The following is a 72,089-nucleotide window of genomic DNA, read 5'->3' on the forward strand; positions in this document are numbered from 1 at the left end:
AAAGAATCCCAATGGCCATTAGTTGTGACCTACCTAATCGAGGGTGGGGTTCCAAGGCGTGAGGGACAGTTGAATGGTAGCAAATTGGGTTTAGTAACTTAAGTTAGTAGGACCTCAATTTTGCCTCTATTAACATACAACAAGGTCTTCGCCATCTAGTGTTGAGTGGGGTCTAGGCCCAAAGTGATGTAAGTTGGAATCTTTGTCCACTGTCCAATCAGATGTGGTTTGTCTATGGTAACCGTATATTTGGCTGCTCACCGGGTTCTGATCGAGTAGCGGAGCAAGTAGACTACATAAATGTTCAGGAGAAGAAACACCAGGGTTGACCATTGAAGGACATCACCAGAAGTGAGGCGTGAGGATGACCTGATTCTGACTTGGTAGCTGCAAATGATAAGATCTGGAGGGACGCTGTCTAACAAGGGCCTGGAAAGGCCTGCAAATTGTCCGAGCTTCGCAAGCAGAATTGTGTGATCTGAGGTGTTGTACACAGTGGCAAAGTCACGAACCTAAGGACTGTTTTGTTGCCAGTTCCAGGGAGCAGAGAAGCTCTTGCCTAATATCACGCAATACGTGCAGATTCCTGAAAGATGGTCCTGGAGGCAGTAGACCCGTACCACACATTCTTTTATTTTTGTAAAACATTTTTATTAATTAAAAACAGACATCAGCAATAAAATATCAATACAAAGGGAGCACTACGATAGGCATCTGTGGTACAATAGGGGATATTACAAAATACAGTCCTTTGAGATGGAAGGTTTAGGGCGTTGGGGGTTCATCCCATGCAGGGGCCAGGGGGGGTGGACATATGTCCCCCGGATAGGAGTTCCACAAACCCCACACACGAGACCCTTTTTTGGGACACCCATGCAGCACATATACAGTCTTTTCTCTGAACATTGCCCAGTCCATGTTGTTTTCCCAATCCTGCACCGTGGGCGGAGCCAATGCCCCCTATCGCTGGGCATTATTCCTCTTGGCTAACATTAGCCCCAGTGTTACCCATTGCATCAGACAGGCATTCAGGTCAGTTGGTTCCCAGATGTTTAGGAGAAACCTACGGGCCTCCACCCGGAGCTGCGCAGACAGAACAGTATTAATTATGTCGTGAATAGCATGCCAGTCGGGTTGGATCTTTGTACATTCCCAAACTATGTGAAAAAAAGTCCCCAGCTGGCCACAACCCTGTCTAAAGGCACCCTCTTCTACCCTCCCCATTCGTACCAATTGGGGCCCCGTTACGTAAATACGATTGAGGAGATTTAATTGGACAAGACGGAGACGAGCTGATATTGCTACGACCCTTGGAGAGGAAACTGCCTCCTGCCATTCCTCGTCATCCATTTCCAAGCCATCTCTGGTCCACTTGTCTCAGAGAGCCTGGAGAGGATCCGAGATGTTGTTGACCAGTTTTTCATATATCAGGAAAATGGTGCTGTCTATATCTTTAAGCATCTGGCGGGAATCCTCTACAGGGTAAGGGGCTGCCGAGGTATAAACCATCTTGAAGTGGGCCACGAAACCGTCCGCTATGTCCTGCGGGTCCGACTGGGAGGTACCCTCTCATTCTCGAAGTTCAGGCACCAGTCTACTTGCCCACTCTCTTTTATCCTACCAGGCCAGGAGTTTTCCGGCCTTGTCACCCACCTCATACAACTGACCCTGAACCGCTCTCCCTATGGCCCTTGCTTGATCGGTCGCTAATGCCCTTTAGTCCTGTTGTTTAAGTTTGAGAAGGTGGAGCTTGTCAGGTGTGACGTCTATTTCTAGATATGCTTCCAGTCACCCTACCTCTGCCTCCAGCGCCACCAACTCGTTACGCTGTTCTTTCTTTTTCCCAGATATTAAGGAAAAGGCCTGGCCCGGTATCGCTGTCTTAAATGCCTCCCAAAGCACCTGCGGGGATTCCACCGAGCCTTCATTCTCATTCTTATTAAAGTAATTATCGATGGCCTTAAGGAGCTTTTGGCGGATATGGGGATTGCAAAAATACCACGGATTAATGGGGGCAACCCGCCCCACTTGCTGGTAACTGAGCGTCACCTGAAGCCACACCGGTGAGTGATCTGAGATGCCCCTAGCCAAGTGCTTAACCTCCCGAACTTGGGCAATTTGGGACTGGAGAGACTCCCATGAGCCCCAGAGTGGAAGGTATACTGGGAGGCATCTTGATGGAAGACTCTCCATCCATCCACCAACGCCATGGACTCTAGGAAGTCAGTCGGTCAACCTTGCGAGCCAGGGAGTGTACGCTGAGGATATCGGTCCAGGTCCCCAGAGAACACAGAGTTCAAATCTCCCCGCAGCACCAAGAGGCCCTCTGGGATCTCCAACAGCAGCACACCCAAATCCCTGATTGTTGTAGCCTGAAGGCCGGAGGTACATAGATTGAGAGGAAGGTGACAGGTTGGCCCTCCAAAGTCACCGAGACTCCGACATACCCTCCCTTAGCACCCGTCCAAGTATCCTGCACTTCGAGGGGAAAGGATTTTTTCATCACTATACCAACCCCCTGGGAACCCGTGGTGAATCCTGCATGAGCCAGTAAGACGTAACCCCCTCATGCAATACCTTGCAGGTATTTCCAACCAAATGGGTTTCTTGCAGCAGAACAATGTCAGGAGCGTGGCGCTTAACACACTGAAGAACAACACTACATTTGATTTTGTCCCCCAGCACATTGATATTCTAACTCAACAATTTAACCCCACTGTCTCCCACCGGTGCCATAAGAAATATACTATAATGCACTTCATGTAACGCCACTCCCCCAAACATTGAATCAATAGCCATCACTGATGCAATCAAAACTGCAAACAATAAACTAAACATTCCCGCCCAACAGCCCTCCACCCCGCTGCCCTGCCCTCTGGACTCTGAACTGCCCAAGAAAAACTTGCAGAGTGCCTGTCGCCCTGAAAAAGTGTTCAAAAGAGAAAGGAAAAAATCAAGGGGGAGGGGAAAACCAACCCCCGCCCCATCTCAGCCCAGCATGTCTACTGTATACCGTTGAAAGTCAAACAACTCAAGGTTATTCCAGTCCCCTCGCCAAATAATAACGAAGTTTTTGAAGCCCCCCACCCGCCCCTGTCACCTGTTACATGTTAACAAAACGCACTAGTGCAGCTGCAGGGCAGGCATCTCATCAGGCCGGTGACCTGTTGCCCGCACAACCTCCATTCGGTCGGCCGGACTCCTCGCATTCCTGCTCTCAATCCAGTCCGTGGCTGCCTCTGGATGATCGAAAAACCATACTCGTCCATACACCTCAATCCGCCTTCATCCTGAGACGGGCAGGGAAAAGCATGAAGTACTTCATATCCAGATCTCTGAGGACATGAACGATCACCTTTGGGTAAAGTCCGGGAAGAAGGATATATCGGAATTCTCATATTGCAGTGGGGCCCCCCACTGTGAAGTTCTGAAGGATTACGTCTCTGTCGCGGAAATTCAGGACCTGTGCCAACATGGGCCTCCGGGGAGCACCCGGCTTGGGGCGACCGCCGGGGATCCTATGAGCACGTTCAATGACAAAAAACATACTGAGGCCTTTGGGTTGCAAATGCTTAAGGATGAGGTCATCGACAAGGAGGTCCTGCGCCTGCATCTCCGATTTCTCTAGGACTCCAAGAATACGAAGGTTGTTTTGATGCAGGCGGCCTTTGTAATCATCCAGCTTGAGATCAGTAAATTTAGAAAAGTCCTGAAGCGCGCGACCGCCCCCTGCATCTGCGAAACTTCGTCCACTAGGCTGGCGGTCGTAAGTTCCACCTGCTTGACCTTTTTGTTTAGTTTGACCATATTTGCCCCGATAAGGTTGATATCAATAGCCACTGTGTCCAGGGAAGTCTTGACTCCTGTGATGGCGGCCATCACATCCTTAAGTGAGATTTCTTGTTCCTCCTCGCCCTGTCCACCCGATCCGGAGTCCCTGGGCGATCTGGCCTGTTGCGCTTCTTTAGGGACGGTATAGCGATCAAGTTTGTTGGATTGCGTATTCTTGGGACCATGGATCCCCGTGGTCTTGACGCGCTCCATCACGGTCTACTCCAGCACTCTCCGGGCGGAGGGGCACAAGGAACGACGAGGCGGCAACTGGTTTGTCGCAACGGTCCCCGGAGCAGATGAACACAACCAGCAGACACAGGAGAGGCGGAGGATCAGTGTTTCTGACGGGGACGTTCCGCCGCCCTCTACCACCTGATGACTGGCGCGTCTGCCCAGCCCCCAGCTATGCGCCTCACTGCGCCTCCAGTGCTCACCTGCCAAGCCCCAGCTCCTGTTGCCACCTCCAGATCCAGAGTCCCTTCAGGCACCTCAGGGCGCAGCTCTCCAGCAGTTGGGGCAACAAGAATGTGTAGGATGTACCTCATCGGATACCCGCGCTGCCAACGGTCAGGGCAAGACAGGTCCAAACTCCGGCTGTCTTCCCACGGGTACCAGACACCTTCATAATGCTCCAGGAGGAGGGGGGGCCTCTCCAGCCAAGACCCTACACAGCCCGCTGATCTCCACCTGGACTGCGAGGGTTCCCAGACAGGCTCCGTATCCCAGGCAAAATCGCCGTCCTCACCAGCATCAGAAGGCCGACGCCCTCAGTTGCCCCAGGCCCCACCAGCCGTCTGCAGCCATCACTCTCCGCATGTAGGAATAACTCAAGCTAGAGCAAAGGAGGATTTGTGCCCCCAATCGGCCAGAGCACCCTCAGGCTGCTCTCTGTAAACGCTGTACGCAATGCAGCACAAATCCAGGCAGAAACATGTCCCGGCGGTGCTCTAACCACTTGCAGCGCAGCCGCAGGAGGGAGGGGGAGCTGCGCTAACAATGCCCTGTACAGGGGGAGCAGTCAGTGCGGGGCACTTACCACCGATGCGGGCCGCGGCACCCCCGTGGGGCAATAAGTAGGGTCACAACAAGTAGAGGCAGCAAGAGTCTCACAGGGCAGGGGAAGCTCCACCGCCATCTTGCGTCCCGCGGCTGGCGCTCCCCATCGCAAGTTGTCTCACCTCTGATCCGGAGCTCTGCTACAGCTCCCCAGGCCACACCGTAGCTCGTCACAATACCATTTACTGCACAAGCGGCCCCAGTGCAGGTCTGCTATGCCAACTCCCAGCGTCGGCGCCACCGCCGGGCCGCCAAGGGGTGAACGGAGCCTCGGAGCCGGCAGGGAGCAATGCTGTGGGTCCCGGCTTTTCGGCCCTTTCTCGAGCCGAACCTTCCGGGACCAATATCTTTGCCTCTGAGCCAGTCACAATCCTCAGAACTGGCGGGATGGGCTCCGCTTGCGTTCCAATTACATTTAACGTTGGAGGGCTCTACGGATACGTAACCAGGATAAATGCGGGCGAGGAAGGAGGACAGAGCTCCCTCACAGCATGGCCATCTTCAGCCTGTGCTTGGCCACGCCCCTCCGTTCCACACTTTCTTGGCATTTTCTCAGGGGAAATGATAAAGCGAGGAGTAATCTGGCAGGTAAACATGAGGCAAACTATGAAGGACAATCCACGTACAATCACATGCAGAACTCAGCTAGGGTGAAGCTCTCTTGGAAGGTACACATATTTCAGTACAGACTCACAGTCCAAAGACTTGTGGAATCTTCACTCAGGGTTGTTATGATGAATAGGGGATTTAAAATGCCCGTCTGTGGACAGGATATGCATTTTTAAGGAAGAGATGGAGAAAGCATCCTGAGACTGGGCTAGACAGATAAAGGGAGTGATTAGGGAAGTGGCGAAAGCGGCCCGAGACTGGGATAGACAGATAAATGGAGTGATCAGGTTATTTTTGATTTCTGCGACTGGGGGAAAATTGCTTTAGGCATGCGGCAAAGCAGGGTTAATAGGAGATTTGGAAGCATTTGTCTTTGTGGATCGGTTCGAAACAATGGGTGTTCCCATTAGTGAAATGGAGGATGTGGCAGAGAATGGGAAATTACCAGTGGCTGTAATACCTTTTCACATTTTACCTATCTTGGCATTAAAAAAATCATGATGCTATCTCAGTTTTAATGGGATGAGCCTATGTCACTGTTTAAGGTGTCAGCATTGGGCTTTTAGGGCGTCAGGGTTGGGGTGCTTCATCATAGATGGCGACTATTTCCTTTATCTGACTGGAAGATGAAGAATATGTTTTGCACAGTAAGTGTTTTAGTTTTCTTGATGGTTTTATGGTAGCCTCCCATATGTCTCTTGCAGCTTGTCTTGTCCTCATTTGATAGTAACTCTGATGTAAGTAAATGGTAAGAGTGTTCTGAGGTAAGATGATGTTTACTCACAGAGCACAGGATAAGCGTACACCTCACCAGCTGACCAGACACCAACTGACACGTCTGGAATGCAGCTTGGTTACGCATAATGCATTGAGAACATTGCAGGTTTTCTGGAAGGAGAATGCATTTACAACACATGTTTTCCCATTGGATTGAAAACAAACACCAGAAAACAATATATTAAAATGAAACATTAAGTAATCATTCAAATAAACAGGTGGTCTGCAGAGCCTAGAATTTCTGGCTTCCGTGGATACGGGAACATCTTAAGAAACCTCACTACGAGAAGAAGAATCATCACGGGCATCACCACCCCCTTTGCCCCTACGACAAACCAAAGATGGAGCTGGAGTGATTTCTACAGGAGTGGAAAACATGTACCCACTGTTGGATGCCAAATCTTGATCAATATGAGGGGTATTATTGGAGGAAACACCTTTATTTACAGTGCAACTCTAAGAAGGTTCCATTTCTCACCATTCTCCAAAACCACATAATTAGAGAAAACTTCTCTTAACTTTGTAGGGACCCCTGAACTTGGAAAGTCCCTTTGTCACCCTCCCTGGTTTGACTTTAAACAGATCTCCAGAGGAAATAAAATCGAACGTAGATGCTCGATTGACCATGGAAAAAGACGCACGATTAGCACCATCACCAACACTGTTTTTAATCCAAGATGGTGCACGCTTAGTGCCAGGATGTCTGCCCCACATGAGCTCAAAAGGAGACTTACCATCTTGTTTATGAGCATTGGTGCGATAAGCCCACGCCATCTCCTGGACCATCCCATTGGCAAAATCACCAGACACACATTACATTTGTATAATTCCTTTGACAACTCTATTTGCTCTCTCACATACTCCATTCCCTTGTGGGTTATAAAGGGAAGTGCGATGGTGGGTCACCCCACACCCTGACAAGAACGAACTCATTTTATGTGAAGTAAGTTGGGTACCATTATCTGTTATGAGAACAGAAGGACAGCCTTCATCATGGAATACGTCTTTGAGAAACAAAATAGTACAATCATTAGTGATGCCTTTAACAAATCTAACAGTAAGCCATTTAGAAAACATGTCAACAGCGACAAAGGCAAAGCATTGAGCAGCAGGTAATTCATCCATAAGTCCAATAAAATCAAGACACAAACTGTGCCAAGGTTGTTCAGGAGTAATTATATGACTCATAGATGAACCTGAAGCTACCTTAAGTCTTTTCTTACCGTCTTTACAAGCTGAACAATTCTCCACCCAAGAAGACACTTGTGAGTCCATGGCTGGCCACCAAAAGTCAGCCTTAATCCTGCGCTGTGTGAGAGTTTGCCCTAAGTGACCTTCATGGGACAGTTTTAATAGTTTCGGTCTCAAACTGAACGGAGGGATGAACCTGTCACCCCTTATAAGAATACTGTCGCCCTATACGGACAGTTCATCTAAAACTTTGAGAAATGGTCTGACTGGGGGTTGTACACAGCTCTCACGCCTGGCGCCCAATTTGACCATGTCAATGACTTTAGTGAGGACCAAATCTTTTGCCTTAGCAACACACCACTCATCTTTCGTAAAAGTACCATCAGTCAGGGCTAACACATCTTGGACAAATGCTACGGCCCCTTCATCTTGAATCTCTTGTGAACCTTCACTCTTGACTGAAAGTCTAGAGAGACAGTCAGACTGAACGTTGCGCCAACCGTGGATATAAGAAATATCAAATTGATATTCCTGAAGTCTGGATGTGAGTTTTCCTAATCTAGGGGAGCCCTTACTAGCTCCACCAGGAGACAAAACACGAACCAAAGGTTTATGGTCTGTCTTAATTTGGAACTTGGTACCCCAGAGATATGTCCTGAAATATTAAAGACCCCAAGCGGCAGCCAAGGCCTCCTTCTCAATTACGGAGTAATTTTGTTCAGAAGTAGACAGGGTGCGGGAGGCGAATGCAATGTTTTTCTCCCCTTCAGGGTGTTTCTGAAGAAAAACAGCTCCTAATCTAGTGGCGCTCGCATCCACCATCAACACAGCGCTGCTCCTGATATCAAAGGGTGCTAAGACCTTAGCTTCACACAATTCTTTTTTGATATCATTAAAACAATTTGTATGGTTATTACACCAAGAAAACTTTACTCCTTTTTTGAGTAGGAGTCTCAAAATTAACGTTTTGTCTGAGAAATTCTTCACAAATTTAGAGTAAAACTCTACAAGCACCATGAATGATCGGAGCTGATCCTTATCTGTAGGGCACGGGGCTAGATGCTCTAGCCTGTAAAAGGTTTTTTGGGCTCAACTCCCTGTGCAGAAATTTCATACCCCAAATACTCAATGATTTGAATCAGAAAAGAACATTTTTCTTTACGTAAGGTTAGACCTGCTTCATCAATTCTGTTTAACACAGATTTGAGTACATGATTGTGTTCATAAATGGTGTCACCATAGACAAGAATATCATCTTGAAAAAAAACAGTCTTTTTTATACCTTTGAATATTTCTGTAACCATATGCTGAAAAACGCTGGCTGCAGAGGTCAGACCAAAAGGAAGCCTCGTAAATTGAAATGTGCCCTCAGTGGTTATGAACGCAGTCAAAATTTTTGAATCTTCATGAAGACGAATATGATGGTAGGCGCTCTTGAGATCTAATTTTGCGAAGAATTTCGCACCTTGCAAAGTGGACACTAACTCCCCAATGTTGGGGAGGGGAAACGTGTCAGCTACAACATTCTGATTAAGGGATCTCAAGTCCACACAGAATCTTATTTTTCCATCAGTCTTTTGAGTGATAACAACCGGAGACACCCAGCTGGAAGCCGCCATTGGTTCAATTATCCCCCTTGTAACATTTCATTGATTAACGATTTCCCTTCATCCCTAGCCGCAAGTGGAACCCTCCCCAATTTGTGTTGAATAGGGACAACATCTTTCTTGAGTAAGATTTTGTGTACATAACCTTTCAACTCACCCAACTCATTTCTAAAAATTCTACTTGTATCACGTAAAATATAATTGTCCACGACCATGACTTGGGAGGGTGCTCTCGGATTGACTATAATATGTAAGTCGTATTGATGAATCCACCCAAGAATCTGTGGCCCATCAATGGCAACATATACTTTCCCTTTAACATACTTATCAGAGAATGAAATGTCAGAATCAACATAGCCTAACATATCTATCTTTTCACCTTGATACCTGTAGGGGAAATGTCACTAGATATGAGTGTTTTTTATCTCCCCATTCTTCCCTAAACATGGGTTCAGGGATAATTGTGTATCTAGAGCCAGTATCTACCATAAGAGTTACTTCATGGCCATCGATGATGAACTCAGCATTGGGTCATCTCACTCTCTTTTCATTAAAAGCATCATTACCTGAATCTTCAACTATTAAAATGTTGTCTCTCTCCCTTTTAATCTCTGGATCGTTATCTTCAATAACAGCCACCTTGGGTCTACCTTTGTTGCTACACATTCTGGAAAAAGGACCCATTTTACCACATTTAAGACATTCTTTGTTATTCGCAAAGCAACATTTTGCATCAGATGAATGTGCATTACTGCCACATCTTGAGCAAAGTCTAGTGGGGGTCTTAACAACAGTGCTCTTTCTGTTGAAAATGTTCCCTTTCGACTTGACTAGAGCGATTAACTCTTCATCCACAGGTTCACACTCAGATACATTCTTTTCAGATCCTTCAGAAATTTGTTGTCTAGAGCATCAAGATAATTGTCAAACATGACTATCCAATCTTCCCAAGCGATCTGTGGTGTGCCAGGTTCACTTAAAAATGGTGGAGGGAGTGCTACTGTAACCTGCTGTGCCATAGTAACACTCTTGTGAAAACCTGACACCGTAAACCAAGTTACAAGGGATTCAATAAAAAAAAAATATGTAAATGCAAGTTAACAATAAAATGTTGCCTTGAACATGAGTTTCACAAATAAAGTGGCAGCGAGTGAGAAAATGTCACCTTGTACTTGTAGCAGTGGCAGAAAATGGTGTGCGCATCACCGAATGACAAGCATGTGAAAAATGTAGATATTGTCAAATATTAAATGCCAACTGATTCAGGATTGGTGAGCGTATCACGGTGTGGTAATGACGCTCGTTGCCATAACCTTGGCAATACAGCTGTCGGTGCGATGCTTCAAAGTTTGCTTTGTATGAGATAGGCAGCGTGTCAGCTTAAAAACTTGAATTTCAAGATGGCGCCCTCACGTAGCCTGATGACGTAAGCGCGTAACATCACACGGCGCGTCGATGGGTAGCTGCGTATCAAAATGTAATGAGCCTGGTGATGCAGTGACGCATTAAGGAACAAAGATTCAGTTGCTCAGCAACGCCTGTTGGTTGTATGGAAGCGCGCGCACAGGCACTCCACAACTCATAGTTTTAGATGACGTCAGCCCCTCAGTACGACCTCAGGGCACACCGGGACCTCCAACTTCTTCGCAGCTCCTGGAAAGTTTGCGGTGAATGCCACAGGCAGTAAACAATGCTGCTGCACGCAGGGATCCGTTTTTGGGGAGGAGTCGCTATCCTGAAAAATGCTCGACAGCAGCTCTGATGAAGACTCAATACCTGTAGTCCGGTCAGCTTCCAAGATCGTCGCCAAATTGATGTAAGTAAATGGTACGAGTCTTCTGAAGGTAAGATGACGTTTATTCACAGGGCACAGGATAAGCGTACACCTCTCCATCTGACCAGACACCAACTGGCAAGTCTGGAATGCAGCTTGGTTACGCATAATGCATTGAGAACATTGCAGACATTCTGGAAGGAAGGGGAAGGAGACGACACATAGGAAGGGCTACAACTGGGAGACCGGATTGAGAAGGCAATGCATTTACAACAAACTCACTTTATTACAGTTAGAGATTTCAGTTGTTGTCTTTCAGCCCAGAAATTTCCCCACTGAGCCACTTTATTTATGGAGCTCTGTGCTCCTATGGGTGGGTGTCTCAAGTGGCTAGAGCTGTGGGTTTGTACGTTAGGTTTCAAGGATGATGGAGATCAAACATTGATCTGACCATGTCTGGCAATGCACTGTTAGTTCAGAGATTTTATGTGTCAAAATGAAGTCCATGGTGTGCCAGACTAAGTGTATGAGGCTGCTTACCACTTGGGTAAAACTGAGGCCCTGCATATGGTTGTTGCGGTTTGTCAATTAGTCTCCTGTAATCAGTATGTTGTTGGACTAGGTCTGTAGACAAAGAGTGAGTGTGAGAAATGTATCCAGGAAGGAAACAGGTCTCAAGGTTCAACACATATAACTTTGCAGCATTCAAACTGACCCACTGAACTATCTTACTAAGACAGTAATCCACAACCTGCAGTTTCTACATTAATCTCTGCAGTACGTGCACTCTCTCTAAACTATCTTTCTTGGTATCTATGGGCACTGGTTCAAGGTCCCTAGGGAGGGCAATGAAGGGTTACTGGATCGTAATTGTATCAACTGGGGTCTTTTGTCTCTGTTGCCCCCGAGGCCTCCTTCCTTTTTGGGGATAAAGGAGATTTGTCCAGATGGCAGTAGTGACAGAAATAGTGCCGGAATCAGAGCACAATCAGTGGATGGACACTAATTAAGATTAATCCTTCTGTGCTTGGTCAATGCTCTAGAGAAGAAAAGGAAGTTACGCCTGGCATGCTCTGGTCAATTAGGAGACAGCATAGAAGAGTAGCAATGAAGCCAACAATTGGTAAGCTGTGGGCGGCTCAAAGACATTGATTGTAAACAATACCCCTCGCAAGGGCAGCACATGCGCTGGGCAGGGCGAGACCCAGACACCACTTGAACACTTTAGCCAATTCAACCCCTTCCTATTGTATTTGGGGCAAAGCGTTCCTCTGACCTCAATGTTATTCTATGGGGCCCTTGAGCAATGTGATCTCTGCAGTTCCTTTGAGGTTCCCAACAAAGAAGTGCACGCCTGTGCACAGTTTTCCTCAAATTCTGTTGACTGGTCAGGGAGAACAGCTGGAGGCAGAGAGGCCCAAACAAGGGGACAGGACACATTTTGTAGAACCAATTCAAACAAATGAATCCCAAATTGGATTCTCAGCCTAGCACATACAAAGGCTATGCCTTCATCCTGCGTGACTCACATGCAAGGTGAGTGCACCTTCCATCATGGTTTGCACAGATGAAGAGGGTAGGCCAATAGGCATCTACTGCCTGAAGGAGACAGATAAATAGGTTTGTGTCTTCCACTATGTTCCCATTCCCCTGCCACCACAATTCCCACAAAGACTGGTGAGAAGACAGGAGTCATTCTGTCTAGAAGGAGTGTACTTTTAGGTGCCCCTCCCAACCTCAGAGTTCGCTGTGGGTCTAAAAATTAAAAGACATGCAAATTGTAGAAAAACAGTGTAGGACAGGGCAACACTCTCCCCAGAGCAATGCTGTGGACATTTCTGCCCCAATCCCCCATAAATATCAAGCACATGGCCTGCAGGCACACACCGTTCTAAGCTATTTACCACAGTCAAATATGTGACTTACAACCTTCACAGCCTTTCTGTACAAGCACCTACTGAGCTGTCTTACTGGGATTCCTATCTGTTGCTTGCAGGTTAAGTATATCTTTGCTATGAGTGCTTAAGACAATTAGCTATTTTAAGTTTTAAATCCACCAATCTTCCATTTTTCATAAGTCTCCCCAGACAAGATGGAAGGGGTCAAACTAAAATATCAACACATACACACACATCATATTCCCAGAACACATCCAGACTCATAAACAAGCATTAGCAAAGTCAGGAGGTCTCGCCTATGCCGGAGCTATTAGATTTACCAATGTGTTTTAGCCATGCTGTACACCCGCATGGCTGATGTTCAGCATGGCTAAATGTTAGTGGCGTAGAGAAGAGTGGTGTGGAGTGCAGGATGATAAAGTGAAGTTGCACAGAGTGGAGTAGAGTGGAGTGGAATTAAATGTCATAGAGTGGAGTGACATAGAGAATCGTGCAATGGTGTAGTATGGAGCGGAGTGGCGTAGATGGTAGTGGAGTGTTGTAAAGTTGAGTGTCATGCGTAGAGTGGGGTGTCATGGAGTAGAATGGATTGTCGTGCGGTGGGGTGTCATGGAGTAGAGTGGAGTGTCATGGAGAAGAGTGTTGTGGAGTACAGTGTTGTGGAGTGGAGTAGCACAAAGTGTTGTGGAGTGGCATAGAATGAAGTGGAGCGTTGTGGCATAGAGTGAAGTGGCATGGAGTGGAGGAGAGTGAAGTGGTGTAGAGTGGAGTGGAGTAGTTTACTCGTGGAGTGGCATATTGTGGAGTGTCAAGTAGTTCCCATGAGGCACAGGGTCAAGACTGATTTGCATATGGCCATGTCTGAACTGGGGTGGTGTGGTGAGCAAAATAGCCATGGATTAAACCCAGATCTGTGACTGGGGGTGAATGTTTTGCCAATGTGCAACATTCCGTCCATCTTCTTGTGTGTTTTGCTGTTCGCCCTATGTGGGAAGGGTATGCCCAGATGTGGGTCCCGTGCTCACTACGCCACTGGAGTCAAGCTATCCTGGCTGATGACCGCTTAAAGCCAGAAACCGGCCCTAGGATGCTTGATTCCGGTCCAGGGAAGACATGGCTTGGCAGTTTGGGCTGGACTGTTCCCATGAGTCACAGGGTCAAGACTGATTTGCATATGGCCATGTTTGAACTGGGGTGGCGTGGTGAGCAAAATAACAATGGATTAAACCCAGATCTGTGACTAGGGGTGAATGTTTTGCCAATGTGCAACATTCCGTCCATCATCTTGTGCGTTTTGCTGTTCGCCCTATGTGGGAACGGTATGTCCAGACGTGGGTCCCGTGCTCACTACGCCACTGGAGTCAAGCTATCATGGCTGATGACGGCTGATAGCCAGAAACCGGTCCTAGGATGTTTGATTCCGGTCCAGGGAAGACATGGCTTGGCAGTTCTGGCTGGACTGTTCCCATGAGGCACAGGGTCAAGACTGATTTGCATATGGCCATGTCTGAACTGGGGTGGCGTGGCGAGCAAAATAACGATGGATCAAACCCAGTTCTGTGTCTGGGGGTAAATGTTTTGCCAATGTGCAATATTCCGTCCATCATCTTGTGTGTTTTGGTGAAGAGTAGAGTGGCATAGAGTGAAGGGGCATAGAGTGGAGGGGCATAGAGTGTAGTTTAGTGTTGTGGAGTTGAGTGTTGTATAGTAGCGGGGAGTGTTAAAGAGTGGATCATCATTGAGTGGGACATAGTGGAGTTTTGTAGAGTGGAGCCGAGTTTCCTTGAGTGAAGTGGCAAAGAGTGGAGTAGAGTGAAGAAAAGTGTTGTAGTAAAGTGTTGTAGAGTGGAGTGTCGTAGAGTGGAGGGGGTAGGGTGGAGTGGGTAGAGTGGAGGGGCCTAGAGTGGCAGTTAGTAGAGTGCTATAACATAGAATAGAGTGTTATGTCATAGAGTGGTGGGGTGTAGAGTTTTGTTGAGCGGAGTGTTGTAGAGTGGAGGAGTGTAGAGTAGGGTAAGGTGTCATAGAGTAAAGCGGAGTGGTGTAGCGTAGATTGGTGTGTTAGAGTAGAGTGTTTAGAGTGGTGTACAGTCATAGAGTGGCATAGTGTGAAGTAGAGTGGCTCACAGATAAGAGGCTTACAGTGGATTAGAGTGGTGTAGAGTGGAGTACAGTGGAGAGGACTAAGTGTCAGAGTGGAGGGGCATAAAATGGCATACAGTATCGTAGAGTGGTGTGAGGTGGAGTAAAGTGTCAGAGTGGAGTGTCATAGGATGGAGTAAAGTGGCATGTAGTGCAGTATAGTGGAGTGAGATAGAGTGGTATAGAGTTGTGTAGAGTGGAATGGATTTGAGTGGCGTAGTGGCATAGAGTGAAGTATGCATTGAGTGGTAGCGCACTGCCAAAAAGACAGTACGTTTTCAATTGAAATGACTATTATATTTGCATAAACGTATAGTTTTACTGCGAGAACTATGAAAGGCAGAAACAATAATGTACAGAAATTGCATCACCTAGTGTATTGATTTGTGTAGATAGTATTACAATGTTTGTTTCCACCACAATTCAGGATTACAAATATGTGCTTCATTTGTGCTTTCTAAATTCTGATATATTCTGAAATATTTGCACAGTTAATTTACAGACATTTACATTTTGTTGTGTGCTAATAAAAAGCCTTTCCTTTCGCACTCCCAGATCCTCAGATAAATCCTCTCACTTTGAAGTCAAACAGCTCCCTTGGTTGCCAGAGCCTGACATTTGACCTCTGTTGTTAAATGCTCAGCAAATGTGACAAGATAAGAACAAAATGTAAAGCCCTGTTTATAGAAAGCAAGCACTATTAGAAGAATACAAGGAGAGAGTCAGAGAGGTGGTAAACATGCTATGCTCCACAGGAGGGGCATAGAAATTCTGGACAGTCAAAAACAAAAAACTGGCAAATGGAAAGCAAGCAAATGTGAGTTACAAACCACCAAACCAATGGAAATCAATGGTTGGAATGCATTCCTATTCAGAATGTCCCTAAGAAGGCTTTAGCAACTAGACAGCTGTACTATCTGGTAGACTTTGACCTAAAAATGCCTATTTCTTTAAATTGCCTCCAAAGGTTAATGCCTGAACTCTCAGTAAATGGTTTAATTTTTGGATGCCTAGAGTCAAGCAAGATTTGCTGATTAGTTATCTTCCTACCTGCATTAATGGTGCAGGAAACCTATAACCTGGTCTCTAGCCTACCTGTCTCAAAATGTAATGACCGGATCAATATTTTCCTGAATCTTCAACCTTACCAAAAACTAATGCAGCCTTTTATGAGCACAATATACCCAAGTAACATTCAGTCCATTCCCGGAACCCTTGTCTCAAACGCAAAAAGCAGAAGTACCTTCCTCTTCAATTCTCCCCTTTGTCCCCAACCCCCACAAAAACTCTGAGGTTTTAAAATGTTGCCTCTGTGCAACTATACCCATCTTTCTGCTCAGTACTAACCTTGCATTCAAGCTGTGCTCATCCATGCCCTGCAAATCCTTGTTTTCATACCTGGCTCATGAGGCTAGGGTTTCCTATTAGCTCGCTCAGCGACAGAGTAGTTGATATTTCTGTTTCTATCTGAAGTTACTTTTTGTACTTTCTCATGACTAGAATCCTGCATCTGCGTGACTCCTTTGCTTCACTCTCATCGCATGATCTGCATTGTAGCACGGCTTACGAAAACACATAACTTTGTGTCTTGTCTCTGCTTGTGCAGTTTATGCTCATTTTGCGTGTCGCGGATCCCCTTGCCACTTGTTTCTGGGATTGACATATATATGTTTTTCTTATGGTTTTTTAAAACTTCGTTTGGCTTGTGGATTACATTTAGCACGTTCTAGATCTGGATCTATAGCTTTCGCATGTGTTTTTTAATAGCAACTGTGAGTCTGTGGATTCAGCCTCTATCCATGCGTGGGATGTGACCGACGAGTAGGTCACAAATTGATTTGTGGTGGGTCACGAACGTTTTGGTCTATAAGTAAGTAATGTTTAACACCTTGGCTGCTAGAGGTTTTCCCCCCGGTGCCGAGCTATGAGTAAATCCCATTGTACATGACGAGCTCAGCTCGTCATCAGCACAGCTCGACCGTGCCTCATGACGAGCTGAGCTCGTCATGAGCAGCGAAGGGGTTAAAATGAGTAGCCCTGTTTGTGCATCAGTGTAAATGTTCTAAACAATGTCCTCAAGAACCCTTGGAGCAGGTCTACGGGTTAACCTTCCAGGTTTTGTTGTTGCATTTTTTTTATGTTTTACTTCGCAAAACCATTTCAACATATAATGTGCTCAATACACATGATCATACACACCCACCCTACTTGTGTATGACTTTCAAATATACATTGAAAAATACGGATGTGACCTAACGGCCAAAGCTGCTGGCTTTTGATCTAGGGAACCAGGTGTGAGTGCTAGTGATGGCTCATTTATTCTGGGCAAATTATTTAATCTCCTGTGCATAAACTAAAATTAATCTGACCTTCTGTAATGTAATCTGATGCCCATGTAAAGTTGCTGTTATTACATAAAAAGAACGCCCCCTCATGTCCATTAAAGCAAAGTGGGTCGCAAACGTTTGGCATTCTAAAAAATCGGGTTGCAAGTCTTGGATGCACAGTTCCAGACACTCCAGGATGGGGAAACATCCTTTACAACGCAACATTTACCACGCAGTGCCTTTACGACGCAACTTTTACAACGCAAACCATTACAACGCATTGCGCTGGGGGGCGCTCTAGGATAGGGAATAAGTTTAATTTACTATCCAACACCTTCCCTAGTGTCCACGGGGACTGGAGTTGGAATAGTAAATTAAACTATTCACTATCCAGCACCCCAAAGCGCTATGCGTTGTAAAGGTTTTCATTGTAAAAACTGCGTTGTAAAGGCATGCGTGGTAAAAGCATGCGTTGTAATGTCATACATCGTCCAGGATGTGCTTCACACTTGTTAGGTCTAGTTTAGGGAAAGCTGTAATTCTTGCCAGCTCCATGTAATGCAAACAGTCACGAATCAAAATACTTAATATATACATTCAAAGAGAGGCTTTGGGTCATCCCTCTTTGTCCACTAGTTTGTTAAACTGTCATTCACATTGTGCGCCCACTCACCACAGCATGCACACCGATTCATTCCTTAAGATTGTGAGAACTGTTGCAGTGAATCTGAATGCCCCTGAGAGTCAGGGAGGGCCTATACCCATGCCTCCTCAAAGCCCCTGGTGGAAGGCACATCACCACTCACTTGCATGTGAGTGCTTAGGATTTAAGATAGCACCCACACATGCATAGTCCCTGGACCACCTCTAACCTTCCTCCTAACATCATCGGCCCAATGATTGGCCAGATCTTGTGGACGATGTCATCTCCTCGACAGGTACCATCCTCTTATAAATGCCGCCACTTTGTCAAGGTTTTCAAGTTGCAACCGCTTGCTTTCGTTAGCCATGTTGGCTCTACCAAATGAATACAATACTTTACTTGATCCAACAGGAACCATGGAAAATTGCCCTTAGAAGTAACATCCAGGCTTGCGTAAAAGAGCTGCGGAGGCGTGCACAAGCAAGGATGTAAAGTAGGTTTGGATGAAGGGAGGCCGGAGACCCCTTTCGCCACCCCCACTGCCCCAGCATCAGGGATTTTTACAGATAAAAAATAAAAGATAAAAGCAAACATATTATTCAAGGGACCTCTGGCTGCAGGTGCAAGAGCAGGGTGGCGTTCGATTAATTAGTGCGCACCAGGAGACAGCGAACAAGGGCCCATTAATATCGCGGCGTTTCTGGCAAAGATGGAACGCTAATGTATTTATCCTGATTGCATGTTTTTAATTGCGAGCCGGGATTAATTGGCTAAAGCAACGAAATGCAAATTTCTCTGCATGGGTTATGTGATGGAAACCTGGCAAATGGCCTTCATTAGAAAGAGCTCTCCCCCACTCACGTCTCTCCTGCAACTGGGAAGCAAGCCTGCGATCATATCTCTTTAATGAGATGTTTGGTGAGGGGTAGGAGGGAGGGGTACCCATACATACGTATACATACGTACTTATGTGAGTGTGTGTGTGTATATATATATATTTATATTTATATAGATATGTATGTGTGTGTATTTCGCAATTATATATATCACAGAGCCAGCTATAGCAAATCTCTGTTATGGGTACGTTAGAGTTTCCATTGAAAATGTATTTTTGTTTTCTTAATAATTTTGTCATTGTTCAGCAAATCTGCACAAACTTTTCCAAAAAGCAAAAGTTCTTCCAATATGGGTTCAGCATGGCAAGCTTTATGCAGAACCATCAAAGGGTGGGGGGTGCCAGTTTTGAGGAAGGAGAAGTGTCCCAAAAGCGACATTTCCCAGAAGTGTATTCATCGTTGTCTCATTGGTAGTGTTAATGTTACTGTGATAGGTGATCTGACCTCTACCATTATTCAAGTCGTTTGTAATTGCATCTGTCACATTAAGGGTAAGGGCCTGAGAGCTGGATTTGGTGTAGAAGTTACTGATTACAGCGCTAACCATAACTTGCACATTTTAGTGGCTTTTAATTTTTACTTCACCACCATGACTTATTATTCAATTGCATTGTTTCTTTAAACATGTGTTAATGTATTATAATTCAAGCTAGCTAGAATCTATAATGGGTAACTGTAATACGCTTTAAAAATCAGTTTTCTTTAAACTGCAACAATGGGCTCTGAATTGAATTAGAATCTTTGGGTTTAGTTTAGTTTTTATTATAGAAATGAAGAGGCCCAGTTGTATGCCCTTCTGTGGCTGCAACATTTACGGCATATCATTTGTGGGGATTTAAAAAAAGACATATCTTGTCACTGAAAAACAAAGGTTAAAATGAAGTTGCAGTTAGCTTTAGTTAAATTTTCTTAATGTCCTTATAAACGTCCTTAAAAAAACACAGCTAAAGTGCAGATTTAGTTAAGGAATTAAAACCGTAAAACCAGTGAAATTAGAAAGTTATGGTTGCACCAACCCCCCATAACTAGCACAACATCCATGTAAACAATAAACTGCGCACCAAATGCAGTGCTCATGACTTCACCCATGTTGTGACGGCTACACTTGCAAATGTCCTAATTCATCTTTTAGATGAGATTAGATGCATTATTATTAACATTATGAAAGAGACGAAAGTCCGTGGCACACAGTCTGCAGTATTAGTAATGAAACTGCAGACTATGAAATGCGCCCAACATCATGCACGTCCAGTCACCAAAATGCCAGGGATAGCGGAAGTGGCATCACATGCCCATTGACCCCATACCTCTACATGACATCAAAGGAAGTGACATCAAATAACCTTAATCCTAATAACATTGCAGAAACATCACAGGAAGTGACATGCCGTTTTGAACTGACAGCATCACAGGGTGTGACAATAAGGATGTGGATGTAAAATTATTAATATAATTTTGAAACCTGACTTGCAGAAACACAACAACAACAGATATCTTTAGCCCAAATGGCACTGACATTTTTACTCACTTATGGTCTCATGATCAGGGGAGTTGAAGGGTACATTTTGGTGTTCTTTCTAGATGCTCTTTGATTCTCACAGACATATATACAAAATAATCACAATTTATACAGTTAGTGGATAACGCATAAACCTTCCCAAAAGGTATCCGTTTTCTCCTCTTTTAGGAAGCTTTGTTCTCAGTTTCCCTAAGATCACCTGTAAGGAAATGCCTCCTTTTGTGTGATCACCCCCATAATTTTTGGACTGATGCTGCCGGTTTTTCAACTCGGAGTGCACTGAGGCCTGCTAACCAGAGCTCTGTGCCAGTGCTTTTGACCTTTAAAAGTATATGTTTGATTGGCTACACCCAATTGGAATTAGTTAACTTTCTAATAAGTCCCTATATATGGTAAGTTAAACCCATTACGCGCACACACGCTCGCTCACACACACATAACAAAGAAAATTCAGTGGATGCTAATAACTTTGCCACTGTTTGACAAATCACCATGAAACTTTGCAGCCCTATTGCTATTTCTACAATTTCTGACGATGGAAAGTTCTGTTGTGATTAGTTAGGAGGGTACAAAGACAAACGTGGGGTCCCAAAACGCATTTTTCCACCAATGCATTTTCCTTAAACATATTAGACAGATCTAGTGGCAGAAGAGCCAGACAGATTTTCCCAAAAATATGGCAGGAATATAGATGATAGTGTAGAAAGGATTATTTTTGTTAGTAGATCAAAATTGATTCAGTAATTAAAAAGTTATAAGGCAGAAAAGCGTAGTGATATATTGGGATGCGGTATACCACAGTACATGCCGAGGACAAAACACAATGGGGCAGATTTACAAGCCCCTTGTGCCTCCTTTGCGCCGCCGTTGCATCACTTTTGTGATGCAGCGGCGGCGCAAAAGATGCGCCATGGTGCGGGCTATTTACAACGTGACGCATCTGGGAGATGCGTCACGTTGTAAAGCCCTGCGCCTTAAGGACCCGTTCCGGTGCAGGGGGGGGGGGGGGGCGTTCCGGCGCAGGAACGCCTCTTAAAAGTGTCTGAGTGAAATCTACAAGATTTCACTCAGTCACTTTTAGGCCAATGCTACGTCAAAACCCTGCGCCTGCTTGAAGCAGGCGTAAGGCTTGACGCAGCATTAGTAGAATGGGCCCCCCAGAGCATTGCTGGAGCTGCGTCACTTATGCGACGCAACTCCAGCAATGCAACACCTTTACGGCACAGATGCGTGACGCATCTGTGCCGTTTTTGCCCCATGGTGCGCCGCATTTACAATGCGGCGCATCATGGGTGGCGGAGGCATGGCGCACAATTACTGGCGCAACCCTGCTAATTTGCAGGGATGCGCCAGTAATTGTAAATATGCCCCAATATTATTGTCTGAGGAAAGCCCTTATAAAAATAAAGGTCAGCCATATTGTTTCACAGTAAAATTTACATTACTACTAGTTTTCAACATGCCACTTCGCTCTACCCCACTTCACTCATGGCTTTAACCTGATTCACTGTATGTCACTTTACTCTACACCAGCCTACCCTACGCCACTCTACTATACCCAACTTCATTCCACACCACTCTACTGTACGCCAGTCTTCTCTATGCCATTCCAAGGCAAGCTACTCCACCCCATGGCACTGCATTTATGCCACTCTTCTCTACCACACAACAATGGCGTGTTGTAGAGTGCATTTTGTTATGTGTATATTTGTCATTACCATAGGCAGCTGCAGTACTTTCCTGATACTTTTGTAAAAGTACCACAGTACTTCACAAATCTTTTTAAAAACATATAAGATGTTTTTAAGTATTTTCCCTACTTCTACAGAGTTTGCTAAATTGCCTCATGTGTTCCTAAACATTTAAAACACACTACTAATCTAGATTTCACATTAGACCCCAGAGCAAACTGAAAGTGTTATATAACCAATATGGCTGCCTTTTAAATTTGTAAGGGGAGTCATTAACCAAAATGCAACTCTATTCTATGCCACTCTACTCAACCCCACTTCACTGTAAAATAAACAACATTAAATGATTAGCAGCCTGATTCATGAAAACCGGAATCTGCGATTCTCAAATTGCGATTAACTGCGAATCGCAATTTAGAATTCGCAGATCGGTATTCATGAATTTTTGCGAGAAAAAAATGCGATTCGCACGCGGCCGCAAAAAGCGTTTGCGATTATCGAAAATCGCAGAATAATCGCTATTTTCGGCAACATCCGTGTAGGATTTGCGATATCGCAAATAGCGATATCACTAATTGCGAGATCGCAAAATGCGAGATCGCAAAATCGCGAGATCGGGAAAACGGGAATTCTTATTTCGAGCACAGTGATGACATCACAACCAGGAAGCAGCCAGTTCCCACCCCCATTCACCACAGTGAGGCAGACCTCGAGGCAGCAACAGAGTCAGCTCCTGCAAGGACACCTGCAAACTTGGAATACCACTGCCAATTCCACTGCAGTAATGGCTGAGGAGGCAGTACCTGGGCCCAGCAACACCGGGCGCAAGAGAAAACTGAAGTTCTCCGAACAGGAGTTGGAGCACCTCATCGAAGGGGTGGTGGAGAACCACTCCAAACTGTTTGGGAGAGAGTCAAGGAGGGTGCCCGAGCAGGAGAAGCGCAGGATCTGGGTCGGGATAGCGGCCACAGTGAACTCCGTGGGCGTGGCCGACAGGTCACTTGAAGAACTAAAGAAGAGGTGGTACGACCTCCAAGGTCGTGCCAAGGAGAAGGTTGCCGAGAGGCTGGGAGAGTCCCTGGCCACTGGAGGGGGAGGACCTACAGTCCCTCCAAACACCCCCATGGAGGATCGCGTCGAAGACACGTTGGAGGCCGAGGCGTGCATTGGAGTCACCAGATTGGACTCATCCCGCCCCACCCATGAGAGCCAAGGTAAGTGGCATGCGACTGCGGCCCTGTCCCCTATGAATGGCCATGACCCTATAGCCTCCCATAATGTTCCAAAGTCATGCCATCGGTGCACATTAGGTAATGTCCTAAAGCATTGTGGGACATGTAGTGTGGCCACAATGTACAAGTACCCCAATGCAGCCAGACAGGTTCCAAAGTACGCAATGCCACAGCCAGTCAGAGAATGTCATCCAGCATGCATGTAGCAACTGCACGTGTGACAGATACATGCAACTAATAAACGTCCACTTCCCCTCACAGGTGGCGCAGACAGCAGTGACAGTGACAGGCTGCTCATCGATGAGCAAGCACTGGATGTCGAGGAGGTGCCGTTACCAACACAGCCTGCACCAACAGGCGCAGCACCAACCCCTGCAGCCAGGCCCACGACATCTGTGCCTCCACCGTCTGGCGCAGCACCAACCCCTGCAGCCAGGCCCACGACATCTGTGCCTCCACCGTCTGGCGCAGCACCAACCCCTGCAGTCAGGCCCACGACATCTGTGCCTCCACCGTCTGGCGCACCATCTACGCCTAGCTCAACTCCTCCAGCAGCTGGAGCATCCACATCTGGTCCAGCGACTGCCGTGACACAGCGGCCACCCACTGTGGCCAGCCAGCAGAGCAGGCGTGGTAGGGCTCGCCTGCAGAACAATGCACCCAGCGCCAGGGGGGGATGGAAGTGCGCTTGCCGAGCATGAGTATAGAGCGTAGAATGCTACGCATTCACCAGCTGCAGGCACGCCGGCAATGGGCCATACAGATGCAGCTGTATAATATTGGCCGCAATGTGGCAGGTGTGGGGGAGAGGATGGACCGCATGACGGCAGCCATGGAGGCCAACACAGCTGCTCTGATATCCCAGCGCAACACGGTCCGCCGCCGCCACCGGCAGCTACTGACGCGGCTGTCGGCTTACACTCGATCGAAGTACGTGATCGGGAATGCCACGTCGCAGCTATCGCGACGGTCCCTGGCGCAGCAGCAGCTAATTCAATGCTGCGAGGATGTGGCCAGGGTATTAGAGCACCTCACCACTGCCGTTATGGCACTTCATCCCGCTCTACCTGCCAATGTCGGGGGGGACAATGCCAGCGAGGGCACCTCAAGTGTGAGCAACCAGTCTGCCTCACAGGTAGGGGTGTTGAGACGTAGCACCAGGCACACTGCAGGGTCACGTGCGGTGGCTGAGGAGGAGCCGGAGAGGCGCTTGGGTGCTTCGCGCCGGAGGCGCACTTGACTGACATGTACTTTTACAGGCACAGGCTGAAGACTATAAGCCTGCCCTGTGTATTTGACGCAGCAATATGGGGCAATACTGATTGCATAGGAAGGATGGCAACTTGCACTATTATTGTGAATCAAACAATAATATTTATTATAGCATCACACATTGGCGTTCTGTCATTATTTCATTTTGCATGCAATTGTCATTTGTTGGGTGAGGGGAGAGGGTGCACTAGAAACTGTTCATTGTGATGTGGTTGCGGCGTCTGTGGCCTTCAGCTGGGTTCTCCCCGCGTGCATGGCGCACATGTGCAGGTGGCCGGTCGTCCCCTTCCGATTCACTGCCAGAGATGTCTACAGGTATCCGGCGCTTGGTAGCAATGTTGTGTAGTATTGCACACACAGCCACAATGCGGCAGCACACATCAGGACTGTAGTACATGGCCCCACCTGTCTTGTGAAGTATGCAGAATCTGCTCTTCAGTAGCCCAAAAGTCCTCTCAATGCAATTCCTTGTGCGTATGTGTGATACGTTGTAACGCCGTTGCTGTGGTGTAGCAGGGCTGAGGTATGGGGTGAGGAGGTATTCACGCAGGGCATAGCCACTGTCACCTGAATGAGAGGAGCAGAGGATGAGTGCCTGTGCAGCGCAGCTACTTCATCGCAGTTTGACATTGTGGGCAAAGTGTACTTACCAAGTAGGTGTCCTTCCCCGAAGTCTCCCCTGGCCAGTCGTGTGTGGAGGCCGCTGTGCCGGAATATGAATGAGTCATGTGTACTCCCCGGGTACTGTGCCACTATGTCCGTGATGTATGTCTTAGCATTGCAGACCATCTGGATGTTGAGGGAGTGGTAGGACTTGCGATTGCGGTACATGTACTCCGTTGCAGCTGGTGGGCAGATGTGGATGTGGGTACAGTCAATGCATCCTATCACGTGTGGGAAATGCGCGACATTGTAGAGTTGAAGCTTGGTCTCATCTAATTCCTGTTGGCTTGTTGGAAATTTGATGTGGTGGTGTAGCTGGGTCAGCATTGCGTCAAGGAAACTCCCTAGGCAGCAGGACATGGTGGGCTGGGATATCCCCCCAGCAGCCGCACTATCCCCTGGAAGCTCCCGGAGGCCAGGAGGTGCAGGCTACACAATACCTGGACGCACGGCATTGGTACGCCTTGTTGGGTGCTGCATCAGGGGGTCAAGGTCCTGAATTAGCTTAATGATCATTGCCCCATTCAGGCGGTACTTTGCGTATATTTGCTCTCTGGTTTTGCCCAGCAGGGTGACCCGCTGGCGGAATATCCTGGCCTGGATTCTGCGTCTCCTCCATGCTGCTCGCTGTAGCCTTCGCCGCCTGACCACCATGTACATTCCTGGCATTGTGACACTCCTCATGCTGATGCTGCTGCTCCTTAAGTGTGTTTGGTCAGGCCAGCACCAGTTGCTGATTGGCCAACGGTTTTTCAATTTTTTTTTTACTATGGGTTTGATGGTTACCACCTGCTTTGGGTTGTCCTTAAATTGCGCCTCGCAAAATGCGATTTTTCATGAATCCCGATTGCGAGGAAATTGCGATTTCGCTGAATCCGTGATTTCTCGCTATTTCCGATTCGCAACTGGTCTTCTGCCGGGATTCTGCCAATCTTTTGGCGATTTCGCAATTCTGTGTTAGCGAATTCACTATTTTCGTGGTGAATACCGATTAGGGAAATTGCGCCCACGATAGCATTTTCGCAGCTATTGCGAACGCAATTTAGCTTCATGAATCAGGCTGTAGAAGCCAATTTTTCACACAAAAAATATAATGAAAAAAAACAAAGATTGAAGATAAATTTGGTAAACTTTATTTAATATTTTCATATCAAAAGAAGGTAAACTACATAAACATTAGTTACGAAAACGTTATTAATAATTTTGGATACTAAACAAACTTAAACTACACAAACATTGGAAATTCTAAAGTTACAGCTAAAACTTGAAAGTTATAATTTTTGCCCCACACAAAACTTTCTATAACTTGTGCACCTTCGTGCAAAGTGTTGTAAACTCCCTAGGCAGAGTAAATCAGCGTTTGTGTAGTTTAAGTTTGTTTACTATATAAAATTATTAATAAAGCTTTTCTAACTAAGGGTTGTGTAGCTTATGCTCTTTTGGTACGTAAATAATACATTATGTTTATGAAAACATGTCTCCCAGCCTGCCACTGCAAACTGGCAGAGCAGTTTTAAACTGCTTACTTGACTTTGCCATTTAAACTAATGGCAGAGTTCAGATTTTCATTTTTAATATATATGTCACCCCTACAGCTAGCCTACCGAGTGCTAAAGCAGGGTGTTGTGTATTAAAAAGCAGGGCATCTAAGTTTATTTGTGCTAACAGTAAAACTCCCAAATTGTTGTTTTTACAGTGGAGGGGCTAGGAACCCCACTGGCAAGTATATAGTTACATTATGACAACTGGGTGTTGCTAACTCCTGAATGGGAATACTAAAGCGGGTACTTCAAGTTATCAAATTAATCATTGCATTAAACCCGACTTGATGCCCAAGCTGGATTTAATGCAACATTTACAGAATTTAAGCTTTTACTAAATTACCACTCTGTTGCAAGCATTTTCCGGTGGCCCTTGTAGATGTTTCCCACCACAGCAGCCTTCTCTCATCCTAGTCAGAGGTGTGAATGACCCTAGGAAAGGGAAAAATCGAGGCCTGCCATTGAGAGAGGTGTTATTTCTCTCTGGCAGGACGTCACACTGGGTGTGACCCCAAAAACTGAGCTTCAAAAGGGAAGCCACCTTTGAAGGGCAAATGGTGAATACATGGGAGATGGGTTTCTCTTTTGTTCAGACGGATGTATGACGTTAGCACGCATACTTTTACCACGCATACCATTAGCATGCAATTTTTACAACGCAGAATCCCTTACAACGCATACCTTTACAACGCATGGCATTACATCGCAGATACTATTACAACGCATACCATTACAACGTAAGTATAGGTAAGTATATAATTTTTTTTAAATAATGTAATAATAATTATTTAAATAATGTAATTATTTAAATTACATTTTATTAAAGAATTTGTTAATATATATGTTAAAAATACCCCTGTACCCCATAACCCAAACCCAGCCCTGAACCCTAAAAATACCCCTGTACCCCATAACCCAAACCCAGCCCTGAACCCTAAAAATACCCCTGTACCCCATAACCCAAACCCAGCCCTGAACCCTAAAAATACCCCTGTACCCCATAACCCAAACCTAGCCCTGAGCCCTAAAAATACCCCTGTACTCCATAACCCAAACCCAGCCCTGAACCCTAAAATTACCCCTGTACCCCATAACCCAAACCCAGCCCTGAACCCTAAAAATACCCCTGTACCCCATAACCCAAACATAGCCCTGAACCCTAAAAATACCCCTATACCCCATAACCCAAACCCAGCCCTGAACCCTAAAAATACCCCTGTACCCCATAACCCAAACCCAGCCCTGAACCCTAAAAATACCCCTGTACCGCATAACCCAAACCTAGCACTGAACCCTAAAAATACCCCTGTACCCCATAACCCAAACCCAGCCCTGAACCCTAAAAATACCCCTGTACCCCATAACCCAAACCTAGCCCTGAACCCTAAAAATACCCCTGTACCCCATAACCCAAACCCAGCCCTGAACCCTAAAAATACCCCTGTACCCCATAACCCAAACCTAGCCCTGAAACCTAAAAATACCCCTGTACCCCATAACCCAAACCCAGCCCTGAACCCTAAAAATACCCCTGTACCCCATAACCCAAACCCAGCCCTGAACCCTAAAAATACCCCTGTACCCCATAACCCAAACCTAGCCCTGAACCCTAAAAATACCCCTGTACCCCATAACCCAAACCCAGCCCTGAACCCTAAAAATACCCCTGTACCCCATAACCCAAACCTAGCCCTGAACCCTAAAAATACCCCTGTACCCCATAACCCAAACCCAGCCCTGAACCCTAAAAATACCCCTGTACCCCATAACCCAAACCCAGCCCTGAACCCTAAAAATACCCCTGTACCCCATAACCCAAACCCAAACATAAACTTACCTATACTTACATTGTAATGGTATGCGTTGTAATAGTATCTACGATGTAATGTCATGCGTTGTAAATGCATGCGTTGTAAGGGATCCTGCGTTGTAAAAGTTTTGTGGTAATAGTATTTCGTGGTAAAAGATGCGTGGTAACGGTTGTATACCGTTCAGACAGACATGTTGGCAAAGGGAAACATGTGGCCAACTGGTTTTCTCATGGTTGTATAGCCCTCAGGTAGCCACAGCTCTAGGGTGGGCCACCAGCCCCAGAAGCAAAAAGAGCGGATCTGCCATCTTGAGAGTGGGCAGAATAGTGCGCTAGATGCCACACTTCACTTCAAGTAGTCATGAGGTGGGAAAGTGCCTACTAGCCCATTAGCTAGTGACATCTGCATCCTGAGGATATTTTCTGGGTATAAATATGGAACCCAGACCTCAGATCACATCTAGACTGGAGAGACAACCAAAGAATGGCTGCCCTTCTATTCCCTTGACCCGGCGAGAGAGGCTGCACCAACCACAGGACTGCACCCGCTGATCCTTGGGCTAGCAAAGAGAGGACTGTGCCTGTGGTATCCGGCTCGTGGAAAAGTCCCTCCAGAGCCCCAGATAGAAAAGTTGAACTTCAAGATTCAGTTGATGAACTTCCTGTAACAGTACTAGGGCCACAAGAATTGAAATAGCCCGTTCTGGATAGTTGGTAGCCAGAATCCTTTGATCGCCACTAAGTGCCGATTTGCCACCCAGACAGCAGAGTCCCGACTCTCAGAAGCTGCACCAAGTCTGCTGGATCTGGGAGAGTCACTGGTGTGCAGTTTCATCGCCCAAGATGGACACTAGCCTTTGCCAAATCATGACGATGGTTCCGCTGTGCCCGGTGATCAGTAGTTCAGTGGCAACTGGACTTTTGTTAGACCAAAGAGGACTTCGAGGGACATCGACTGCTGTGGCCAAAGTTGCCCCATCTGGACCAAGGCTTAGCCCCAGGAAGACTCCTGTTGACTGCACAGCATGCTCAACATCTTTCGCCATCCTGCATCCCTTGCATCAGGACCACTCTGTTATAGTCTATGGTGGTTCACTTATAGAACAGGGAACTGGATTTGAGACCTCAGTAGCCTTTTAACTTTCCCTCTGTCAGAGTTGGTTGCACTAATTGGGCCAGAGTAGCTGAACACCATGCTTCACAAGTTTTACACATTTTCCAAGCTTTACGATTACCAGTGCTTGTTCACATTTTGAGTAAAACATGGAGATTTATGATTTCTTCACAAATTCATATCTCTGGAACCCTCGGGTGGATTTTGATCTTTTGGGTGTCTAAAATTCATAAAAATACAATCTATTTTGAAAAATTGGTGTCTTATTTCTTTCATGTTGCAGAGCTTTCTTATTTCATTGTTTTGGTACTTCTAAACGCTTTACACTTGTCCATTTGTTTAAGTCTGATTGTTCAAAACCAAAGCTCCCAAGGGTTGAGCTAAGGTTTAGCAAATGAGCCCGACTTTTAGTTTGGGAATGCATTACGCAGTGAGGTCACACAACCGCACCATATAACACACCACAATACCTCACATAGCCTAAATAATCCTATCCATATTCATGTTAATTGAAAAAACATTATGCACAGTTTTCATGACATATCTTTGATATGCATCCCTACTCCACACAGATTGATTTATTTAGTTATCTATGTATTTAATTATTTATTTAAGTTGTGGTAAAACCTGCAAGTCACCTAGGTCGCCTCTGAGAGCTCCTAGTTTATTTACAAAGGACAGAGGTTAAGTCTGTATGAGGTATTTCTGTAACACAAAACTAGTCAAAAGGCAGCGGAGTTATGCAAGGTCTACAAATGTGCAAGATTCTTCTAACCCTAAAACACATGATATCATAACAAATAATGATCAGATGGTAAAGCCCTAGAAGGGGAAAGGTCAGAAGGTGACACAATAAGGTGACAAAACGTATTTAAGGTGTCTAATTAGTCAGTATCAGCCACAGATGGAGGCTGAAGAGGTTAGTCAGATGGGACAAAGTCACGAGTATGGCATATATTACCAATTGTTTCCTTTACCATGAAAGTGAATGTTGAGAATATATATGTAGTTTACAATGATTACATCACATTGAGAAATGGTGAGACGATCCAGCTCATAAAAATGACTTGTGGTTATCACACTGCCAACATGGTGAGTCACTCATCAGACTGACTGCCTTCAATATGAATAAATGCTATATACAACTCTCTAACATAAGATGAAACAAAGGCAAGCTCATTTATCGCCTCAAACACTCACTTCTTTCAATTCACATACAAATATATCGACCAGCATAAATGTGCTTTTAGATAGAGGTATATACATTGCAACTACACTACTATTGAGAAGAAGCAGAATTTAATCTCAATGGTTGCTTCCCCCTACTCTATGGATATTATCTTGCCACCCACCACTATATATAAAGGCAGACTTGCCCTGGAGCAGAGGACAAAATAAGAAATGTCCTTTAGGACAAAGCCAGAATTACGCTGTGCCTTCACAGCGCCAGCAACAAAACAAATGCGTCTTTAGTACGCAAACGTTCTGCATCCAAGTCATTACAACGACTTGCTTTAGGGGGGCGCAATGGTGGATTGTTGTTGGAATTAAAGTCCAACACCTTCCCTACTGTTGCGCAGACTGGTGTTGGAATAGTAAATTAAACTATTCCAGTATCCAGCGCCCCCCTAGGGCAAGTCATGGAAACGACTTCCGTGCAGAACAAATGTGTGCTAAAGATGTGTTCGTTCAAATGACGGAGTTCCTAAGTGAAAAACGCAAGCAGAATTCTGGCATACCTTCAACAAAATATCTAATGGCTGATTATGCCCTACTGTTATACAGATGAGTTGGAGAATAGGATATTCTAGACCCTTCACCTATCCAATGGAGGTACTATCAGTTAAAAGCACTAACCAATGAACCTGACACTAGTCTTGACACATACAAGTTTGCAAAAACAACAGTTGATGGACAGAATGCAGAACAATGTCATACATTCACCCCAGTACAGAGATCTGGGCCTAAATCCATGGGCGTCCGCAGGGGGGGGCAAGGGGGTGCGCTCGCCCCCCCCTGGATCGCCGGTCTATCCGGTGCTGGCCCAGTGACAATGTGATATTATCGCTTAGGCAGCGCACATTGCTGTAGCAGACCCCATGTGTTCCGAGCAGGCAGGCCATCAACATTCCTTTTATCCCTCATTTTCACAACTACAGCAGGCTGGGCCGTTCCCCTGCGAGAAGCCCCAGGAGTTTTAAGGTTCTCTCATTGGGGCTTCTCGCACGTCTCTCTGAACTCCAGAGGCTGCAGCAGCCCCTCCCTGACCTCGACAGACGGTGGACAGGCCTTGTCATTCTGTCTGCTGCCGATCATAACACAAAGAATGACAATGGGCCGTCTGCCTTTAACGTGCCTTGAAGGCGAGTGCTTGGAGGCAGTAGATTATACCACCCACATCTGAGCAAAAAAAAATCTACTATTAGATGTGTTTGCTTTTTTTTTAGCCTAAACTGTTTAGCTCGTGTTTATTTTTTATTTGTAAATATTAATCATTACTTCTGAACCGAGTTTCCCAGCCTCATGTTCTCACATATTGCATCGCAGTTGTGCAAAACTGCATGAAGCTGGGAAACTCGGTTCGGAAGTAATGCTTAATATTTTAGTAACAAAATAAATACGAGCATAAACAGTTAAAAAAGTAACGGAAATTAGATCCTCAAACACTGAAGTGAAATTTTTGCCCCCCCCCCTGGAAACATTTCTGCGGACGCCCATGCCTAAATCCATCGTTATTTTGCTCTCCACACCACCCCAGTTCAGACATGGCCATATGCAAATCAGCCTTGACCCTGTTCCTCATTGGAACAGTCCAGCCCGAACTGCCAAGCCATGTCTTCTGGTTTCTGGCTATTAGCCGTCATCAGCCAGGATAGCTTGACTCCAGTGGTGTGGAGAGCACGGGACTCACGTCTGAGCATACCCATCCCACTCGGGGTGACAAATGCAAAAACAACAGTTGATGGACAGAATGCAGAACAATGTCATACATTCACCCCAGTACAGAGATCTGGGCCTAAATCCATCGTTTTTTGCACTCCACACCACCTCAGTTCAGACATGGCCATATGCAAATCAGCCTTGACCCTGTTCCTCATGGGAACAGTCCAGGTCGAACTGCCAAGCCATGTCTTCCCTGGACCGGAATCAAGCATCCTAGAACCGGTGTCTGGCTATCAGCCGTCATCAGCCAGGATAGCTTGACTCCAGTGGTGTGGAGAGCACGGGACTCACGTCTGAGGTTACCCGTCCCACTCGGGTGACAAATGCAAAAACAACAGTTGATGTTGTTTTTGCACGTACAAGTTTGCAGCATCAACACTGCACACCCCAGTGCCCCTCATGCACCATCCACACCTCCATTACAAGCTAGACAATGAACACAAACTCTAGCAACCGCATACTGAGGTGTGGCAGACAAAAACATGGACAAGGCCCCCCCTTACTTCACACCACATTGCCACCACTAATCCATCCCTCCTCCTTTACTTTGTAAGTATGTCCTGAGTAACAGGCAACTTATGGAGTAGTGCAATGGGGCTGTGCAGACCGTGTTAACTACATGTAAGCCTACTGCACCATTTGAAAGTTGTTTGCTCCGACTAGCCACAGTAAGGCCGAAGGCAGCCTCATAGTGTTTTCCCCAGGTTTTCTGGTTGCCAAATAATGTTGGTAATGCAATAATACTGCAGTTCTTATTGCACATTTATTACCAAGGGGAATGTTTAGCAGAGACAGATCAATTGCTCCACTCTGGAGGACCAGTGCAATGGCGCATGTTTGTTGAACCACCAGGATGCACAGATCCTTTGGGTTTTGTCCAGTAGAGAGACTGGTAGCTGCTGTGAGTGAACCCAGAGTTAAATACTAGCGACCCAGGGGAAAGACCAACAATTCCCCTCTCGCCAAGTCCCTTACATACAGAGGCAGCCTAGCTCCTAGAAGTCCATACTAGGGTCTAGGAGGGGTTTCTCTACAGTAAACGGGTCCTTCACTTGCTCACTATAATGCTCAATAATGGGAGAAGTAAACCAATTAACACACACGCCCATGTATGTCTGATGTCAGATAGTGAGTAGGATCCCCAGCCCGCACCATGGCCTCAGCTGTGGATAGGTGGCAGGCCTGAACACTGGAGGAGGTCCCACAGACATCCGGGCGACAGGGGGGGGGGGGGGGGGGCGGCTCAGGTCGCTTTTACTTTACTAATGTCTTGATACTCAGGGTTCTTACTCAGGCTTTCCAAAGTACCCAGATTCTTAGAAAGGAGAGTGTAGGCACTTGACGAATGGCCTACTAGGTGCAATTCTGGAGACTGCTCAGGGTCTTCATACAATGGACAGATTGCAGGCTCCCTCCCATATAAAGTCATCATTGTCAAGAAACAAAGAAAACACATCCACACTGTGTATCCATGTCGCTGTGCCTGTTGTCCTTCTATAGGTTACAGCCAGCCTTGTTTACATACTCTCATTTCACACAGACATACCAAATTCCTGGGACAAGAGAATGTAACAAACCTAAAGGTCAATAACGAACAAGTTACTCACCTTCGGTAACGATATATCTGTAAGAAACATTAGTTGGTGTTTGAATCCTTACCTTAGAATAACCCCAGACGTCAGACTGGATCTGGAAAGTTTTCGCTAGCATTACCTCTGTGTGTCAGTAGATGGCGTTGTGCGGCTCCGCGTCCGTCGCTGGGATCGTATGCGCCGAGATGACGTCACGGAGACTACTTAGACGCCACCCATGCGCGCTGACTTCAGTTCTGTACACGACTCTGCACCAGGAACGCAGAGCCATGCAAGACACTGACCACTGGTGCATAATGAATTGGAGCTTCTGAGAGGGACTCAGGTGCGACTTTGGCACATTGACGGAAAACCCCAGCAAATGAAGGAGGTCGGCCGTAGTCTGGAGGTGGGAGACGACTGTTTGGGGTGAGCCCACCTTCAACAACTAGTCGTCTAGATAGGGGAAGACTGAGACCCCAGATCGGCGCAGATGAGCTGCGACCACCTCAATCACTTTCGTGAACACCTGAGAAGCGCTGGAAAGGCCAAAGGGGGGGCACGGTAAACTGAAAATGCTCGTGCCCAACCATGAACCGCAGGTAACACTGGTGGGCCGGCCGGATGGGAACATGAAAATAGGCGTCCTGCAAGTCTAACGCTACCATCCAGTCTCCTGGATCGAGAGCAGACAAGACCTGAGCCAAAGTCAACATCTTGAACTTCTCCTTCTGGAGGAAGCAGTTGATGTTCTGGAGGTCCAAGATGGGACGCAGATCCCCTTTGTCCTTCTTGGGGACCAGAAAGTAGTGGGAATAACAACCACTCCCTTCTTCTGGCCCAGGAACCCACTTGATGGCCCCCTTGGCCAAGAGGGCCGTGGCTTCCTGCTGGAGAAGTGCCAGGTGTTCCCCCGACATACGGTGGTACTGAGGTGGCATGGCTAGAGGGGTGGACTGAAAGAGAAGGGAGTAACCCTTGTGGATAATCTGCAATACCCACTTGTCCGATGTGATAGTGTGCCAGTGGGGGAGATGATGGCGGATCCTGCCACCCACTGGCTTGGGGTGCCCTACAAAGACCGGATTTGGAAGGTTTGGAGGTAGAAGCAGCAGGGGCAGAGTTGGACTGACCCCCACACTGATTCCCAAACCCGCCCCTGCGGAAACCGCATCCTGAGGCTGGGTCTGCATAGGCTTGCTGAAGGAACGTGCCTGGGCGCCCCTTCCGGGGTCACGAAAGGAACGAAAACCAGGAGTGGCTGGGCTTTTCATGGAAATACCTAAGGACTTGGCCGTGGCCCCAAGTCCATAAAACGCTCCAGCTCACTGTCGGCTTTATCGCCAAACAGGCGAGTGCCATCAAAGGGCATGTCCGTGAGCGAGCTTTGAACATCTGGCAAGAACCCGGTAGATCTCAACCAGGCGTGGCGACGAAGCGCCACAGTCGTAGAAATTGCTCTACCTAGTCAGTCCGCGGTGTCCAAACCACACTGAACGGCGAACTTAGCCGCATCTTTATCCTTGGCAACAGCTTGCGACAGCACAGCTTATGTCTCTTCAGGACACTTAGGCAACACCTGTGCAACTTTATCCCACACCGTGTGGGAATAGCGGCCCAATAAGCATGCGGTTTTCACCGACTGCAGCCCTCAGCTGGCCGAAGAGAACAACTGCTTGCCAAACTGCTCCAGCATCTTAGAGATCTTATCTGGCGGAGCCGTGAGAAAGGCCCTCTGGGACGTTGAAGCTTGGATGATCAGACACTCAGGCGTAGGATGAGTGGTCAGGAAGGCAGGGTCACCCGGTGCCGGGCGATGACGACAGGCGACGTTCTTATCCACAGGGGCCCCTGTGTCTGGCCGTGACCAAGTGCCCAGTAAGACGTCAGTGAGGGCGCAATTAAATGGAAGCAGGGGCTCCGATGAGGTGGACGCCGTCTGGAGCACCTCAGAGAGGAGATTAGTCTTTAGGGCCACCGTAGGGAGTTCGCGGTTGAGGACCTCAGCGGCCCGACGGAGCACCATCATGTAAGAAGCGCCCTCCTCCATGGTAGGCGGAGGAGAGGCAAACCTTGGGTCAGAGGAGACATCAAGGCCGCCGGCCTCCTCTAACTCCTCCTCCCAGTCCTGCTCAGAGTCACACTGACGAGCAAGAGGGTCCTCGGACCCCACCCAGTCATCTTCCACCTCCGCCGTATGTGGAACAGACTGCGGCGGCAGGGCAGGGACTGGGGAAGGAACAAACGGCACCGGGAACAGCACCAGAAGGGGCCAAACCAGCGCCATGTCCCAATGCAGATCTCAGGTAGGGACAAAATTGTCCTGGAACCTGTGCAGGGGCATAACAAATGGCATCCACTGCGGCACCAGAGGCAGAGCGGAGGGTGGCACTGGAGCCGGCAGCGTGGGACCTTGTGGTGCCTTGGCCGGAGCTAGTGGCGCAGGATCCTGCGGTGCCGGGGCCGGAGCCACCGCCAGCCCAACCGGATCCTGACACGAGACCGCAGGGCCCGAAGACAGACCGGCGGGAGCCCAAGGCCTAAACAGGAGGTCAATGGTAGCAGGAAATTCTGTGCAGGAGTCACCAACGGACCAGGGTAAGGTGGGTAGGCCGCGGGACTCTCTGGCTCTGAAGGAGCCGCAGGGGCATAACCCCTGTCCCCCTTGTCCACATCCGGGGACTGACGGGGGACGTCGGAGAGCGACAACGCTTCTTCAACTTCTTTTTGTGTCGTCTCTTACCTGAATCCGAGGATAAAGACTTGGAGCCCAAGGAGCGATGATGATGGCCCCGCGAGCGTTTTCTGGAGCGGCCCCTGGACCAAGAACGGCCCTGGGACGAGTCCCGGACCTCAAGCAGCTTCCGGCGCTGCTCCCTCAAGGCCTTCGGGGCCAAGGCCAGACAGTCCATTTAGGACGGGAGTCATGGTCGCTCTCCACTCAGTAGATACAGACATCGTGGGGGTGGTCCGCCACCGGCATATTGCGACGGCAGGCCCCACAAGACTTAAAACCAGGCATCCCTACATGCACCACAGTAGACTCAAACTTACAGGAGACAAAAGTCTCAAAAAGATAGTCAAAAAGTGACTACGGTACGTGCTCTAACCGGATCTGCTCTTACTGGCACGGAAAAAGAAAGAACTAACGTCAGCTCGCATGGGTGGCACCTAAGTAGTCTCTGTGACGTCATCTCGGCGCATACGACGTCATCTCGGCGCATACGACGCCAGCGACGGACGCGGAGCCGCACAATGCCACCTACTGACTTGCAGAGGTACTGCTAGCGTAAACTTTCCAGATCCAGTCTGACGCCTGGGGATATTCTAAGGTAAGGAATCTAACACTAACGTGTTTTTTTCAGATCCAAGGTGCACTGAGTTGGAATCTTAATAAGAGTGCTTAGGAGCTGCATGCCTGTGGCAGTAAGCACAATGTAAACGTTCTGCATCCAGTGTTTATTGTTTAGATTACTCATTCAAAGTTAACGGGGAGATAACAAAATATACCCAAGGAAAGTAGAAGACAAGGGCCCTGAGGGTAATGGGGAACTTCTTCCTGTGCTTCATGAAGATGAGGAGCAGTGAAAGAAGATGAAGAGCAGCCAAAGAAGGGGAAGAGGGCAAGCATAGTGGAGGTGTTCCAGCAGGATGCTGACAGTGCTCAGAGGGCAGGCGTCCCCTCCATGCTACTTTTCGCTAGCTCGGTCAGAGAGGAGCTACATTTCATTCTTACCCCTGTCTTACTCTTGTGCTCTTTTTCACTTTCTGTATCCATTACAACAACCGTGTTGTTAGTACGCGATGCATTTACATCACAAGTCATTATTACAACGACTTGCAGTAGGGGACACGCTGGACTTAGGAATAGTATTATTTACTATTCCTACTCCAGTTTGCGCAACAGTAGGGAAGGTGTTGGAATTAATTTCCAATACCTCAGTGCCCCCTACAGCAAGTCGTTGTAATGACTTGCGATGCAAATGCATCGCGTACTAACAACGCAGTTGTTGTAACAACCACGTAACAGTACTGCGATGTAATGACAGCATTGTAAACGCTGTTTCCCATATATATATATATATATATATATATATATATATATATATATATATATATATATATATATATATATATATATATATATATATATATATATATATATATATATATATATATCCGTTCCAACTCCTACTCCTCGGCAAAGATACCGATTCCTCGATGTAGGTACAGACCACACTCACTGCGCTTATTTTCAATTCAAGGGTGGTTTATTGTTCTTCTGTCCCCAACATATATATATATATATATATATATATATATATATATATATATATATATATATATATATATATATATATATATATATATATATATATATATATATATATATATATATATATATATATTACCTACTGGTGGTCGCCAGTAAGTAGTTATAGTTAGAATTATTTTCAATAGAAAATCTCAACATTCTATTGTGAATAACTTTGGCGCCGGTTGAGGAATCTGCCTCGCAGCGCTCCGGTCCTTCCCTGAAAGTTTGGGGGGGGTTCGTCAAGCGGGGGCTGAGATAAAAGGGGGGTCCCAAACGTGTTTTCCCCATGTTAATTTCCATAGGGCGGTCGACCTCACTTTTAGCCCGAACGGCTGAATGGATTTCCACCAAACTTGGCAAAATTGTAGGGACTGGTAGCCCGATGTGCCTTTGCTATGTCTCAAGATATGTGCTCCAGTGGATTTTAAATAATTTAGGTTCAAAAAAATATATCTATAAGCGCGCCCCGGTACGCGCTCCGAGCGCTAACCAGCGCGCTACGCGAGTTTGCGCGCGGAAAGCTGATTGGCTCTCGGGTGTCTGTCAACATTCCAAACAGTCCGGAGCGGCCGCCATCTTGTGTCTCGGTAGGATCGAGAGGTGGAAAAAACAAAGGGGGAAATGACCATAAGGGGGCAGAGTAGACCCCCCTTGACCCCCTAGGTTTGATGTGGGGGCTATAAAAGGGCCCCGCGGGGCAAAAGAAAATGTTTTTTTTTTTTTATTTGCGCAGGGGGAGCGCCCGGTACGCACACCGCGGAGCGTACCGGGAAGCGTTCCATGCGGAAAAAAGAATGATAGAGTTTTTAAAAAATGTAGCCTTTTTTTATAATTTGGAGGTAGTTCTAAAAAGAACTGTTTTTTTTCTTCTTTTTGTTGTTTTATATTTTTTTAATGTTTTTTTGAACATTTTGTACTTTTTTTGGCTTTTATGAACTATTTTATATATTTTTTGTTATTTTTATGGGGAGAAACAAAAAACAGGAAATTGAAAACGGCTCAACTGGAGCAAAAAAAAATCAGGAAAAAATTAAGGATTTTTGGGGCATTTGTGGTTGTCACCAGCACGGTTGATGAGCGTTATGCTTTGCTCACCATAGGTGATGGTCTTACCACAAAAAATACAAGAGATTTTGTATTGCCCAAACTTTGATTGAATGTTTGGGACCATCTGCCTTGTTTCTGGTCCCGATGGAGTGGGTTGCTTTCGTTTGGAGGTGCTGGGTGTAGATTGGGGAGGGTTGCTGGCCAGTTCTCTCACCTCTGCCGCAGCATAGTTGTTGGGATGCTTGCGCTGCATGTGTCGAATCATGGTGTTATTACCAAATGAATATTTCTTATTAGGGTTCCCCCTTGAAAGTTCAATGCCACAGATTTTGCAAGTCACCTTTGGCGCATTGACTTTCTTCTGCCCTCTGGGATGGAAAAAAACTCCCATACAATGTGCTGCCTTGGCCTGTATGGGGTATTGTCTTCTGGCAGCCACCTCCTCCCCTCCTCCTCCTCCTCTTCCTCCTCTTCTTCTTGACCACCAATGTGATGTTGTGGTGGTTCTCTTGGTGGTGGTGGTGCAGATGCTCCAGCTGCTGCTGCTACTGTAGCCATTTTAAAGTACAACATATTACTCTTAGATCTCCAAACAGGTCTTCCTCAGTCAAAAGACAAAGTCAGAATAAGGAAAAAAGGTGGGGGCTTTCATCATTTGGAAAAAAAAACTGTCCTGAACCAATGAAAAGTGTTATTTTCAGGTCACATGACCCGGGCTTTCACCATTTGGAAACCAAAACTGTTCTGCACCAATAAAAAGTGTTATTTTCAGGTCACATGACCCGACGCGCTTATGCGACGCGCCCCCGGGCGCGCTCGGGGGCGCGCCACGGGGCGCGTCGCGTAAGCGCGTCAGATGCTTACGTTGCGCGATCGTATTCGCTCGAGTGCTTCCGGGTGCGCTTACGCCATGCGTATCACGCGGACGCGGCTATGCGATACGTCACAATGATGTTTTTGTTCGCGGCAATAGCGCTAATGGGACGCTCACCGGTGCGCGACCCGGGGCGCTCCGGAAAACTGCGCTTTCTGGTGCACACACCGGGGCGCGCACGGGGAGCACACCAGGGCAAAAAAAAAAATTGTATTATATAAATATACAATATAGGATTCATTATAAAAAATATTACATTCCATAGGTTTAAGGCCCTATATATAGTTAGGAATTAGCATTTAAAAAACCTATGAAATTCACTGAAAAAACCATAGGTTTCACACCAGTTATAGTTAGGAATTAGCATTTAAAAAACCTATTAAATTCACTGAAAAAGCCATAGGTTTCACGCCAGTTATAGTTAGCTGGAAATTTTACTGACATAAAACCATAGAAATTCCAACGTCATAGTTAGTTGGACTCACTATAACTTGCGCGCCTGCAATGCACTGCTGATGACGTCACATATTACATCACTCATGACATCGTCAGTGACATCACTCATGACATCAGTTATGACACCATCCTTGTGACAGAGTGACAGACCTCCTTTTAGTGTAATGTAACCCTTGAAACACATATTTAAAATAGAAACTAACATTTTCAAAAAAATGGAGATACCCATACCAGTTACAACAACCAATTCAGTAATTCCACCATCTATATACACATCCACTCATTCACCAACAGTTCTATATAGTCACTCATACATATACTCACTCATCATATGTAGTGATACATCTATACATCCTGTTATACACCGACAGTCATCCAAAAGTTACTCACACACATACTCACACATGCAAATAAATTATTGAACATCCACTTATTTGCATATACAACTATACACACACTACCTCCTTACTTCTAAGGAAACTTACACATACTTACTCTCTTAAACAATCACTTATAGAAACACATACTTATTCAAACAGGAACTCTTACAATCTCATACTCTCACATATATTCACTTATATACATCAAAACTCACATACAGTAGATTAAAATATATGTTGTTACTAAAAAAGACAATAGTGAGACAGTCATTCACTCACTAACACACACATATACACACTCATCCACCGATACAGTCCTGCACATATGCTGTCTTAAAAACACGTACAAACAGTGAGTCAGTCACCAACCCATGCAGCCACTTATACACAAAGTGAAACACTGATACATATATTTCAATATTTAAAAGTTACTCGCTAATATATGTATTCAATAAGATACACTTAATAAGGCAGTTAACCAATCATTTTTTTTTAAAACATCCATTTACACACTTATTTAACCATTTATTCTTCCATCAACTTTTACAAATACATATATAAAACATATTGGTAGAACCGAGGCACAAGAAAGCAGAAAAATCACAGGGTACGCGTAGGTATGCGTACCCGTGGAAAAAAAAAAACGTGGTCTGCTTTTTTTCAAATTAGCCCCCGGGGGAACCAAATCCCGGGGGCATAATTCAAAAAAGTATGGGGGATCCCAATCCCCCCTACACTGCCCCCGGGACCGCCACCCCCGAGGCAAAGTAATTATGATAGCGGGGGGACACACGGCTCCCCCGCAGTCCCGGGGACTGCCATCCCTCGGGGCTTTGATATTAAGGATGGGGGGCCTCTAAGGCCCCCGAGCCCTGGGGACCGTCACCCCCGGGACTTTATTACTAAGTATGCGGGGGCTCACGGCCCCCCCGCAGCCCCAGGGACCACCACCCCCCGGGGCTTGGAATACATTTTTTTTGTTTTTAAAACCTGTGTGGGGGGGGCTCAAGCCCCCCCACACGCCCCAGGGACCGCCACCTCCCCGGGGCACTGATATATAAAATAGGGGGGTCCGTGACGGACCCTCCATCCCGGGGACCACCACCCCCCAGGGCTTTTAACAGGTGGGAGGGGGGCAGCACAGCCCCCCTCCTGGAGCCCTCGATGGCCCTGGGGACTGCCACCCCCCAGGGCCAGCTCCTGCAGTGTCCCGGGGTGCCTACCCCGGGACAATGTAGTTTGCTGTGGTAGGGTGGGAGCCTCGCAGCTCCTGCCCTACCATAGCTAGCTGCTTTGGTTTTTGGAAGAGAGAGCAGGAAACCTGCTCTCTCTTCCAAAAACCAAAGACTATTGCTTTTCTGCATGGGGAGCAGCATGTTGGCTGCTCCCCATGCAGAAAAGCAATGCCGGCTCCCGCAGGATGCAGGGAGCCAGTAGGGACCGTGGGGGGCCTGGGTACCCCCCAAGGCCCCCAATGAGGAGGGCCAGGCCCCGGGGAATGGGATCCCCAGGGCCAGAAATGGCCCGGGAAGGGGGCCCGTGGCCCCCCTCCCAAAAAATGTTTACTTTTTTTTAAAAAAGGCGGGCCCCGGGGTTGGGGTCCCCGGGGCCAAAGGTGGCCACAGGAGGGGGGCAAAGCAGCCCCCTTCCTAATTAAAAATAAATAAATTAAAAAAGGCCCATGCCCCGGGGGATGGGGTCCCCGGGGCGGAGTATGGCCCTGGGAGGGGGGCCACGTGGCCCCCTTCCCGATTGTTTTTTTTTTGTAATAAAAATTGGGGGCAGGCCTTGGGGGATGGGGTCCTCGGGGCCAAAAGTAAAAGAAGGGGGGTACACAGCCCCCCTTCTTAGAAGTATATATATTTCTTTAACGGGATCGGGAGGAGGCCACGCCCCCTGCCTGCACCTCTCTACAAACGCGTTTGCAGAGGTGGAAGTAATTCCACTTGCATACTGGGGGTCCCTGGGGGCCAACTAGCCCACCAGGAGCCTCCAGTATGGGCCAGGGGGCTTCATTGCAGAGAGGTGTAATGAGGCCACGCGCCTTTTTACACCTCTCTGCAACGCAGCCCCCTGGCGCATACTGGAGGTTGCTGGTGGGCTAGTTGGCCCCCAGTTACCCCCAGTATGCAAGGAGAATTAGTTCCCCCTCTGAAAAAGCGCCAGGGGGCTGCGTTGCAGAGAGGTGTAAAAAGGGGCGTGGCCTCATTACTTCTCTCTGCAACGCAGCCCCCTGGCACATACTGGAGGTTCCTGGTGGGCTAGTTGGCCCCCAGGGACCCCCAGTATGCACGGGGAATTAGTTCCCCCTCTGCAAATGTGCCAGGTAGCTGTGTTGCAGAGAAGTGTAAAAAGGGGCGTGGCCTCATTACACCTCTCTGCAACGCAGCCCCCTGGCGCATACTGGAGGTTCCTGGTCGGCTAGTTGGCCGCCAGGGACCCCCAGTATGCAAGGGAAATTAGTTCCCCCTCTGAAAACGTGCCAGGGGGCAGCATTGCAGAGAGGTGTAATGAGGCCATGACCCTTTTTACACCTCTCTGCAACGCAGCCCCCTGGCGCATACTGGAGGTTTCTGGTGGGCTAGTTGGCCCCCATGGACCCCCAGTATGCAAGGGGACTTAATCCCCCAACTTAGAACGCGGTACGGGGCGTGTTTTCACCGTGGTGACGGTAGGGGGCGGGGCTAGAGGTGATATGTGTGCAAACATGCCCTGTGGCGTGTTTTAAGTTGGGGAATTAGTTATTCTTCAATCCAGAGGTTCCCTAGGGGCCAACTAGTCCAACAGGTACCTCCAGTAAGTACCATGGAGCTGCGTTGCAGAGTGTTGTAAAAAGGGGGCGTGCCCTCTGAACACCTGTCTGCAACGCAGCTCCCTGGCGCATACTGGAGGTACCTGGTGGGCTAGTTGGCTCACAAGGGACCTCAGGATTGAAGAGGAATTAATTCCCCAACCTAAAACGCACCACAGGGTGTGTTTGCATACATGTTACCTCAGGCCCCGCCCCCTTCCTTCACTATTTAGCAAAATATTCCTGTAAAATCAGCCAAACTACGAATTCCGATTTACTCACCTGTTATCACAAGAGACATCAGGGCTGCATCTTTGAGCGCACTACTGATCCTGAAAAGTAATTCTAACCATACTTACAGTAACTTGAATTTCCTTCCATAGGCTAACATTGACTGGTTTCACTTGGAAATTTTTCTAAGTGTGGAGTTTTGGAACTTTAAAAAATTCCTTTAAAATCAGCTGAACTACGAATTCCGATTTACTCACCTGTTATCAGGAGAGACCTCAGTGCTGCATCTTTCAGCCCACTACTGATCCTGAAAAGTAATTGTAACCATACTTACAGTAACTTGAATTTCCTTCCATAGGCTAACATTGACTGGTTTCACTTGGAAATTTTTCAAAGTGTGGAGTTTTGGAACTTTAAAAAATTCCTAAAAAATCAGCCGAACTACGAATTCCGATTTACTCACCTGTTATCAAGAGAGACCGCAGTGCTGCATCTTTCAGCCCACTACTGATCCTGAAAAGTAATTCTAATCATAGTTAGAGTAACTTGAATTTCCTTCCATACGATATCATTGCCTGCTATAAAAAATATATATAAATTAAAAAAATATAAAAAAATATTACAATTTCAATATTTTTAAAAACATGTATTTTTCAATTTATATAACAAATATGTAATGTAATTTAAAAAATAAAATATCTTAAAATAAAATATTTAAAATAATGTAGTAAATCAGAATAAAAAATAAAACAATTAATACATTTAAAAATTATCATTTACAAAACTTTTGGAATTCACTGAAAAAAACAATAGGTTTCAGCCACGTTATAGTTAGGAATTAGCATTTAAAAAACCTTAGAAATTCACTGAAAAATCCATAGGTTTCAGCCACGTTATAGTTAGGAATTAGCATTTAATAAAACCTTAGAAATTCACTGAAAAAACCATAGGTTTCATACATGTTATAGTTAGCTTGACATTTCACTCATACAAAACCATTGAAATTCCCCCATTATAGTTAGTTCAGCTAACTATAACTCGGGTGCCCGCAATGCACTGCTGATGATGTCACATATTACATCACTCAAGACATGGTCAGTGACATCACTCATGAAATCACTGATGACATCTCAAATGACATCACTGATGACATCAGTGATGGCATCATTTGTGAATGTGTGTCTTTCTGAAAAATACATCTTTTTTATATATGTATATCTAAAGGTCGATGGAAGAATAAATGGGTAAATAAGTGTGTAAATGGATGTTATTTTTGTAAAATTGATTGTATAACTGACTTATTAAGTGTATCCTAGTGAATACATGTATCCCCAGTGGGCGTATGCGCGACTTGCATGCTGGTAACTGTAGTGCGTTTTTCAATGTTCACCCCAGTGGGTCGCATGCCTTGCCCCAACAAAATGTACATATTCATACCCAAGTGGGCTGCTCGAAGCTGACAGGGCTGGCATCCTGCCCATACTCCTTCCACAAAGCGGACTTGCCATCCCCGCAGCGTCTTTGATTGTTGTCGCTGCAGGCCTGCCATGATAGCAGTGGGGCTTCCTCGCGGCGGGGCACGCCGCTAAACACGAACAAGAAGAGTTGCCTTCAAAGAAGAAGCCACACCACAGCAAGTTGAACTTTTTATTTGTAGAATGCAGGATACACAGACCAGCTGCTCCTTCGCATAATATCTTTCAGCCAAACGCGTTTCGGGCGTGTGGTCGCCCTTGTTCACTGGCATGGGGAGAAGGCAGCGAACGCACTACCTGCGCAAATTTAAATATCCCGCCCCAGTGGGCGTATGCGCGACTTGCATGCTGGTAACTGTAGTGCGTTTTTCAATGTTCACCCCAGTGGGTCGCATGCCTTGCCCCAACAAAATGTACATATTCATACCCAAGTGGGCTGTTCGAAGCTGACAGGGCTCTGGCATCCTGCTCATACTCCTTCCACAAATTGGACTTGCCACCCCTGCAGCGTCTTTGATTGTTGTCGCTGCAGGCCCGCCATGATAGCAGTGGGGCTTCCTCGCGGCCGGGCACGCCGCTAAACACGAACAAGAGGAGCTGCCTCCAAAGAAGAAGCCACACCACGGCAAGTTGAACCTTTTATTTGTAGAATGCAGGATACACAGACCAGCTGCTCCTTCGCATAATGTCTTTCAGCCAAACGCGTTTCAGGCGTGTGGTAGCCCTTGTTCACTGGCATGGGGAGAAGGCAGCAAACGCACCACCTGCGCAAATTTAAATATCCCGCCCCAGTGGGCGTATGCGCGACTTGCATGCTGGTAACTGTAGTGCGTTTTTCAATGTTCACGCCAGTGGGTCGCATGCCTTGCCCCAACAAAATGTACGTATAATTTCTAAGGTTTTTTAAATGCTAATTCCTAACTATAACGTGGCTGAAACATATGGTTTTTTCAGTGAATATATATATCTGCACATACATATATATACATATATATGTCATATATATATATGTCATGTGATCAAGGCAGGGAGCTGCCGAAACGCGTCGTGGTGATGTGGTTGCACTTTGAGAGAAAATAAAAAAAAGAAGCGCCAAATGGGTCTACCTCGTCTTTTTGCAAGTTTCGTTTGCAAGTTTCGTGGATGAAGTGGAGGACGAGCTTTTGCAGCATATATACATATATATACACATACATATATACACACACACACACACGCACACACACACACACACATATATATATATATATCCATACTAATATAATAAAGAGAGAGCCCAAACCTTTGAGGCGGGTAATCTCAGGAACCACAGCACCAATCACAACACCCAATACAACGATGGAAAGGGCAGTTGCAGCAGAAGGACATAGGCCATGCAGATGCCCATCATATACATTTAAAAGGTAAAAGAACCGTGCCAGCAAAGTAGTTCCTTGTGGGCGTATCTGCGTTGTGCTGTAGGCGTGTGCTGGGGGCTTGACAAACGCTGGGGGCGTGTGGTACGTTCCGCCCTTCATGCCATGTCTCATATTGTGTGCTAATCCCACCCTGCTCCCTTTAAATACCCCTGCATTCCATAATCATAACCCACCCTTACTCCTTAAAATACCCCAACACCCTTACACACTAACCCATCTTAACCCTATAAATATACCCTGTACCCCAAAACCCAAACCTATCCCTAAACACTAAAAATACCCCTGTACCCAAAATCCCAAACCTAGCCCTGAACCCTATAAATACCCCTGTACCTCAAAACCCAAACCTACCCCTGAACCCTAAAAATACCCCTGTACCCCAAAACCCAAACCTAGACCTGAACCCTAAAAATACCACTGTACCCCAAAACCCAAACCTACCCCTGAACCCCTAAAATACTCCTGTACCCCAAAACCCAAACCTACCCCTGAACTCTAAAAATACCCCTGTACCCCAAAACCCAAACCTAGCCCTGAACCCTAAAAATAACCCTGTACCCCAAAACCCAAATCTACCCCTGAACCCTAAAATACCCCTGTACCCCAAAACCCAAACCTAGCCCTAAACCCTAAAAATACCCCTGTACCCCAAAACTCAAACCTAGCCCTAAACCCTTAAAATACCCCTGTACCCCAAAACCCAAACCTACCCCTGAACCCTAAAAATACCCCTATACCCCAAAACCCAAACCTAGCCCTGAACCCTAAAAATACCCCTGTACCCCAAAACCCATACCTATCCCTAGACCCTAAAACTACCCCTGTACCCCATAACCCAAAACTATATCTGAACCCTTAAAATACCCAAACACCCTAAAACATATACCTCAGTACCCCAAAACATATACCCATATCCCATACTTACCTTATCCAAACATTAAAAAAACATGCTTTTACCATTCATGCATTTACAACGACTTTCGTTGTATATGTATGCGTGGTAAAAGCATATAAAATGTAATGCCGTGCGTTATAATGGCATTGCGGAGTCATGGTACTTTCGTAATGAAAGTATGCGGAGTGATGGTATGCAGAAAGAAAGTTGCGGAATAATGGGTGTTTACCCTCCCCCGGTAAGTACATTGGTGACATGGAGGCCCACATATCCAGCAACATACTCATATTTTTTCACCACCCATTTGAAAAATGCACAGGTCTCTCTCATTGATGGCCAGCACCGACATACACTTTCAGACACACTTCCCGCCACAAGTTCTAGAATTGCGAACTTTAGAGCTGGGGAGCTACGTTTGAATCTCAGCATCAGCTCAACATCCTGTGATTCCAGGCAAATCGCTTTGTCTCCCCGTGCCTACCACAAATGAATGTGTTCTTCTGTAATGTAAATTGTGCTCATGCCATGTTGTCGAGTTCGCGCTATATAATATTGCAAGGAAAAATAAAGTAGGGAAACTCGAGTTCACACACTACTGAACGCGCACTCTTAAGTGCATCAGCAGTGCACTGTGAATCGGAGCGTTTCACAGGCCTGTCACAGATAAGAAATGCTATCAAAACGAAATCCTACAAAACAATATACTACTGGCCGGCAGCAATTTTACCACAATATGTCTCTCTTCTTCTACAACTCTTTTTTTGTGCTATTTATAGTTTTCTTCTTTTGCTTCATTTCTCTCTCTGCCTCACCCACTTTCTCCCCTATGCTCCTTATTGCCTCATTGTGTGTCTTCTCCCTCCTCACTTTGTCTCCTCCTTGTTTCTTAGTCCTACCTGTGAGACATAGGAGATCCTAAGCCCAGGTTGGTATCCCTTGACACTGCACCATCAGAAGCAGGAGGCTCCTAAAAGAATTGAAGCACAAAGTTAAAAAGGCTCTGCGGGTGGTGATGAAATCTCCGAACAATGCAACCCTCATAGCGGATTTGAAGAGTGCAAAAAAGGACCTAAAAGGGGCGATTTTTAGAGTAAAGAAACAAAACACAGAAACCGTTTTGGCCAAAACTAATTAGGTACATTAAGTACCACAACTCCAATGTGTTTTGGAGAACAGTGAATGGTTTAAGTATTCCACTAAAGCACCGCTTAGACTCAACCTCTCAGAGGAATCCTGGGCTATCTTCCTGAATGCTCATTTTAACGCACACCTCACTACAGTGGCAACACTGAGAGCAGCAGGAGGCACCTCAACATAGGGATATGGTAATCCAAAAGTTTTTTTGAAGATGCTGACAGCGCGCCATGGACCAATGCCATACAACGCCAGGCAACGAAGGGCCGAATCACTGGGGCTACAGGTCCAAATGAAATCTCGCAGGCCATCCTTAAAACTGAACCAACCAAATGAGCCGAGCATATGGCCCCATGGTCTAATCATGCCCTAACAGGCGCCCAAATACCAGCATCCTGAATAGGGTCCATTATATCGCTCATATTTAAAGAGGAAGAAAGAGCAGCCATTGATAACTACAGACTTATAGCCATCATAGACCAAAATATTATGCTGGCACACTACTGGAGCACCTTCTGAATTGGGCCACCACTAACTCAATAATACGGATCAATCAAACTGGGTTCTCAAAAGAAACGGGGACAACAACAAACATCATAGCCCTGTCTCTATAGATCGACTCCTCAAAACCCTCCAAACTTCCCCTTGATCACTGTTTTATTGACTACAAAGCCTCTTTTGACGGCGTTAATCAAAGAGGGCTCTGGAGTAAACTCACCATTTTGGTTTATTCCGCCGGTGCTCTTAAGAGCAATAGAAAACCTGTACATAAACCCTTGGGTAAGAATAAAAATTGGGTAATGGAGCAAAGGTATCCAGGGCAATATCCACCACTTGGGGGCTTAAACAGGTGCGTTCTGGCTCCCACACTTTTTAAAATCTGTTTTTGGCAGATTTACCCCCAGCTCTGACCCTCGTCAATTCTCATGCTCTGAAGCTTGGCTCAATACTCTTATCCAACCTACTGTTTGCCAACAATCGGGTATTGATGAGGTGGACAAAGCTCGGTCTGCAGTTCCTTCTGAACACCACCCAAGAATATTCAAGCACAAATGGCCTGAAAATAAATATGAAGACAAAAATAATGACTTGCAGGAGAAGAGCTACAGGAAAGGCTAACTGGTTTCTTGACTCAGTCAAGATTGGCAAAAATTTGTGAATACAAATACCTTGGCCTGCTATTTGACAGCAACTGCACTTTTCAACACCAGAAGGAGGAAATTAAAAGAAAAAAGATCGCTCTGGCTATGGGTCAGAAGACCCTATGCAGAAATCTAAGAGGCCCATCGTACAGTCCTATCTTAGAAATTGCCAGGGCAAGGGTAGTGCCTTCCCTGGCATACAGCAGCGAAGTTCTATGGGGAAGAGATACACATATTCTGGACACAACCATGGCGAGTTTATACAGTCAAACCTCCCAACTCCCCAGCTATTTATTACTAGCACAGATCAGGCTAGAGTTTGGTCTAGTCAAACAGACACTTGCAAGGCGTGCAGCCTTTGCAAACTCCTGCTACAGACTTAAAGCCTCTGAGGGCACCATTAACCATAACATATGTCTGTGAAGAACTAACATCTTAGTCCCCGGCGAAAGATTATCTACTTACAACAATTGACAGGTTTGGTCTGGCAGAAATATTGTCCGCAGCAGCTAGTTATGAAATCTTTAAAAGAGTTTTAAATGAAACATCTAATATTCTATCATCTGTAGAAGACAAAGCAACCTTAGAAAACGGATTGCATGCCTGAATGGTCCTAAATAGCTACACGTCTCTGAAACCACAGCAATATCTTGCAGTATTTTTTTACAGCAGGATAAATGGTCAATACCTGAAACAATGACTGGGGAATCTACCCTTAAACGCACATGCTACTCCTTGGCTAAGACTGGAAGGTAAAGGAGACTAGGCTGTGCTTCCCCCCAAATCAAAATATCATTCATGCCATGTGCCACTGCAAAACAACCCTTAGTCTTCACCGCCGCTGAGTATGTCCATCCTGGAACCAGCCCGGGGTACGTTCTTGCAGACAAGCACTATCGGTCTACCTCAACTCAGCTGAGCCGCGACTTATATCTCGGACCGTGAAATATCTCCAGAGGCTCGAAGCGTTGGTAAAGAGGGCACTCGACCAGAATGATCCTAACACTCAATAACTATAGACCTCCTAAAGAGTCCTCTACAGGGATGACCAGTACCATGGAATCACAACATGCTCCAGCAGGCACTGGAGGGTCAATGGACTGACAGCTCGAACTTATAACCTGAGGGCAATTAAGCTGCACTTTCCACCCCGGTGAGCGGCCTACTGATGTGGCCAGATTTTTCCAGCAAAAAACCTTATCTTCTGAAATTTGAAAGGAATTTTGAGTGCAATGACTGCAAAGACTACTTGCTAAAAGATCACAAAGGACAAACTCCCCACTCAAATTGTCGTTTAATATTCAAGCCTTTTGCTTTTGCAACAGTCATGGGAACGAAGCTTGGGGCAAGCACACTAAAACCTCACCACGATCAGGAGTGGGGGGACACACTAGCGCCCAGATCTAGATCACCTGACTAGCTAGCTAATTCGCACTCCAAGGGTTCTAACCTTACACTTGTACTTGCTCTCTTTCACACTTTGACACGGTCGACCACAACATTCTTCTGGACCGTGCCAGCGCAGCGGGCATTCGAGGCCCTGCCCTCTCTTGGATCACGTCCTTCCTAACAGGACGCTCACAAGCTGTCCACCTCCCCGGCTTTTCTGCTCTTCCCCTCCCGGTGCCCTGTGGGGTCCCCCAAGGTTCCTCCCTCTCTCCTCTTCTTTTCAACCTTTACATTCACCCACTTATTTCTTCTCTCCTTGAGCTGGGGGTCTCTGTGTATAACTACGCAGATGACCTCCAGCTCGTCTTTGATCTTTCTTCTTCTTCTCACTCCCTATCTTTTTTTCGCTCCACCATGGTTTTTATTTCTGGGTGGATGAGCGCCAATCACCTCAAGCTCAATCCAGATAAGACTGAGCTTGTCCTGACCGGCGGCTCATCCAGCCCTTGGTCCTCCGCTTTTTGGCCCCATATTCTTGGCCCCCCTCCCACCCCGGTTCCCTCCGTTAAAACATTGGGCATTAAGGTCAGCCAGGACCTGTCCATGCATGGCCAGGTCAGTGCTGTAGTGTCTTCCTGCTTCCTCTCCCTTCGGTTGATTCAAAAAATTTCCCTTTTCTTTTCCCTTGACTCTCTTAAAATCATCATTTCTGCCCTCATCACTTCCCGCCTTGATTATGGAAATAGCTTGTTCGTGGGTATCCCTGCCTACGAAACTCGCCGCCTTCAAGCAATCCAAAATCAGGCTGCCCGTCTCATCTTTCACTTGCCCAAAACTCACCACATCACTCCTGTTCTCAAATCCCTTCACTGGTAACCCATCCTGCAGAGATCCTTGTTCAAACTAGGGTGTCTTGTCTATTGGGCTCTTGATCGCTCAGCACCAGCGTTCATTAACTCTCTGATTTCCTTCCACACCCCTGTTCGCAAACTCCGATCATCTTCCTCTGCCCTCCTCACTGTTCCCCGTTTCCTCAAAACTCGCACTGGTGGAACTAGATTCTCTGTTCTTGCACCCCGGTTTTGGAATTCCCTTCCCCTCTCTATGCGTTCTATCCCTATCTTTTCACACTTCCGTAAAGCGCTCAAAACATTTCTGTTTGCCCAGGCCTACCCCCGCTAACCTCCTCGGCCCTGTTTGTTCTGTTCCCTAGAGCTCTCAGCGCCAGGAAGCCGTTTGGCCATCGTGCGCTCTATAAATATTTTCATTCATTCATTCATTCACTACCCCCCTCCCCACATCAGTCCTTTGTTCTCAGCACATTAGGGGGTCAATCTAGGCACTCGAACCCACTTAACATACTCAAGGGAAGAACTCAGGGATTAAGTATGACATGGTGCTACAGGGCAGGTTTTAAATCCTTTAAGGAGCATGGCACCTCAGAGCCTTTGCCCTTTTTGCATGCTGTAGCCGCACTTTGCACTTTATTGCACACAACCGGAAGTGACATCATATGTCAGTTGACCTTCAATTTCACTCACAAACACATGGTTACACATATACACACACACATTCACACTTAAACACACACGCTTTCTCTCTTGCTTAAACACACACTCACCCGCAGGCATGCACTGCACACAACATACATTTAGAAGTATTTGTTTTTACTTACCACAACTGCCAGTGACGGTCATTCCAGCTAATAGCATTCTATATTTTTAATGCACTGATAGTGAATAATAAAAGATTATTCACTATTAGTATAATGAAAAAAAATTAGAGAAATAAAGAGAGTGAAGCCCCATTCAGCGTCCATAAGGAGGAGCTGCCACTGTGTTTCTGCCACTGATTTTGCCACCTCTGAGGTCAGGGGTCGCAAAGGCAGTGCCAGGGGTCATAAGGGCCCAGCCAGGGGTCACAGCTGCAAACCCTGGAGATCCTTAAATTAGATTCATGCCCCACTTGCAAAGCATATACTAACATATTAATGAGGGCTTGATGCCACTGTTGATAACTAACATTTTAGGGCCATATGTATCAAGCCTTTTTTGATTCACAAAGGCCGAAATTCGCAGAATTTCTGCCTTTGCGAATCGCAAAAGGCTAATTAGCATGATTTGAAATGTATCAAACAATCGCATCTTAAGGAATCGCAAATACATTTGCGATTCCTTAATTTGCCATAGCATTTAAGGAATCGCAATTTTGCGATTCCTTAAATGCTATGTGTGAAGCATTTTACTGTTGCGAATTCAGCTTAAGGAATCGCAATTTACCACCAACTTCCAGTTGGTGGTAAATTGCGATTTCTGTTCAAAATACACTAATTTGTATTTTTGATTGTGGCATGTGTGTGCGCCATATGCACACACATGTAATTTACAGGGGTGCAGCAGGGTGTCCTTGAGACACCCCTGCACCCTTGCAATAATTCTCAAATTGCGATTAGCAAATTGCGAATTCGCAATTTGAGAACTATTTGGAAATCATTCCTATGGGCCTCCTGGCCCATAGGAATGCATTGGAAATTATTCCTTAATTGCGAATTCGCAAAATGCGAATTCGCAATTAAGGATAATTAAGGAATCACTAATTAAAAGCAATTTTCTTCATACATACCATTTTGCGATTCCTAAATAGCGATTCCTTAAAAATCGCTATTTAGGAATCGCAAAACGGAACTATGATACATATGGCCCTTAATGTTTTTTATTTTGTGCTTTTATTAATGTTGTGACTACATATGGAAAGTTTTTATTAATCATGAATACAAAAATTACTTACATATAAAGTAGACTACAATGTTGCCGGATGCATAATAAAAATCAAAGTCAATTAAAGGGTGCATGTGACAATTGACTTGCCTCTTAGTTCACCAATGGCACTGTTGTCAGAGGCCAGGGTTCATGACGTTTCTAAATTAATGTTGAAACACTATCTCTTTCAATAAATGCCTCTCAATGCAGTGATATTATCTGGGGTATTAGGGTACAACTCTTCTGACTATTAAACAAATATACGTTTTGGAATTTTGTTGAGCCAATCATATTTTTACATGTCTGTTGCACAAATTACAAACCTAGCATTGACAGGACTCGGCTCGAGGAAGGTCTCTTAGAGCCGAGCCAGACCCTGTGCTCTTTTACTGACTCGACTGTTAATCTGTTGGCTCACCCACTTCAAACGCTGTCTCCAGTGATCTTAGAGCAGGTCCCTCTCTCATTACCTTTAAAAAAAAAATCAAAACCTACCTATTTACCCCAACTTTTAAATAATTACTCCTCTTTGCCTAAATTAAGTCAATTAGCACAACGAATGTGTGAATGCTGCACTTTATAAAATGACTTAACATAACATAACAAACACCATGTCCATCACATTTGGATGGAGTTCCCACTCTTGGTCCTTTAGCGAGGTCCTCAATCTGAAGGTGCCTACCAGGTGAGCCGCTGTTAAGAACACACTGCACTACAGTGCCCCCTAGCGGAGGTGTAGGGCCTACCAACACTGAGCTCAAGACCCCACACCAGCTTGTCTGCTGATGTAGCTGACTATGATTGTGTCGTCTAATACAACAGGAATGGTGCTCTCTAAAAGGGAAGAGGATTTGCCTTCAGAGCAAGTCAACCTGCCTTTAACTCCAGCACATATATGTGCATCTGTTGTTCACAGGAAATTAAAAAAATGTAACTTACTGTGCCGCAGGGTCCCGTGTCTTCTCGGCTCCTGCTCCCCTGCTTCTGACAGGAGCAGGAAGCAGGCAGGCTCCCTCCCCTAAGCCAATCACATCACTGAAAGCAGCATTGTGATTGGCCGGGATGCCGCTCAGCCAAGGGCTAATGGGGTGGCCATGTTCTCCATGCAGGCTGCAAAGGGCAGAGTGCGCATGACTGGTTTGGGCGGCACAAGAGGGCTGACCAAACAGTCTTTGCGTAATCAAGAGTGGGCAAACCACTCCTCCCCTGCCCTGCTCAAAGAGCAGAACAGCCCCGCCCACCCGCCGGCCCGCAATGTAAAAAGCAAACATAAAATGGTAATACCTTTTAGTTATTACCATTTTATGTTTTGGCTTTCTCGCAGTGTGAGAAAGCAGTGGGGCGATTCTCCTCCGCCCTAGTGGAGGAGCCTCCCCTGCAGGAAGGGTAACTGCACCTGAGCCTGGAGGCTTTCCTGGTACTAGAGCCACTGTCATCTGAAGGGTCCTGACATGTAACCCTCTCATGTGGCACCAAGGGAGTGCACAAGGCCATGAAGGCTAGGAGGGGGGGGACTTGCAGAACCAAAATCAGAGTCCGATTTAGAAACAGAGGTTTCCTATCCTCATAAAGTCCAAACCCTCTAAAGAGGAGGAAAGCCTTTCAAGATGGTCATGTCCACCACTGCGCCCGTGAAGGTCAGCCTCTGCACAGAGACAAGTGAGGCTTCTGGGGGCATATTACCCAAAATGTCCTGAGGGCGCAACAGCCGTTTGCACCCACTTTGCGTGCCTCCGGGGCACTTTGGTATTTACAGGAGGAGGTGCAGATGCTTGTGTAGCCCCTTCTGTAATACCAAAAGCATTGGCGCACGTTAAGCGTCAGTGCTATCTTCAGGGCGAGTTTCCTCATTAGTATAGGGGCGTCCCCCATGCAAATGAGGGACTCCCTTAGCCTCTGCGCCCAGGCTGTATTACAGAGGCAAAGAAGCTGTCAGGAGGTGTACTGACAATGCGCCATCTAAAAGGGGGCCCACTGTCAGTGCACCCCCTGACAGCAGCCCTCTGGAGGGGGAAGTTGGTCCTATGGACCCCCAGAAATCCTCTTGCAAGCAGGTTTAGTCACTAACTGCACTAGCCTGCAAGGGGATCTCTAATCACCTTTAAAAGTGCAGGCGGGTTGAAAAAACACAGGTGGCTTCAAAGCAGCGGCTCTGTTTTTCACATGAACGCGCTGCTCCAAGGGCAGCGAGAGTTTGCAGCTGCACTGAGGGCGGCGCATTCAACATAATACAGCGCATTCTCCTTCATTGCGTGCGCGTACCTTTTAAAAGGTGCGCCTGGTGCAATGAAGGAAAATGCACTGCATGTATAATGCGGCCCTTGGGTGTTGATTTAAACGCCCAGCCATACAGAACGGTTTTAGTACCCTGAAGATGTTCCACGACTAGTGTAGGAGACCCTAGCAAGTCGTCCAAGTACAGGCGTCCTCAGTAAAGCCACTACCACAGCCAACACTATGGGGAGCACTTACAAAGTGCTTGTCAGGCCAAATGCTAGTACTGGGAACTGGTAGTGTTGGGACCCCATGGTGAATCAGAGGTAACTACTGTGAACATGTGAGTTTGGCAAACGGGTTACTGGTTACTCCATCACAAACATGACAGAAAGCCAGTCCGTCTTATAACATGTGCATTATATGCTATGGCGTTTGTAATAAGGCGGACGGGTCTCTCTAAATCTATATTCTAAATCTGGCCTTCCAACAATATATGAATAACTCACTCTGCCCCAATCGTACTCATCTTTCAGCACCACCTCCATTTCGTGAAGTCCCTTGACATGCCACTGACTCCTAACGCCTTTGGGCAGCTGCCTGTTTAACCGTCCCCTGTGACATTCGCCGGACTACCCCGCCCTCTCATCACGAGGCAGAATCCATATTCCCCTATAGGTCCATAAACCCTCTGTGCAGGGCGTTAGGGGGATGAAGGGAGCTTGACAGAATTCGAACTCCCCTCGAGACCTGCCAAGCTGAAGGACTCGCAGCAACTTCGCATCCATCACTTTCTAGAACTTTCTATTCCGGAACAATTAGCGTCAGTGGCGCCGGAGTGCGACGGCGCGGCCCTTTTCCATTTTAATAAGTAATCGCGCCCATATGTCAAGTGTGTCACCTGCACACATGAGTAATGGGGCGCCAGCCGGATTCTGATGCCTACATAAAATAACAACCAAGGTTTGACACTTCTACTGGGCAGCTCTGAGCGCCACCATTTAAGCCCATGTGCCTCCCAAATGTGCGTTCAAACGGGCGTCGGTCCGTCTTTACCTCAAAAATGGCATTTTGTATGTACTTTCTGTCCTCTTCCTTTTATAGAAAATCAGTATGGGAACTGTGATTCTAAGTGTAAGGGCTGGAGACCGTGCGCGTGAGTGCAGGATCAAACGCATGGCTAAAAAGAAGAAAAATATTCTGTAACTATTGTGTTGATCTTTCGCTTTCAGGTAATTGCATATAGAATAACACACACCCATTTAAATGAAAAATAAACAAGTTGAACTAATGTACGTAATGGAATATCTCTCGGTTAACTCATTCAATGCAGATGTCAAGCAGAGAGCCACATAACTGAATCTTGGTTGGTATAGTGGGAAACAGTGTCTATTTGTTTAGTGCTGCAAGGCCCCAGTTTGTGACAGAAAGCACTGTGAGTGATTATTTTAAACTTGCATTACGCAAAGTACAATATTGGCTACGTCAAAATGTGCCAAGGATTTAGGTTGAAGATTAAAAAGTGCTTATATGCAGGCTTTAGTGTAATGCAGTAAGACTAAACCTTGTGCAAACTTTTTATGTGTCCATTAAAAACAAGCACTCCAGAACTGGGCTGGTAACACCCTAACATTACCTCTCAAAAGGAATACATTTTTGTCATCATGAAGCTTCAAGTGACTCCATCAGTTAAAGCAAATACTGGTTTGCAAGCAGCCTTTAAATTAACAAAATAACTAATTGCACACATTTGCATTTCTTTGAGGGAGCAACCATCCTGGGAAAAGGGCTTGGTTCTTCTTTAGTACCCCCATCCCTCTCGTGGATCCACAGCACAGGAGACCCCCTCAAGGAATGGCATAGAGTGGAGAGTTGAACATTGCAGTGCTGTACAACAGAGTGGAGTATAATGGAGTGGCATAGAGTGGAATAGCGTAGTGTGGCGGCTCGTGGAGTTGCGTACAGTAAAATACCGTACAGTGGAGTGGTGAAGAGTGAAGTGGCGTAGAGTGTAGTGTGTAATGGAATAGCGTAGAGTATAGTGGCCAGAGTGGAGTTGTGTCCAGTGAAATTGCGCAGAGGGGACTAGCATGGAGTGCAGAGGCTTGGAGTAGAGTAGCATAGAGGGGCATCGAGTGGGATAGAGCGAGTGGTGTACAGTGCAGTGGCATAGAGTGGAGCGGCGTACAGTAGAATACTGTACATTAGAGTAGTGTACAGTGGATTGGCACAGAATGGAATAACAGAGCAAAATGCCATTCAGTGGAATAGAGTAGAGTTGATTGACGTACATTGTGGTGGTGCATAGTGCAGGGGCATACAGTGGAGTGTGTTAGAGTAGATTGGCTACAGTGGAATAGAGTGTAGTGGCATGGAGCAAACTGGCATACAGTGGACTGTTCTAGAGAATTGGCTGGCGTAGAGTGGAGTTAGCTACAGTGTAGGTGTAGAGTGGAGCATAGACAGGAGTGGTGGACAGTGTAGCACAGACAGGAGTGGTGGACAGTGGAGTGTTGTAGACTGGAATACCGTACATTGGAGTGTTGTAAAGTGGAGTGGGGTAGACAGTAGTGACATTCAGTCTAATAGCGTACTGTGGAGTGGCGCAGAGAGGAGTGTTCTAGAGTGGAGTGGCATACAGTGAAATAGTATAGAGTGTAGAGGCATACAGTGTAATGAAGTAGAGAGGCATATACAGGCACATGCATCACAGGATTTTGCGATCGCAAACGGTGCGAATCCCAAAAATCTGCCGTTTGCGATCGCAAAATCTGCTTTTGGAATGCACGAAGGGTGAAGGCCCTCGCAATTTGAGAATTCGCAAATATTTGCGAATTCTCAAATTGTGATTGCATTTAAGGAATCACATTTTGCGATTCCTTAAATGCACTGCATGAAACTTAAAAAAAATGCAAATTCGCAATTAGGGGTAGCAAATTACCATGAGGTTGAACCTCATGGTAATTTGCGAAAACTTTGAAAAATGCACTTTTGTGCATTTTTCAAAGTTTCATGTTGTTCAAACACATGCCCTAAGGGCATGTGTGTGCACAACATATGTGCACAGATTGATTTCAGGGGTGCAACAGAATGTCCTTTGGATACCCCTCCACCCTTGAAATCGCATTCTCAATTTGCGATTCGCTAATTGCCAATCGCAAATTGAGAATGTCTTCCCATTCATTGCTATGGGCCTCTAGGCCCATAGGAATGAATGGGGAGGTATTCCTTAATTGCGATTCGCAATTTGCGAGTCGCAATTAAGGAATTTTAAGAAATCGAAACATTTTCAGCGATATCTTCATGCATAGGATTTTAAGATTTCTTAATTGCGATTCCTTAAAAATCGCAATTAAGAAATCGCAAAAGCCAACAATTATGCATGTGCCTGATAGTGAGATAGCGTGCAGTACAACGGCATATAATAGAGTGTCGCACACTGCCATAGGGTTAAAATGTAGTAGGGTAGAGTAAAGTGCCATAGAGTGGAGTGGTGTAGAGTGGAGTGGCATAGAGTGAAGCACTGTATATTAGAGTGGAGTGAAATAGCATAGTGTGGAGTGTCGTGCAGTGGGGTTGAGTACAAGCGGAATAGTGTAGAGTGGAGTAGTGTACAGTGAAATAGTGTGGAGTACAGTGGCATACAGTGGACTGGCATAGAGTGGAATGGCGTACAGTAGAGTGTTCTGCAGTGGACTGATGTACATTGGAGTGAGGAACATTGTAGTGGCTTACACTGGAATAGAGTAGAGTGCAGTGTCGTACAGTGGAATGGTGTATACTGGATTGGCATACAGTGGAATCGCAAACAGTGGAATAGGTTGAGTGAGAGTATAGAGTGAAAAGGTGTAGAGAATATAGGTGTTGAGTAGAGTGGCGTTCTGTGGAGAAGTATAGAGTAGAGTGGTGTAGTGTAGGGAGGTACAGTGGAGTGGCGTACATTGAAATAGCATAGACTGTAGTGGCATGGAGAGGAATGGCATACACTGTAGTGATGTAGAGTGCAATACCATAGAGTGGAGTTTTGTCCAGTGTGGTGGGGTACAGTGTAGTGGCATACAGTATAATAGCGTACTGTGAAGTTAGGTACAGTGGAGTGGTGTACAGTGGAATGGCATAGAGTGTAGTGGTGTAGATTGGAGTGGCATCAAGTGGAGTAGCATACAGTGGAGTGAAGTAGAGTGGAATAATGGTGTGTGTTAATGGCGTACAGTATAGTGATGTAGAGTGGAGGGGCATATAGTGGAATAGTGTAGAGTAGAGTGTTGCAGAGCACAGTGCTGTACTGTGTAATAGTGTAGAGTGCAGTACAGTAGAGTAGCTTGCAGCAGAATTGAGTTTAATGTAGTGCTGTAGAATGGAGTGATGCACAGTATAACAGTGTACAGTGGATTGTTGTAGAGTGAAGTGGCGTACAGTGCCATGGCATAGAGTGGAGTGGCAGAGTGATGGGGCATAGAGTGGAGTGGGGTAGAGAGGAGTGGCATACCATGAAATAGCATACATTAGAGTGGCATAGAATGGAATGGCATAGCGTGGTCCATACTGTGGAATAGTGTAGAATGTGTTGGCATATAGTGTGGTACAGTGGAGTGGAGTAGACTGGAGTGTCCTACAGCTGACTAGCATAAAGTGGAGTAAGGAACATTGCAGTGGCTCATATTGGAGTAGAGTGCAGTGTGGTAGAGTGGACTGGTGTATACAGGAGTGGTATACAGTGGAATAGCATACACTGGAGTGGGGTAGAGTGGATATGCGTAGAGAGTGATAGCGTAGAGTGGAGTGGCATAGAGTGGAGTAGGATGGTGTACAGTGGATTGAGGTACAGTGTAGTGGCTTACGGTGAAATATTTTAGACTGGAGTGGCATACACTGTAGTGGTGTAGAGTGGAATACCGTAGAGTGGAGTGTTGTACAGTGTAGTGGGGTACGATGTAATGGCGTACTGTGGAGTGGCATACAGTGGCGTGTTGTAGAGTGGACGACCGCTGAGCCTACTCCAGGCGAGGTCTTCCCCACTCACCGCTGCTCCTGCCCGCTGACTGCCTGTGCTCTGCTGCCTTCGTTTTGCCTCAGTGTGATTTTTTTTTTTTGTAAACAATTTTTATTGCAGAACCAATCACAGTATAATCAATCACATTGGTATCAACATCGTGAAATCCCCCCCTCTCGTTTTAAGGATCCCATCAGGTGTACACAGCCGTTCAGCCCATAACTCGGGGGTTGGGCGGCAAAATCTCAGAGCAATGCAGTCTTCGCTTTCGGAGGACATCGTATGGCGCCTGTGGGGGGTTCCGTTGTCTGCTTTTAATTTTTCCCCCCCCAAAACCCCCTCTCCCTGTAGTGCCTATAACTAAACTCCCAACTACACTACTTAAAGGGAGTCCCTCCCCGTTCCTTAAACTCCCCCCTCCCCCCCATGTGTCACCAGTCGTTCTCGGTCAGGAATTGAGTTTGAATAACCGCAATCAATGGGTCTTAGTTAACTATCGTGTGTGTGTGCCACTGGTGGTGATGAAGGCCTCCCCTGGTCGTTGGCGGTGTTGGCTTGCTCTTCTGGCGCATCCTCCTCCTCTTCTAGCGTACTATCGCGCAGCGCTTGCACTAAAAGTTCCCATTCCATAGCTGCCTCCAGGGCTCGCTCGTCCGCCCTTCTGCGCGCCAGCTGGTACCTAATTGTGCTCTCGCTCGCCGCCCATTTCAAAAATTCAGCGAGCCATCTCCGATGAGTCGGGCTCGTTTTCGCCTTCCACCCCCTCGTCAACTCCCGCTTGGCCAAAAGGAGGCCCATATCTATGAACTTGCTCGACATCCTATTTTTGGGTGTGTGCGGGAACCAATGTAGGACGCTGACTGCCGTAGTGTATTGGAGGTCCCTGTCTGCGGCTTCGTTCAGAGTGTCGCCGACTTCATGCCAGTAATCTTGTAGGTGGGGGCATTCTCTGAGCATGTGAGTCAGATCTGCCCCTTGTGTGTTGCAGCGCGGGCAAGCGGCCTCCTCTGCCCCAAAATATTTTTGGATGTTGCCCGGGGTAAGGTAAGCTCTGTGGAGAATATAAAAATGGATAAGCTGGAATCGTGCGTTCCTCGTGCTCTTCCTAGCCCGTCCTACCAGTTGCATCCACGTGGTGTCCGGGACCTCCATCTGCAAATCCAGTTCCCACTTGGCTTTCAAAGTAGTCAGTGGTTGCAGCGTTTCCCGCAGCATTCTCGAATACAGGCACGTAACCGTCTTATAGGTGCCCGCCGACATCATGACGTACTGGCAGGCCTGGGCTGTCGGCGGCTCCGCTAATCCCATTCCCCAATGGCCCTGTATGGCACGCACTATTGCTGCGTGCAATAAGTAGTCGCCTCGTGGGAGGTCGAAGCGTTCTAGCAGCGCCTGATATGGGACCAACGCTTCGTCCTCATACAAGTCTCCTACCACCTGCAGCCCTGCTTCTTCCCATCCCTGCAGGTGCGACCAGTCACCTCCGTGCGGAAGCACCGTTATCATACCGAGGGGGATCTCGGGTGCATAAGGGCATCGAATCCTCGCGCGTTTCGCCGAGTGGTTCCAGCAGAGGCGGAGAGTTCTTTCCTCTAAAGACATGTCCCTCAATGGTAGTTTTTGCTGTAGGGCAATGAAGGCCAGCACATGCCGGGGGACACCGCTGTCTCGGTCGTGTTCCGGCCCGCGGTAAACTCTAGCAATTTCTTGCGTAAAGGTCTGGAGCTGAGCTGCCAAATAGTAAAGCTCAAATTCTGGGACAGCTAGGCCTCCCTCGTCCTTTGGGCGGGTTAGGGTGGACAGTGCCACTCTTCGCCTGCCCGCGCCCCATAGAAAGGAAATAATCAGTGACCGCAGCAGTCGGAAAGTCGCGGCTGGGACCCAAACAGGCAAGGTCCGGAAATAATACAGCAAGCGGGGCAATGCTATCATTTTTAGCAGCGATATGCGGCCTGTTACCGATAACGGGAGAGTGGCCCAGAAGGACATATTGCCTTTTAAGGCTCGGATACAGCGTCCAACGTTCCCATCTAGCATGTCTGCCTCATCATGGTAAACATGTACTCCCAGGTAGTCCAGGCAGCTGGGCTCCCACCTGAGGAAAGGTCGGAGAATGGGCTGAGTCTCATGTTTACGTAGGGGGAATAAGCAAGTCTTTGCCCAGTTAACCTTCAGGCCAGATATCTCTCCAAAGCGCCTCAGGAGTCTTTCGGCTCCTGACAGTGCCTCATCGGCGTCCTCCAAGAAAAGCAGGAGGTCATCCGCGTATAGCGAGATAAAATGATGTGTCCCGCTATGAGTTAGACCCCCATAGTAGGTACCCTTCCTAGCCATCGCCGCCAGGGGTTCCACTGCTAGGGCAAATAGTAGTGGAGATAATGCGCAGCCCTGCCTGGTGCCGCGAAGCACTTCAAATTGGTCCGATACCAGGGTGCCCACCTTCACTCTTGCCTTCGCTTCAGCATATAATACCTTCGTCCATTGTATGTAGCCCTCTCCGAGCCCAAAGCTCCGCAGTACACTATAGAGGTAATCCCATTCCAGGCTATCAAAAGCCTTCTCTATATCCACCGCCAATACCAGGGGGGTCCTCGCCTCCGGTGGTGGGCTAGACAACAACCGGGTCAATCTCCTAATGTTGTGGCTGGTATTACGCTTGGGAATAAACCCGGACTGGTCTCTATGGACTAGGGTCTGCATGTGCTGTAGCAACCTGTTTGCTAGTACCGTACTCAGGATTTTATAATCTGTGGTCAGCATTGACAACGGCCGGTAAGATGCCCTGTCAGTGCTCTCTCTTCGCGGTTTCAGTAGGGGGATCATCAACGCTTCGCGCATCGAGCTTGGTAGCCGTCCCCTAAGCTTAGCCTCTGCGTAGATAATTTGCAGGCGGGGGCCTAGCTGATCCAGGTACCGCCCGTAAAACTCAATTGGCAGTCCGTCGAGGCCGGGGGTCTTGTTCCGGGCCATCTTCTTTATCGCTCCCCTGATTTCCATTAGACCTATCGGGTCTCCCAAGGCTTTCGCCTGGTCCTGGTCTAGTTGCGGTAACTGTAGGTCCCCTAGGTAGGCCTCTATATCCCGATCTTTATCGCCGAGCGCGCTTTTATAAAATTGCTCATAGTAGGTCCTGAAACTGCCCAGGATCGCCGATTGCGTGGTGCACATGTTGCCATTCCCCTCTGATATGGCCAGTATCAGGTGGCTATGTCTGGCGGGGTTGGCAAGCCAAGCCAGTAGGGTCCCCGCCTTGTCCCCTTCAGCGTGCGTTCTCACCAGATATGTCCGGTAATCATAGCTGCGAAGGCGTTCTAGTTCTGGTGCCACCGCCTCCCTCGCTGCACAGAGATCTCCCTGAACGTCAGGTTGTTCCGGGCGCGATCGCTCAATCTCACGCAGATTGCGTTCCGCCCTGTCCAAGTCGTCTAGCAACGTCTTGCGGGCGCCCGCAAATTTTCCGATACAATGCCCGCGGATTACAACCTTTAGTGCGTCCCATTCCGTGGCTCTAGAGTCGGTAGACCTGTCGTTTTCGGCAAAATAATGTTCAATCCTCTCACTTAACCCCTCACGGAATGGCGGGTCATCTAAAGTGTCTGGACGGAGCTGCCACGTTGGGACCTTGGAGATTTCAGTCATCCAATCAAGCGATAGCAACAGGGGGTTGTGGTCCGAGATCGTGCGCGCTAGGTATTCAGTGCGGGCGATTGCAGGGAGCACAAGCGGAGAGCTCAAGAAGGCGTCGATACGAACGTGGAGGTCGTGGAGGCTAGAGTGGAATGAGTAGTCTCATTCCGTTGGGTGCTGCGCGCGCCAATCATCCGTCAATCCCCACTGTCCCTGCCAGTCTAGTCTACACTTCGCCAATCTGCGCACTGGGGACGAGTGTAATGGAAGGTGCGATCTGTCTAGGTCTACGTCCAGCACTGAGTTAAGGTCGCCCCCCAGTAGGACAGGGCCTGCGAGGTAACTGGCTAGTTCCCCGGAGAGTCGCGCATAATACGCAGCCTGGTCTACATTAGGTGGATACGCGCTGCAAAGCACTATGTGGCGCCCTCTAAGGGTTCCCTCCACCGCCACGAACCTTCCCTCTGGATCCACCACCTGACGAGTAACTTGGAATGGGGTACCCGCTCTAATCCAGATCAAAGCTCCCCTAGCGAAGGCTGAATATGTAGTGTTAAACAAGTGACCCCTCCATCTACGTTGCAGTGCTATTCCCTCTTGTTTCGTTAAATGTGTCTCCTGCAGTAGCGCAATGTGAACCCCCCTTCGAACCAAGTAGGCGTGTATTTTGTGTCGTCTGGACATGGTGTGCAGCCCCCTCACATTCCAGGTTACACACTTTATCATTCCTGTATTAGCCATTGTCCCATGCAGTATGGTATTGTTCGCAATGTCCGTACACCCGATCACTCATGATGACACAGTCCCTCCTCCCCGCAATAACAGCCCTCCTCCCCCCTCTCGTAACTGCGCCCCTGGCTCCCCCAACTGCCTCGGGCTCCCCACCCTCCACCAGAACAGGACCCAACTGTGCTAGAGTCGCTCCCATCCAAACCATATGCGGGCAACTGTGCCCTTGTCCCTACCTAATCCGCAGTCTGCACCGCGGAGGCCTTATGGGCCCTAAGAGGCACGAGTTGGCTACTGGGGTGGACCTCAGTCTCCTTCCCCCCGCCCACCAAATAGTGGTACTCACAGCCTTATTGTCCCAAGATCTGCCTGCTCCGGTCAGTAGGTCAATCAGAGTCCATCAACATAGAGTAAGACTGGGCCGGCAGAGCCCCCCTATCCCTCAACAATCTCCCCCGAAGTTTGCGGAGTGACCTCCGGGCCCTTGAAGCCTCCAAATTCCGACAGTTCAGTTTCAGATTCTGTTGCTCGAGTCTCTGATCCCGAGGCCCGCTCCGACTGGGTCAAGACAGCACCTGATAAGTCAATCACTGCTTGCAGTGCGGCCTTCCGTTCGCTTTCCGTCTGTGAGACCGTAGGTTTGCCAGTCTTCCGCTTACAGCTCCGCGTCCTCCGAGATCTTCGCAGGGGCAGTTGCAGTCTCTCCTCCTCCTCTCTCATGCGCGCTCCATCTGTTCCGGCTTTGTACATGTCCCACCAGGCCCATGCGTCCGCCGATGTAGGAAAGAACAGGGAGTTTTCATCCACCACCACCCGCAGCCTGGCCGGGAAGAGGAGCGAGTACTGTAGGCCCTCTGTCCTAAGTTCTTTCTTGATGGATAAGAAAGAGGCCCGTAACTTCTGGGTCTCGAAGGTATAGTCCGGGAACAGCGTTACTTTGCAATTACCCACTTGGAAAGGGCCCGCTGTTCTCGCTCGTTGTAGCAGCCAGTCTCTATCTTTGTAGTGTAGCAGTTTGATGACTATCGGACGGGGCGGTTGTCCCGGACTGGGTGGTTTGGCAGGTACCCGGTGAGCTCTTTCAAAGGTGAAAAAGGGAGAGAGACCCTCAGGCGCCACCTCCGTCTGTAGCCAAGTGGTCAGATAGTCCACAATGTCAGAGCCCTCTTTTTTTTCCGGAAGGCCCACAAGGCGTACGTTGTTTCGTCTGCTGCGGTTTTCTGCGTCTTCTGCTCGACGCTTAAGGGCCTGTATTCGTTCTAGAGCCTCCGTTAACCGACCTTCCATAGACTTGTGTGCAGGAATCAGCTCCTCCAGGGTCGATTCCGTAGTTTTAACCCTGTCCGATAATTTCCCATGGTCCGCCCGCAGGAGGCCAAGGCTCGTGGCCACTTGTGCTATGTCCTGATGGAGGGCATCTTTCGTGGCGGTGATAGCCTCTAGGATTCGGTCCTGCATCTGCTGAAGATCCGGAGGGGCCGCCACTGAATCGTCAGGAGTCTCCGAGCCAGCGCCTCCCTCTCCCTTCGGGCCTCTTGGTTTCCCCATAGTGACAGTCCAGTATCCTGAATCGGGACAGTGTACCACTGACGGTTATGGCTAATGTTCGTCCCGGGGAGGGGAGCAGCTCGATAATGGCAGGGGCCGGCAGGCCGATAAAATCAGTGATAGCAGCAGGGTTTAGTCCAGGGGACAAAGCGCAGCTCCCAGATAGACGGGACCCCGCTTCCAGCCACCTTCTGCCGGGATGTTCTCAACGCTGCTCGCTAGCGCGATCTTCGGGGTTACAATAAACCGCTGGTTTCGCCGCTCCCCCCCCAGGAAGGTGTGGCATCTGTGGGGGCCAGAGCGGATTCCAGGCGTAGGCGTCCTTGCTCACTTCACCCCCTGGCGGTCTCCGCGTTCTAGTTCCGAGGGCAAGGGCCAGGGGGGCGTCCTTAGTGCGACACCTAGTAGCGCTGAGACCTCGCAAGCCCAGCCGAGGTGGCCCGGGTCCCACAATGACGGTCAGGGGGGGGAGATGTCGGTCGCAGAGTCGCCGGCTGTCCCCAGGCGTGGCTTTCGCGGCGGGGTCAACTCCCAAATACCGTTCAGGTGTCCCCCCTTACAATCCGGAGACGGGTCCCTTCTCACGGGACTCCCGCAATGGGGCTCTAGGCCAGACAGTGCAGAGGTGTAATCGGTGGTCCCAGCGCTCCCAGCCCCCAGCAGTGTCGGTTTGATAATGGCCGCTCTCCCCCGCTGGTCCCGGGTTTAGGGAGCCGCACAGGCAGTGTCCGCTACAGAGGCAGGTGAGCGTGCTCGCGTGGCCCCCCTCGAGGCAGCTGAGTCGTAGTTGAGGAGGAGCGGCACTGTATTCCGAGCGTCGCCGCAGACGGGGCCGCTGGTCGGGGTTGCCGTACCCGTGGTTCTAGCCGTTCGTCGCTCCCTGGTAATCCGGGGGAAGGCAGAGGGAGCAGCGCAGCCCGGGGCTCTCTATCCTCGGTCGCTTCAGGCCTTTGGAGCCGGGGAGTCGATTTGGCTGGTTCCGGGCTGGGGGAGGGGCCACTCCACGGCCGCGAAGCGATAGTTGACTCAGCTCCGGGCCAATAAATCACTCACAGTTGCACCCTCCGCGATGCAGCGCCTCGCATCGGATCAGCTCGTGCAGGCGGGGTGCAGGGGTGGGCGAATCGGCTGGAAGGCTAGAGGCGCGTCGCCGATCGCGGGGTCGCCGCCATCTTGTGGATCTCCGGATCGGAGCTCCGCCACCAGTTCGCTCCCTCAATGGCCAAAGGATCGGGTCATTTCCTCGACCGGAGCAGGCACAGGAGTATCCCCCGGGTACACCCGAACTCCGGCGGGGGCCCCCAGGGCCGTGACAGGAGTAATGGCCGGATTAGCGGGCAGGGGGTCGGGAGCCTTGTTAGGCTGCGACCATTTGCTCCAGCTGCAAGCCCCGCCTCCTCTTGCCTCAGTGTGATACCGTTTTTCCCCATCTGCTGCCTCGTTTGCCTGTGCTCTGCTGCCTTCGTTTTGCCTCAGTGTGATACCGTTTTCCCCATCTGCTGCCTCGTTTCTTTCCTCTGTGTATTTCTTTTTTCCCCCTTTTGCTGCCCCCCCCTTACCTCTGTGCTGTTCCTTCAGCCGGACGACCCAGCTGCCGCTGAGCTGCCCGCGGACCTCCTTCCCGCCACAGACCTCCGGCGACTCCGCCCCCCTCCTGCCCATTGGCCGCCCCGCTCCCGCCACCCAGCTGACCTGCCCTCCCGGCTCCTTACTTAAGGCGACCGTGTGCAGGGGTAGGGAGCGACCGCTGAGCCTGCTCCAGGCTAGGTCACCCCCACTCACCGCTGCTCCTGCCCGCTGACTGCCTGTGCTCTGCTGCCTTCGTTTTGCCTCAGTGTGATACCGTTTTTCCCCATCTGCTGCCTTGTTTGCCTGTGCTCTGCTACCTTCGTTTTGCCTCAGTGTGATACCGTTTTCCCCATCTGCTGCCTCGTTTCTTTCCTCTGTGTATTCCTTTTTTTCCCCCTTTTGCTGCCCCCCGCCCCCTACCTCTGTGCTGTTCCTTCAGCCGGATGACCCAGCCGCTGCTGAGCCGCCCGCGGACCTCCTTCCCGCCACAAACCTCCGGCGACTCCGCCCCCCTCCTGCCCATTGGCCGCCCGCTCCCGCCACCCAGCTGACCCGCCCTCCTGGCTCCTTACTTATAACGCCCCCTGAGCGACCGCGCAGCGGACGCGCGCAACAGGAGCACCGAATAATCGCCGAAGGTGCGCCAAAGGTAAGCCCGTCTGCGCCCGTCCGCGCCTGGACCGCGCCCAGTGCCAGGACCCCTGGCCCCCGCAGACGCCAGCCCACCCGCCGGACCTACGACTCCAATGACCTCAACGCACTCAACACCGGTCGGATCCCGGGATGCTACCGAGCTACCCCGAGACGCACCCACAGACCCTTCAGCTGCCACTCCTGCAAGTTCACCTGCATCCGGACCTGCACTACACGATCACCCACCAAGCCGAGCACCAGCAGCAACCACCTGAAGTGCATCCTGCTCAACACTCGATCCGTCCACAGACACGCCATCGAACTCTGGAACCTCCTCGACACCACATCTCCAGACGTCGCCTTCCTCACAGAAACCTGGATGAACGCCTCCTCAGCGCCCGACATCGCCATCGCCATCCCGGACGGATACAAGATCACCCGGAGGGACCGAGGCAATCAGACCGGAGGAGGCATCGCCATCATCCACAGGAACACCATCCGCATCACGACCAACACCGACGACACCCTCACAACCACCGAACACCTGCACTTCCAGATCCACACTGACCCCAAGACCACCCTCAGAGGCACCCTAATCTACAGACCCCCGGGACCACGCACACAATTCAGCGAAGACATCGCCGACTTCATCAGCCCGCACGCCCTCCCCTCTGCTGACTACATCCTCCTCGGGGACCTCAACTTCCACCTGGAGAACAACAACGACCGCAACACACCACCCTGCTGGACAACCTCGCCAACCTCGGTCTCAAGCAGCTGGTGACCACCCCCACCCACTACGCCGGACACACACTCGACGCCGTCTTCTCATCCAGCAAGGACATCACCTTCAGCCACGCCACCGGACTCCACTGGACGGACCATAGCTGCGTCCACTTCAGCTTCAGAAGAACCACGATCCACCATCACCAGCAACAGGTTGCACGCAGAAGCTGGAACAAGATCACCGCCGACCAGCTCGCCGCATCCCTGAGCCAGCACCCTCCCACCAGCTCAGCGAACCCCAGCCAGGCCGCCGACAACCTCACGAAGTGGATCAGCACCTGTGCAGACGACCTCGCCCCACTAAGGACCCCGCCTAGCAGACCCGGCAGTAAGAAAGCACCATGGTTCACCGACGAACTCAAGAGCTCCAAGAACTGCCGAGCCCTCGAGAGAGCCTGGCGCAGAGACCCAACACCAGACAACATGACCACCCTCAAGCTCGCCACTCGAAAACACCATCAACTGATCCACGCCACCAAGAAAACTACATTCAAGGAACGACTGGACAACAACGCACACGACAGCAAGGAACTCTTCAACATCGTTAAAGAGCTCTCCAACCCCAACGCCGGAAACAACAACATCACCCCATCGCAAGACCTCTGCAACTCCTTCGCCTCCTACTTCCACAACAAGATCGCAGACATACACAACAGCTTCAGCACACAACCAACGCTCCCCACGACCGCACCAACGCCCCCACCACCTCTATCCGTGCCTGGACCCCGATTACCACCAAAGACACCATCCGTACGATGAACTCCATCCACTCCGGATCTCCAACCGACCCCTGCCCTCACCACGTCTTCAACAAGGCCGACGCTGTCATCGCTCCCCACCTGCGGGACATCATCAACACCTCCTTTGACACCGCGACCTTCCCGGAGAGCTGGAAGCACGCCGAACTCAGCGCCCTACTGAAGAAACCATCAGCGGACCCCACCGAACTCAAAAACTACCGCCCCATCTCGCTCCTCCCGTTTCCGGCCAATGTCATTGAGAAGACCGTCAACAAACAGCTGGCCGCCTTCCTCGAAACGAATGGATCCCTCGACCTCTCACAGTCTGGCTTCCGGGCCAACCACAGCACCGAGACCGCCCTCATCGCAGCCACCGATGACATCAGAGCCCTGCTCGACAACGGAGAAACAGCGGCCCTCATCCTCCTGGACCTCTCCGCGGCTTTTAACACTCTCTGCCACCGCACCCTAGTGCAGCGCCTCAGCAACGTCGGAATCCAGGAGAAGGCACTGGAGTGGATCATCTCCTTCCTCGCCGGAAGGACACAGAGAGTCCGCCTTCCCCCGTTCAGATCAGAAGCCACCGAAGCCATCTGCGGCGTACCACAGGGATCATCGCTCAGCCCCACCCTCTTCAACCTCTTCATGAGCCCCCTCGCAGCCATCGCACGCCAACACAATCTCAACATCATCTCCTACGCCGACGACACTCAGCTGATCCTCTCCCTCACCAACGACCCCGCCACCGCCAGAGCCAACCTACACGAAGGGATGACAGACGTAGCCGAGTGGATGATGACCAGCCGCCTGAAACTGAACTCAGACAAGACG

This window comes from Lissotriton vulgaris, chromosome 1_1 (genome assembly GCF_964263255.1).
Source record: "Lissotriton vulgaris chromosome 1_1, aLisVul1.2, whole genome shotgun sequence".
In the NCBI taxonomy this organism is placed as follows: domain Eukaryota; kingdom Metazoa; phylum Chordata; class Amphibia; order Caudata; family Salamandridae; genus Lissotriton; species Lissotriton vulgaris.